At 36.2% G+C, this 64,290-nt stretch overlaps 1 long non-coding RNA gene across 1 annotated transcript; it reads left to right on the forward strand.

Moving 5' to 3' along the window:
* The first annotated feature begins 29,927 nt into the window (after nt 1-29,927).
* LOC118164920 lies at nt 29,928-59,559 on the forward strand. The gene is made up of 3 exons (XR_004749741.1): nt 29,928-29,951; nt 47,028-47,066; nt 59,473-59,559. It is a non-coding gene; the product is annotated as an uncharacterized LOC118164920 (long non-coding RNA).
* The last annotated feature ends 4,731 nt before the right edge of the window (nt 59,560-64,290 follow it).

Consider the following 64,290-nt stretch of genomic DNA (forward strand, 5'->3'; position numbering starts at 1 on the left):
TTCTTCCTTGTATCTAATATAAACCATCTTTTAGTTTGAAACTGTTAACCCTTGTCCTATCACTACAGATCCTGGTAAAAGCTCTCTCTCGATCTTTCTTATGGGTCCCCTGTAAGTATTGAAAGGCCACAATAAGGTCTCCCTGGAGCCTTCTCTTCTGTAGGCTAAACAACCCCTACTCTCTCATCCTTTGGCACATGGATGATCAAAGGGCTGGAGCACCTCTCCTTTGAAGACAGGCTGAGGGAGTTGGAATTGTTCAGCATGGAGAAGAGAAGGCTCTGGGGAGACCTGTTAGTAGCCTTCCACTGCAGGGATAGGACACGGACCAATGGTTTTAAACTAGAAAATGGTAGATTTAGATTAGGTATTAGGAATAAATTCTTTACTATGAGGTTGGTGAGGCCCTGGAACAGGCTGTTCAGAGAAGTTGTGGATGCCCCATCCCTGGAGGTATTAAAGACTTAGTTGGACAAGGTCCTGGGTAACCTGATCTAGTGAGCGGCGTCACTGACCATGGCAGGGAGGGTTGGAACTAGATGATCTTTAAGGTCCTTTCCAACCCAAACCATTCTTTGATTCTATGAAATTTCCATGAAATTTCACAAAGTTCTAAAAAGGGAAATGCAAATTCCTGCACCTGGTGTTGAATATCCTCAGGCAGCAGTACAGGCTGAGGACTAATTGGTTGGAAAGCAGCTTTGCAGAAGAGGCCCTGGATGTCCTGGCAGACAACAAGTTGGACATGAATGAGAAATGGGCCTTTGCAGCATAGAAATGCAGACCAATGCCATATTGGACTGCATTAAGAAGAGCGTTGTCTGCAAGTCGAGGGAGATCATACTTCACCTCTGCTCAGCACTAGTGTTGAGCACATTTGGAGTGCTGGATCCAGTTCGAGGCTCCTACATGAGAGATATGGACAGTGGAGAGTCCAAGAGAGTGGAATGAGTTGAGAAAAGAGTCCCTAAAATGATGAAGGGACTGGAGCACCTGACATGTGAGGAGAAAGATGGGACTATTCATTCTGGAGAAGAAAAGGCTCAGGGATCTTATTGGTGTGTATTAACATGTAGAGAACATGTGTATTAACATGAGAGAAACGTCTTCAGTGGTGGCCAGTGATAGAACAAGAGGTAATGGGCACGAACTGAAATGTAGAGAATTTCACTTAAACATATGAAAAATCTTCTCTGTGAGGGTGGCTAAACACTGAAACACATTGCCCAGAGACGTTGCAGAGATTCCATCTGTGGGGACAGTCAAAACTCAATTAGGTGTGTGTCCTGGGCTACCTGCTGTAGCTGACCCTAGTTGAGCAAAGGGATTGAGCCTGACAATCTCTAGAGATGCTGTACAAACTCATGTATTCTGCAGTCCTTCAATTCTCCTTCCTAATTGTAGGACATACCCTTAGAAGTGTTGATTTAGTTGTGCTGATCTTGTTTGTGTTGAAAATATGACCCACTAATTAAATTATTTTGAACTTGTCAAAATCTCTCAACAGTTTAAATTTTTCATGGAAGTACTGTGGTAGCAGTGGTTGTTCTTGGTTATAATGCATGTTCAAAAATATTTCATGTTAATACATGTTAATACATGTTAATACATGAGATAGCCACAAGAACTGACTTTTTGGAAGAAAGATAAATTAAACTTATGTAAAATTATGATGCAATTCATTTAATTTACCCTGTATATAAGAAGTGTTGATGAGTGGTTTTATTCTTATGAAGACTTACAGGCATGGAATTTCAGAAAAAAAAATGTTCCAGAGCAAATCATGTACTATTTTAAGGTGATGGGCCTGAAAATTTTCTATTTTCTATATCTTTGGATTTCTCTGTGGCCTGGACAAAATAGCTGAAGGATACATGCCAACTACATTTTTTTTTTCTTTTACTTATACATATCTAATAAATTTACAGCAAAATTATTTTTTTTTAGGCATAGAATACTGTCTTTCTTTGATAAAATGGATTAGGATTTTTGTTTCAAATTTAGGATTGTTGGTTTATGTTTTTGTTTTTCCCATTTTGGCACTTGACAATATGTATATATTTTCCTTCTTTGAAATCAGCAAGAGAAAATAACTATTAAAATGTATGAACACTACATAGACAACCTGTAGAGTTCAAGTTTGGACCATTTTCTCTGAGCATTATTTTCTCAGAGTGACATTTATAGCCATCAGCACTTAGATTCCACTTTCAAGCCAGACTAAGAGACAGTAATTGGTGTACCATGCTGCCATGTAATAACTCATAAAAGAAAGAAGGCTAAAAAAGAGCATTACAGTTTCCTTTAATTTCGCTGTTGTTTTGTTCTGAATCAGCCCAAAATGAACAAGCAAACAAAATTAAAATAAAATAAAATAAAATCCTGTGAGCTGGAAATTTCCCAAACTTTGCAGCTGTTCAGTGAAATGAGCTCTGAGCTATGATACTGGCAAGAATGCAAAACCTGTCAAACCTCATGCACTGATTGTAAGATGCACAGTGTTGACTCCCTTCTCATAATAGCGTCATGTATTTCGAGAATACAAGGCTGTGGCCTTTTTCCTTTTCCATGACCTCACATGCCAGACAAAGTAAATTGGTGGACTGTTCATCTGATAACCAGTTGCTCATGACACATAGGTCAAGGAATGGACAAGAAACCAGAACTCTGCAAAACAGCTGGTGCAGTGTTTTTCAGGGAAGGCTTTATCCTGAAAATACCTATTAGAAGACATACTATTGGTATGCTAGACTTAAACTTTTAACTTTCAAAATTCAACCTTGCACCATTAATTTTATGAATGCATCCCTTTTTGTCCATTCATCATTTTGTCCATTCAACACTGGAAACTCAGAGCCCTCTCACTTGCAGTTCATGTATACTTTGATTCTGAGGTGAATATGATGCCATACACAATCTGTCCTAACAGACTTGTTCTCAGAAATGGAGAGATGCATTTAATCCATCCTTAAATTTGTCTTTGGAAGATGTGATTAGTTACTAATTACAGTTTAAAGTAATCCAGCTTAAAAAATAATAATATTAAAACAAACAAACAAACAAACAAAAAAACACTGAACATGATTACATGGTAGTTGTTTTCTGAGATCTTATGTATATATCCAAGCAGGTCACCTGTGTTTAGTTCTCCCCATTAGTCCTGTTTTGGGAAAAAAAATATAGGTTGGTTATTGATGCTTATTAGATTTCATAAAATAGTAGAATCATAGAATCATTTAAGTTGGAAGAGAACTCTAAAATCATCAAGTCCAACTGTTAACCTAGCACTGCCATATCTAGCACTAAACTATGCACCTCATCTACAAATGTGCCCTAAGTACCTCATCTACACCTCTTTTAAAAAGCTCTGGGGTAGAGACTCAAATACTTTCCTGGGTGACTATTTACAAATACATGTATACAAAATCTTTCTTCTTTCCAATTAAGAAGAATCAAATATTTGGAGTCCATTTATTTCCTCAGATTCCAAGACAAATTCTATGCAGCATTTATCCTGGAGGTCTTTTCTCTGTATACTATTCCAGTCCATATGTGTTTGTATCCAGCTTTTCTATCCATGTGTGTCCTTTATTTATGTCTATTTATGTATTTATGTTTATTTTTTTTAAAAAAAAACAGGAACAGTTCCAACATCAAAGGAAAAGATTTGTATGTATGAAGGCTAATTTGTATGAGGATCTGTGCACTTTTGAGGAAAGTATTGTCAAGAATATCTGATAATGGTCGTATCATCATCATCATCAGAAGAATGAATGATGACAAAAGAAATGGATGATGACAAAAAGAAAACTCACATGACAAAGTTTTGGAAAAAGACATGCACTGAAACTTAAGGTCATAACACTGCAGTCACTTGAAAGAAAAATGGCTTTGCTTTTCATTGGTCTACAAAAATATTGAAAACATTGCCTAAAAACATTTTTTTTTTTTTCACTGATAAGGCAAATAAGAAACTAGGAAGATGAAATGCAGAGTTCTTTTCCTGGAAAAAACAAACAAACAAAAAAACAAACAACAACAACACAAACAAACAAACAAACAACAAACTTCTCACAACTTCTTACATTGTTGTAAAATAAACTCTTATTACTAAACTGATAAACAAATTAGTAGGGTGGGGCATGGCCAGATATCTATGTATAAGAACAGAGATATTTTCTGATTCCATTTTCTGTTCAGGCAGTACAAAGCAATGCTTGCTACTGAATATAAAATCATGTTAGACTGTGCCTTGGACAATATGGAGAGTGTCATCATGTACAAATTTATTTATTCTTATAGTGAAACCCCAGTTACCTAGAAGCAGAATTTGGGCATGCAGAAATAAGATAGGCTCTTCATCTTCCTTGATAGGAAACACGTAAAATCTTGGTTTCAATCCTTTTAACTGAATAGTATCTGAGACCAAAAAACTGGGAGCTGGAAATTCCTGAGGACACAGAGAAATAGTGAAGAAGTAACTCCATTAAAAAACCTTCAGAAAAGAGGAAAGATGTATGTCAAAGTTGTTTAAGTTGCACTGCATTCAGGGTTGGTTGTTAAGCAGTTAAGTTGTTAGTTTAAGCAACTAAGGAGATCAGTTGATAAACTGCTGTTAATCAGCTTCTCCCACAGGTAAGATCTAACTCTGTTTCTCAGTTCACTCAGTTTTCCAGTGAGACATTTTTTCTGAAGAGTGTTGAAAAACTTTTCCCAAGTCTTGTTCTGCATTGTTACAGCAACACATAAAATTGATGGAAGTGACAGGATGGAAAAATCACCTCAGTCGAAATTCAGAAATACTGTTCCTTTAGTTTGGTGTCTTAGATAATGGTACTTTTAAGTGGAAAGCACCATACCAGTGCCTAGCTCTTAAATATATAATTCATAAATTCTGTCCTTTTCTTTATTTTTAGTATCACCATAAGCATATCTTTGCTGTAGCTATTCTAGGCCTGTTAGTTTGACCTCAGTGCCAGGGAAGCTCATAGAACAGATTATCTTGAGTGTCATCACGTGGCACTTGCAGGGCAAGATCAGGCCTAGTCAGCATGGGTTTATGAAAGGCAGGTCCTGCTTGACGAACCTGATCTCCTTCTATGACAAAGTGACACGCTGCGCAGACGAGGGAAAGACTGTGGATACCTTGACTTCAGTAAGGCTTTTGACACTGTTTCCCACAGCATTCTCCTCAAGAAACTGGCTCCTCAGGCTTGGACTGGCGTTTGCTTCATTGGGTTAGAAACTGGCTGGGTAGCCAGGCCCAAAGAGTCGTAGTGAATGGAGTTAAATCCAGTTGGAGGCCAGTCACTAGTGGAGTCCCCCAGGGCTCAGTACTAGGGCCAGTTCTCTTTAATGTCTTTATTAATGATCTGGATGAGGGGATCAAGTACACCCTCAGTAAGTTTGCAAACGACACAAGTTAGGTGCATGTGTCAATCTGCTCGAGGGTAGGAAGGCTCTGGAGGAGGAGCTGGATAGGCTGGACTGATGGGCTGAGGCCAACTGTATGAAGTTCAAGAAGGCCAAGTGCCGGGTCCTGCACCTGGGGCACAACAACCCCAAGAAAGCTACAGACTGGGAGATGAGTGGTTAGAAAGCTGCCTGGCAGAGAAGGACCTAGGAGTATTGGTTGACAGTCGGCTGAATATGAGCCAGCGGTGTGCTCAGGTGGCCAAGAGGGCCAACAGCATCCTGGCTTGCATAAGAAGCAGTGTCTCCAGCAGGGCTAGGGAAGTGATTGTCCCCCCGTACTCAGCTCTGCTGAGGCCGCACCTCGAGTACTGCGTTCAGTTTTGGGCCCCTCACTACAAGAAGGACATGGAGGTGCTTGAGTGAGTCCAGAGAAGGGCTAAGAAGCTGGTGAGGGGTCTTGAGAATAAGTCTTACAAGGAGCAGCTGAGGGAGCTGGGATTGTTCAGTCTGGAGAAAAGGAGGCTCAGGGGCAACCTTATCTCACTCCACAGGTACCTTAAAAGAGGCTGTAGTGAGGTGGGGGTTGGTCTGTTCTGCCACGTGCCTGGTGACAGGACGAGGGGGGATGGGCTAAAGTTGCACCAGGGGAGGTTTTGCTTGTATGTTAGGAAGAACTTCTTTACTGAAAGGGTTGATAGGCATTGGAATAGGCTGCCCAGGGAAGTGGATGAGTCACCATCCCTGGAGGTCGTTAAAAGACATTTAGATGTAGAGCTTAGGGATGCGGTTTAGTGGAGGACTTGTTAGTGTTAGGTCAGAAGTTGGACTCGGTGATCTTGGAGGTCTCTTCCAACCTAGATGATTCTGTGATTCCTCCAGTCTTCTTCCTAAATATAAAAGACAACTGTACATATAAATGGCTTCTACGTCATATTATTCTAATTGAGTATTATATAGCGGCAGAAATGCTACAGAAGAAGAAAACAATTTTGTATGTTCCTCTGAAACATGCAGAATATTTTAATGGAAGCTGATGCATACATATTCAGAATTTTAATATTGCAGAAATCAAATCCTTAAAATTATGCAGCTCGAAATCAACAAACAAACAAATATAAACATAAAATCCCCCAAAATGTATTGACAGTTGCAGTCTCCAGGCAAGGATATGTCTTACTCTTTTTTTTTTTTTTTTTTTTTTTTTTTTTTTTTTTTTTTTTACTTAGCTTGATTAAGTATGTACAGTAATAAACTATAGATTTTATACAGTAGTGATGCACTCAGGGTCAGTCCAAATGTGGGTCATATAAATAGTAATCCATACTAATTCTATAGTATAGATTCAATATTAATTACTGCCTGTCTGACCTCAGCACTTCCCAGTGATGTCTACCAGTCATGGAGCAAAATATAGCCAGAGACAGATTCTCAGCATAGAGCCAACACTCTAGAGAACAGAAGGGGCTGGAACTTCAGTTTCAAACAAGTCTAATCAGAAATAAGATAATATTTTCTTTGTAAATATGAAGACACCCACCACTGTTAATATGATGTCATAAGATCCCTGAATCTTTTATCTTTACATGTAATTGTGTAGGATGAACAACAAAACAAATTAATTGTTTCTTAATTGTATCTTATAATCAAAGGAGAATAAAGAGAACTCAGCGTGTTCTCTGAGAAGCAGCTAAACAGAACTAAGGCCACACCTCAGCCATAGAACTACAGACCAACAGAACTAAGACATTTTCCAATCTAATTTCTTTTTGGAATACTCCAATATTTCCTAAGACATCTCTGATAAGATTCATGGAGACAACACTGACAAGTTTCTTGTTGTTGCTACTTACCTCTTTCTGGAGAAGTGTCAGATAGTAGCTTCAGTCCCTGTTCCTGCAATGGCACAGTTGTGCTGTTTTCTTTGCCAGTGAGAGGAATCACCAAAAAGTAAGGTTCTAATAAAGTGAATTTGGACAGTGTAGCTCTTTCTTAGAGAAAAAGATTCAAAAAGATTCTCTTGGCTAGGAGAAAGAAGAAAGAAGGATCTAAATAGTCCTACAGGCAAACTCAGTGATTTAGAAATTCAAGTGAATGCTATGACTAGAGATTGGTACATTTCCCTTTTGGAATTTGTGTGGATTATTCATAGTATAGAAAATGCATATGTGTGTGTGTGTGTATGTGTGTCTGTACACAGGTATTTAAACATACCCCTTTCCTTTCTGTGTTTGACAAAAACAAATGACCTTGCATCTGTGGAAGAGAATTTAATAATTTCTAGTTTCATTGACTTAATTCTCCCCTAAAGGGAGTGAGGTGTAAAACTTTTTCATAATAGACAATAGTAGAAGATAGATTAGTTATTATTTATGCTCAGCCTTAGGTTTCAAATGATAGATATTATCCACAGTATTATTTTAATTGTTATGTTTTACTTTACGTTGACCCACACTCTTAAGTTAATGGTGACAGCTGCTTTTACAATTAAAGTGAGGACAACATGAAATACATAAAAGAGATGCAGACAGGAAAAATACGGGAATAAGAATAGGAATCTATGGCAAGATTCTTCAAATTATGATACACAGGGTTAAGACATTGAGACATTCTCAACAAACAGCAGTAATATTCACATCAGACAAGGAGACCAAGCCTAAAGTGGAACATCCATATTTTGTCAGAAAGACAAGTCTAATGTCTTAGCAAGGGACAAAAAAATGTATTTTTTCACTGTCTGACAGCTGCTGCTAGACATAGTAAACACAGTGTCTTTGGTGTACAGAAAATCATGGCTTCTTGTTATTGTTTTGGGTTGTTTTCTTGTTGTTTTTGTTGTTTTCTTAATTTAGATTTAAAAGCTTCCTCTCAACTTCTCTCCTTTACTAATAATTCTATCTGGACTTCTAGGAACCTAGAAGGTGCCACATTATTGTGTATTTTTGCAGTAGATTCTTAAGATTTTGCAATAAACTTTCTTGCTGTTATTATCAAATTACATAAAGGCTTGCAAGAAAATATTGCATGTCAATTATTATTGCCAATGGCAAACTGAACACTTAGAAAAATATCACGTGGACTGCAAGAAAATCAGTATGTGAGCTGTGGTAGGCCATGATCAAGAAGAATTAAGACTGTCTGTAACTGACCCATATGATTCCCATAGAAAAGAAATAAGGTCTTATATGATTCATAAGATAGAACAGAAAATGTGTTCCATTTTACACCCACAGTTTCTCTTTTCTGAGAGATTCGTTGAATGAAAAGAAGAGAAAAAAGAAAAGAAAAGAAAAGAAAAGAAAAGAAAAGAAAAGAAAAGAAAAGAAAAGAAAAGAAAAGAAAAGAAAAGAAAAGAAAAGAAAAGAAAAGAAAAGAAAAGAAAAGAAAAGAAAGGAAAAGAAAAGAGGAAATAAAAGAGGAAAGAAAAGAAAAGAAAAAAAAGAAAAGAAAGTACAATGCAATGGGCTGCATCAAGGCTTTTTCAGTTGTAACAAAACTATGCTAAAAATGATGTTTAAGAATCTAGAGAAATTTATCATTTCTTATTCAAAAATGGTGTTTGGACATATGCGTTGTGGCAGCATTAAGCTTGATATTTGAAGAAGATAAGTGTCTTGTTTACAGTAGTAGCAAAGCAGCTGTGAGCAAGATAACAAAAATCTGTTACTGTGGAATGAATGAGATGCCCTAAAATTGTCCTTATAGCAATGAAAATATCACTTACCGGGTGGACCTTTGGAGTCATAAGGGACCATGCTTTTTACCATGGTTATTAGTAAAACAAAAAAGGAAAGACAAAGGTAAGACCAAAAAAGAAACACAGATTTTTTATGTGACAGATAATTCTTAATGTAAATTAAATAAATAAATAAATGAATATATAACATTATAAAGCTAAAATAAAGGAAAGATCTATGGGGAGGTTGAATAAGCTGTTATCAGCAGTTGGTCATGGATAAAACCTGAACAGTATGAAATGTTTATCATAAGCCAAAAGAAGATATGGATACAACATAAAAGTATTGTGATTTTTTATTATTATTATTTATTTATTTTTAAACACTCTGTTTAGGTGTTTGTGGAATGTCTGCCAAAGCATGTATTTTAAGATGCCTTGGAAACAGCATGACTATTTAATAAATAAAACTGTTCACACATGTCTCTGCTTAAATGCTATTTTGCTTTAAGATGGAGATTCTCTTCTTATTTTAAGGCAAATAATATTAGGCTGAATAGTGATATAAAATAAAAGAGTCTTAGAGAGTGTTCACAAACAAATTAGTGACCTAAGCAAGAGATAAATTTATTTCCCCTAATTCTGTTAAATGATTTTCCTCAGCCTATTTTATTTTCAGATGATTTTTTTTTTCTTTAGCATTGAAAGAGTGGCAAAGTCTTATGGAATTTTTAAATCTTACAGCCTTTGTTTAACCAATTTCTTTAATCTTCTCTTTGAATGGAACTATGGTAGATTAAGATTTTAAATCTCAAAGGTAAACCTAGAGAACTTATGCATAAACAATCTTCAAATAAGAATTTTCTGTTTTTTATACTAAGACGTGAAAGTCTCTAAAGCTTTTATAGGAGATATATTTAATTCAGGCAGTGAGTGCTTACTTGAATGTTTAAAAAGAGGTTATAAATAAATTTCACTATTTGACTGGTGTACATTTTTCTTAGGCAATATCTTTTATACAGTATTATATTGATGGTAATGAGTGGGAAATGATTGGAGCTATAATGAACAGTTTATGCTTGAGTGTACAAGAACCCTAGGTATTTATAAATGACAGGTCTACAGAATACCTATGAATGAAAATGACCCCAGGTAACTGAAGCTTGCCTGTGCTACAGGTATATGTACAGCCAAATAATGAAATGAAACCCATAGAGGACACTCAACATATTTGACATGAGGTAATTTATGATTACTGCTGGAATAAAGGAAGTGACATTCAGATTTCTTACAGATCTTTTACAGACTACAGCAACTGTATCTTAAGCAAGACAATAGAATGCCATTTTTAGTGTATAAATAAGGTCTTGTACTTGTATAAATAAGTGCATGTACATGGTGTAAAAAAAATAGATATCTCTACAACAATGGCAGCATTAGACTGTCTACTAGTTCCTTAAGTTTATTTGACATAGAGCAAAGTACTATATAAAACAAACCTTGTTTTCTTACAATAAATATTCAGAAATGCTGATAAATACTCATGACTCATTCATGTGACCTGACATCAGATGGATTGTTTTTCATATTACTTTATATATGTGTGCTCAACCTGCCAGCCTGCTAGACAGAATCACTACCATGAGAATGATTACATTTTCTCTTTAATAAGTCAGCATTGTAACATTGTCCAAAGGCAGGGAAAATAATAATAATAATATTAATAATCTTCCTCTCTCCCCAGTCCTGAAGGGAATATAGAAACAAACAAGCTTTCCCTCACAGGCTCAATCTACCTAGATTGCTGTACTCTTTTCCCATTATGATAATTCTTTCCTATTTTCTCCTTTTCAGGTTGACCACAGAACTGATTGTCACCCTCACTGAACTCCTTACTACAGTTGTGCATCAGCAGAGATTGCAGCCAGTGATCTCAGTTAAATGAAGACTAATGCCTAGAGTTAGGATATACAGATCAGGTCAGTATGCTGGCAGAAGACCTGTGAATTAAAAGTCTTTTAGTTTGTGGAGATCTGTAGGGAATTCCCTGAGAGTCAGATAGTTTTATACAACTGGATCGAGGACAAAACTGTAATGAGAATATTCAGCCACTGGGTGTTCTATGCTTACACTTTTTTTTTTTTAAAAAAATATTTTTTTTCCTCTGTTTTCACATAATTCCTCTTATTGTACTGCAAATGTTGGAGCTGTCATAATCTCAGAGTTTTCTCTAGACATGATATAAGTGCATGATGTACAATGTACCATCCATAGAAACATATGGCCTTTTTATTATGAAAGCTGTTGTTGGTCTCTTCACCATCTTGCAGGGACCTCTCTGCTTGCTGACTACTTCAGAGCACAGCTGTTCACATGCTAGACAAAGGCTTACTGCTCCAAGGCCTTCCCATCTCTTTTTGGGATGCTAGAGCATCCGGCCATTTGGGATCCTAGAGCATCCAGTCACTTCCATACTGGCTTCATCACTCAGGCCCCTTTAGTCAGGTAGTATGGCAAGTAGAAGTCTAAGAAAACCTAAACCAAATTAAATCAAACCTCTTCCTACTGACTAGGAAGCAACCAGGTGAGCACTGAGTAGCTCAAGTCATCCAGTATTCTTCTTACATTTGAACTTATTTTGTTTTTGCCTACTTCCACCAGGCATTTATCAGACATTTATGTCCCATGAGTGGCTGCATTTGCTAATCAGATGCTTATGGTGCCCCAGATGTTACAGCTGCCAGGGTCCAAGGGCAGGTGATCTGCAAGCAGGCAGCAGCGGCAGGGTAGGATCATCGCCGGATGGACACAGGTGAGTAGCTCTGGCAATAATCATTGAATTCTGTCAGGAGTCCAGATCATCAGGCAAGTCCATAGTGATAAGGCTGAATCCAAACAAAAATGTCATGTCTCCAAGTCAGGCTCCAGTATCGCACAGGCACATATCAAGAGTAAGAACTTGAGCTTAAACGTATCACAGAATCACAGAATTATCTAGGTTGGAAGAGACCTTCAAGATCACTTAGTCCAATCTCTGACCTAACACTAACAAGTTCTCCACTAAACCATATCACTAATCTCTACATCTAAATGTCTTTTAAAGACCTCCAGGGATGGTGAGTCAACCACTTCCCTGGGCAGCCCATTGCAATGCCTAAAAGTAGCTGCCAGGCACAGGAGGACAGCTCCCCTGTGGGGCTGTCTAATGTCAGAGAGAGGCATCTTCAATGTTGGGCCAGATCCCTAGCAGCTGAACCCCGGGTGCAGCACTTGGGGCCCTGAAAACATTCAACACTTTCAAGAACTGGATGTAAATCAGCATTAAAGTAGATCAGATGTGTAAGTAGGTCAATCATACTTGTCTTTCTCTTCCTAGTGGTTCTCATGCTTTAGATTTGGTGAGCCATTGGGCCACAGCTTTCTTGTATACTTTTTAAGCAGCCAACAACAAAATCCCCACTCATCTTGCTTTCAGACTCATATTAGTGTCCTTTACACATACAGCTGTCATTGTTGATAAGTCACTTCTGGCTTACATTAGACAGTAAATAATAATAATAATAATAATAATAATATATATATATATATATATATACACGTTTTTCTCTTTCCATGATAAGTTGTAAGTCAGTGTTTCCTCAGTAAAGAGGAATAGAAAGGTAAGTAAAAGAAATGGATACATGCATGTGAGTGTATATTGGTACTTTGTATGGGCATGTATGTATGTTGTTTCAATTACTTTAAACTCTCCAGTAAACACTTATAAGTTTTACAGTCATATGAGGAACTTAACATTTCTGATTGTATAAGCTGTGTTAGTACTTTTAAAAACCATAATTAATGAATGATAGTACTTATGAATCAATCTTCAATTTGAAATCTTTTGCTGTACGTTTAAGCCTTTCTGAAGAACACTTTTTTGTTTCATTTTTTCTTTAGATTATGCTAAAAGTGGTGAGCAAAACAGAGCACTGAAAATTTACTTGCTTACTGTTTGACTTGCTTTAACATTCTTGCATATTTAATTTCCTGCCAAAGCTGGGCACAAATTCCTTGATGCCCTTGGGTTTAGATATGTCTGTACACAGTCTCTTCTCTCTCTTCCAGGATGGGATAAAAGCCTACTGTTAACTGAAGAAACTCTGACATATATTTTGTTTTCCTTTGGCTACCAAAATTAAGAGCTATACTGGTTTTCTGTTTTGCTTACATCTTGCTTGGTTCTTAGCCCAGAATCTATTGTGCTATTTAAATAATAACAAAAAATTAAACAAACAAACAAACAAACAAAACTATTAAGGATCCTTAGTGCTTATTGAAAATTCAAGTAAAGGTCATAAACTCGGGACTTTATTTGTATACATTTTTATTTACTCTGTCATGTTTGGATATTTAAAATAATTAGTGGAATATTTGCATAAACAAGGATTATAAAGTAGACTGGATGCACAGATTAACATTGTGCAATAATTAGAGTCAAGCTTTATAGTGTAGCCAAATAATTGAACAATAATATCATAGAGGAATATAAGAATCTGAAGGAAACACATTATTTCCAGTAGACACAAGGATCCAGAATCAAATTAAGAAAGAAAATTGAATATCTCTCTTTTGTTAGAGACAGGATTTGAGAACAAAGAAGTTTGAAATATGTGGATTAGGAAAGATATTAAGGACCAAAACTATACCAGTGTTTGTAGACAGACTGAAGTTGACATAAGACAGGGAAAAAAAATAAAAAAAAAAAAATGAGTGAATTTTGAGGGTAGCTCATTCAAGATGACCTTCTCAGATAAATGTTAGGGAAAATCCATGAAAGGAAACAATGAACCCAAAGAAGACTGAATTTGTTCTGCAAACCATAAAGAAAGAAGCTGATGCTCAGGAGAAAAAAAATATTTATTTATTTATTGATTTATTCATTCATTCATTTATTTATTTAAGGGCTTTCCTCAGGAGTTAGCAATGACTGTTATTTACACAGTGTGTGCTTTTGTCAAGAGTTCCCCCAGTATGTAAACTCTTAATCTGAATGACGTGTGATGTTATTTAATAAGGCTCAAGGCCTTATTAAAGATAAAATGAACTAAATTATTCTGGATCAGAAATTCTGCTACGTTTTGGCACTTAACATCTTATCTACTCTTCTAGCAATTATATAACATTTTCATTTTTAAAACAGTATGCTCCTACACCATTATGATAATGTATCTTGAAGTAACTGGGATAACATTCATGGCTTAATCTACACTCCTTGCATAATCTTGTGACCTGAAGTTCTTACAGGGAAAGGCAATCTATCACTGTATATTAATTAGTCCACTTTCATTTACAGGGCAAAATCTACTACACAGACAAGCATTTGGGCTAAAGTAAGCACAGCTTTTAACCAAAGAGATCCTGAAACATCACAATCCCTACTAAAAGGCAACTGAACTTTATATAAGATGCTCATTAATTAAAATCTAGTTATGCATCCGTGCATAAATGGAGGTTAAAAAGGAAATGGAAAACAATAAGGGAGTAAAATCTATTTGTATTGCTTGGAAGAGTAAATCCCTGATGGTAGTGACCGTACGCTATGGAAGGTCCAAGGTGCCAAGATGAGGAGAACCGGTTTGCCTGCTAACCATGCCCATAGTTTATTTTCCCCAGGTGTCTGGCAGAGCTTGAATCTCTAGTGCCTGCAGATTTTAAATTAGGTTTTGACTCTGTGTGGTCCTTTCTTTACTACTGCTGACATTGGCTAACATGGTTCATTAAGAATTTGCATGGCAGCCACAAGAAATTTTGGATGTAGGGATCAAAATCACAACACTGTATTGTCTGCTTCAAAACCTAAAAATACCTCTCAAAATATTTTTTGTTTAAGAAGGAGTAATTAAATCTAAAAACTGGCTAGAAGGGAGACACTGCAACCTTTTATGTTCCTGTGTACACTGTGTCAATTGAAAGTATGTAGTACAGTACTACAAACACCTTAAAGTAGAAGAAAAAAAGAAAAAAAAAAAGAAAAAAAAAAAAGGAATACTGTGCATCTGCAGAAGACTTTTCACAAACACAAACTTCAGCATTTTGAAGCACAGAAAAAAAAATATTTGGCTGAAGTTTAGCAGATGCAAGAATAACTTGTCAGGAGACAGGTAGAAGGGTGTTTTGAGAAGTTATTCATTTTTCTAAGAGCTAAAGTAGGTCAAGAAAAAGAAATGGCATGCCTCTTATATGAAGAAATTTCATGCACTAGTACAGTAGTCACTTATAAGGGAAATTAACTGAACTTGCAACTGGCAACTATAAGGGATAGACAATTATAAGTAATACTTCTTTCCTGTATCAGCCCTAAAATTCCCTTTGACACTGATTGGACATGGCAACTTGCACAGTAAATAACGCTACAATTACTTATGTTTTCTTGACAAAACAAACCCAAACACCTGTGGTGTTTTTAAGGTAAACCAAGGCCCAGGTTTGTTCTACCATAGTAACTATTTTGTGGGGTCACCTTTGCTCATCAATATTTGAAGGCAGCAGACAAGGAAACATGATCATGACAACACAGAGAATTTGGAAAGATGGGGTAAAGAGAGGGAACTATTGATTCCTTTTCTGGCTTGTAGATATTTGCAAAAAGAAAGAATCATTAACAAAAATTGTGATGCAAGATACATGTTCTAGTAATATATTAGCTTATCATTACTATGTGGCACTTTAAAATAAAAACATATAATTTCTGCTGCTTTACTTACATTACCTATTAAACTTTCAGTGCTTACTAAAAGTATCATTTGAAGGTGTGGGGGAAAGATCTTTTACACATATGTAGCCTCTGTTAAGATCTTAAGTGGTGCATTAGCCTCATTTGAGCATAATTTTCTTTGAAGCCAGACCTTACATCCCTGCTGATAGAATCTGAGAAAGGACTTTAGTCCCTGAAACTGAGAGTGGCAAGAAATGCATAAAGGTGCAAAAAGACATGGCAGAAAATCACAATACCAAAGATAGATGGTTTGTCACAAAAGGATGAGGGGAAATAGCTGAGATAGTCTCAACTCAGTCAAGCATTGAGTATAATCAGGGAACAGCTGGAAAGACCAAGAGAAACCCTCTACGTGAGAGAGCATTAGAGAGACCTTAAATGTGTCAAAGACCAGGATACTGCTTTCTAGGATTCCCAGGAGAAAAGGTCAAAGTAAAAACTTTCTCAAGTGATTTGTAGCTATATGAGAGTTTTATCTTAAAAAATCTTAGATTTTTTTTCCTCTCTCTTGTGCATCTTCTGTATTGGAGTTTTGGCCTAAGAGTTGTGCCAATCTGTCCTACAAGAACTGTCCAACAGTTCCTACAAGAACTGTTTCAAAGGCTCTTTTGGTTCTGCCTGAAAATTACAAAATTGATGAGTGGATATAGAAATGCCATCACTAGTGTGTCAGGGAAAGACACCTCAAGGATACCGAATCTGGACATCTGTGCACGCTTGGAGAATAACCTGCAGTAAGAAACAAACAAACAAACAAACAAAAACACTCTTTCTGGGCTCTCCCAAAAAAAACACTTATACTAGTAAATTGCAGAGCACTTTAACAGAAATTATATGTACTCACATGTTGTCCCAGAACTGGCTGACAATTGTATAATGCATGACTTAAGCTCCTTTACAAAGCAGTTGATACAACTTCATTTTTCTAGGTTTCTGAACCAGGTGGAGCAGGCCCAAGGACTTTCCAGGCAGTTTGATACCCATTCCACAGAAGAATGCAGTTTTACCAGGGGAGAACTAAGAAAGTGTGGCTATGACACCCACCCATCCTATGATCCTTGGTTTAGAAAAACAGCTTACTTCCCAGGCATAAATTCATTGCTTGCTGGAGATAAGAATCACTGTTCTACTAAAATCCTCCTAGGAAGCAGAGGTTTCAGCAAAAGATGGCACTAACCACTCATAACATGCCTTTCTACCTTCCCTACCTTGAAAGGACAGAATAAGTAAAGCCTCAGGTTTTGTTGTTTATTATTCAAAAAGATAAAGTTAACTGAGATACATTCAGTTTTCCCTCTGGAAAATGAAACCAGGATATAAAGGTAGAATTACCTCAACTTTATTTACTGTCTGCTAAGAAAACTGTTTACAAAGGCTCTTCTGATGTTTTCTTTCACATTTTTTCTCAAAAGAATATTTAGTGTGAATGAATCATGTTCCTACAGATTACCTTGCAACAAACCATTTATAGCATCTTTCCAAACTTCTTGAATATAGTTAGTAAATATTTATTCCAGTAGAAATATTTTGTTCCATCTTACTCATTTAGTCACTTTCTGTTTCTATCCTATTAAGTGAAGGTAATCCATGTATTTCTACATTTTTTTTTTTTTTCCTTCTGTTTCATTCTTAACTTTATAGAACTAGTTGTTCTTTGAAGTGAATCTCCTTATACCTTTCTGCAACAATTATCATGGCTGAAAGCTCTGAATTTGGCCTTTGAAACACTTAAACTGAAACTAAAGAATATTTATAAAAAGCAAAGAGGGAAATAAAATCAGTCTTACAGCATGCTTTACATTATGCAGATTGGTGGCAACTGAAGATTAGTCTGCCCCACTTATTTTCTTAACCAGTTCCTTCTTGTGTAGTAAAATTTCTTCCCTTTTGTGTATTAGAGGCAATAAAAATGCCCTCTATGGCCCCCAGTCTTGCAGACAGCTGTCTCCTACTGACAGGTCCTTTAGCTTGGCTGAAACTACCTGGGTGAACTTAGATGGGTATGCAAGTAAATGGGAAATTGGAATATTTGTTTTTATGCACCTTCTGCATGATTTTTTGTATAGATTTTTCTTCTTCCCAAGCCATCATTGGATCATGCAGATATTTAGCAAAATGGTTTGCATTGCTTATTTGGCAGTATGTTTAATCTGATGTTGATAATGCTTATAATTTTTCATATTGTTACAGTTCTTTTCTGATAGTTGCAGCCATTCTAGACATTCAAATTACTCAAAAACTGAGCTTTATTTAAAAACAAATAGCAAATACTTTCCTATCTTCATGGAAACATAACATAAGAAACATATGAAGATAAGTATCAGAAGACAATTACAAGGATTTGAAAGTTAAGATTATCGTTTTAATTTTGTGTTTTAATGAAAACCTCTTATATTCAAAATCTTGTCTCCTGGTTTCTTGAAATTTGAAGGCTGATGATATTGCACTGTAATTATTCTATATATATATATATATTTATTTTAATCAGGTATTACTGAGACCTTCCAAAAGGCTTGCTGTCAAAAAAGCACCACAAATAGTTCAAAATATTTTTTGTAGAGAACTTTCTTTTTGAAAAAAAATAATTTACTTAATTAGTTACTGTTCTCAAACATTAAATAATTTTACATTTCTGCATAAAATTTTCCTTGCTCTTCCATCTATTGTGGTTCCATCCTCCGTACTGACAGAATAGATGACCTTTTGAGGGTGTTCGCAAATGCATCCTGTATCCTCCATGCAGAGATCAGCAGCACACTGCTGTAGACTGTTGCCACCAGGAGCACCTGGTAGAATCAGAGAGAACCTGTTTCACTTGTAGAGGATGGGTGGTTTCTGAACAGGGAAGTCAAAGGTAATTGTCAGTTGAGGGAGAACAGTCATATTTGCAGCTGATTTCTGAAAACACTATTGGATCTTGGATCTTGGATCTCTTCATATTTTTTTTAGATCAATGTAGGACATACTTGTCTGACCAAATGCAAACATTTTTATTTATGAACTAGTCACGGAAGGTTGTTATTATGGTTAGTGGAGATACAGCAGAAAACATCAAGGAAAATTCACCTTATTCAAAAACATGGATAAAAATATTTTATCAAAAGTAAATATATCTTTTTTTTTTTTTTTTTCTTCTTTTTTATTTTTTGGTGCTAAATCTAGAGTAATTTTAGCCTACCTAATTCTTAGATAGGAGTTAATAGAATAAATGTCTACATTTAGTCAAGAGAAATCCCATTCCACCAGTGAAAGAGAGAGAAACAGTTTTAGGAATGTAGAGAATTCACAGGAATTTGAAATCTCTGTATGGTAAATTGGTACCAAACTGTTCGTCTACTGTGTAGTTGGATCTGTGGTTAAACAATGGTTTTGTTCAAGAACAACTTCTGTTGATTTGCTCAAGTGTTTTGGTCTTTTGTTTAACAGTTAAGCTACACAGGAATAAAACTTTCTAATTTTGAAAATGTGATTCTACATATTGGTACTGGTGAGAAAGATAATCAGCAGTAATCCTGTTCATAGAAAAGTCTTGGAAATTTTTACATTTGCTAAATATTAAGATTCTTTCTGATTGGAAAGATAATGTTGAAAATGATAATTAAAACAAAATACTGTAATCTTCCTGAGATTTAGCCATGTAACACTGCATTTATTGAAGTTAATTTTTGTATAAAGTTGAATGCAAACATTAAAAGTTTCAAAAGAAGTTGAAAAAATAGATATATAGATATCAGTGAGAACCTGGAGCATAATCCCAGTGTTATCTTCGTAAATCTCAGCTTCATAAATAAGCCAGCACTGTCAATTACATCCAGTTGTTTTGAGAGTAGCATTTGGATATCATGATATCATAAAATCCATCACTCTTCTACTTTTTTTGCCGGATCTTCAGTTTTTCAATTTGCAAAGCAACTTTCTTATGCAATTTTTAATTATATATATAAAACTTACAGATTAATGAACTATAAATACACTCAGAAAACTGTAAATATGAAATGAATAAAAATATATTGAATTGAATGTCAAAAGAAATGGCCTGGTTTCATTAATAGTTGCATCATTCCATTATACAGGAGATGTATTAAAAGGCAAGAACACTCCTAACCTTCTGTTTTCTCTCTCTCTCTCTCTCTCAAAAAAAACAAAACCAAAACCAAAAAACCACTAAGATAATGTCAGAGTTTTCAAGTATTTTAAGTATTTTTAGTAAAGTGGCGTTGACTCTATGATTAGGCCAAACAACACAGGTTAGAAGCTCATTTCAGAGAATTCAGAGCTTGAATTTTATGTGCCTGAACATGAAAAAATAATCAGTTATAGTCACAGTATTTCATTTCTTATAGTATCTGCTACTCTTCTGGCTACATTGGTTTGAATGATTTTCTTAACAAAACAGCTAACAATTTTTAGAATACTTCCCCAGTGTATTTTTTGCTTCCTTTTTGTATCATTATTTCTCAATGTTGTTTAGAATGTCATCCTTTTAAAAGAGGATTAAAAGGAATTATTTTTAAACAACTAAAATTTTCACACTCCTTTGCTCTCTTTCCTCCACTATAATAACAATGATAAAGACCAAAAGGAATTTTGATATGTTTTTGTTTGAACAACCACTCTCTTTTTGCAAAATAGTGTTGTACTACATCTCAAAAATATCTTTTTTTTTTCTTTTTTTATTTTTTTTCTTTTTTTCTTCCAGATTAAAAGTGCAAAGAACATAATATTAATTCTGCCTATCTATGCTGGTGTCTTTTTCCATCTTCAGATAGGTTGTTACCACTGCAGTAAGTGACTGGGTGTCAATGAATTGGACAAGATCTTCTTTCCAATTCCACAGCCATTTATAAGGTTACTGCATCAATCATATTCAACAGCACCTAACACAAAACAACAAGTACCGGGCTCTTGACAGACGTTCTGTGTACACAATGCACTGAATCATGCCAAGAAACCTCTGAAAACTCATTACCACACACATAGGAGTTCCTGCTACACTTCATGGATCTGCATCTAAACAAAGTTTTCAAGAACTTAGTCTACATGATAATTTCAAGAACTGGCATGCCATTTCTCCAAGAAAACTCTTTGTCATTGTTTAGGTACAATGATAGATACCTCTGACTTTGAGCTAAGTAAATAGAAGGGAGATACTGAGAGAAAATCACAGTAAAACTGAAATTCTATGTGCAGTTGTGAAAAATGGTGACTTGAATTCAAATAAGGCCAAGGGAATCAGGTAGCATAAGCTGGCCAACTGAACTGTGTGTCTCAATGGTATAGGATTCAGATATGTTATTTCACATTATTCCCTTCAAGTTGAAACATTCCTAACCATTTCATCACTTTTCTATAGGCACCTGCCTCCAAAATGAATGCAGATGAATTTTACTGTACAATACTAGGAAAGGAGGACAACTCTACATTCTTACATTATATTTATATTGCATTGGAAACCCATTGTGCTTTGGACTGTTTGAATTAAAATGGACAAAAGATGAGAAAATGTTCCTTAAGGAACAATGTGCTGAAGTTCCTTAGAACTTCAGCAGGGTAATTTAAATTTAGAGGGTAATTTAAAGTTAGAGGGTAATTTAAAATATATTTCCTATATTTATATTTAGATTATTTATTTAGTATTTGAGGATACCAAGATCTTGAAATAATAGTTCTTGCTTAATTTAGTTTAAGTTACATAATACAGATTTAACTCTTCAATTTAAAAGCACACCTTTTCATTTATTCACAGTGTGGACATGCTTTCTGGGAATGGAAAAATAGCCCAAAAGATTAAGTCAGAATCTTAAGTCATAAGATTATAGATCCTCTATAAGAGCATGCTATAAACTTGTAAAGTAAGAGGTATTATTTTGAAAGGATATACAAGAAACAAATGGAAATGTCCTTGTGAATACTACAGACTTTTTTTTTTTTTTTTTTAATTCTTCTGTTTGAAGAATAAATTAGGTCTTGAAAAAAAGGCCCTGAAACAAATTCTAGAATAACACTGATACTTTCTTGGGATGCTGAAATTACCCAGCAGTATCCATGGTCTTCTATACTATTTGTTTTGTCAACAGAAATATATATATATATATACATATATTATTTATTTCTCATGTTCAAACTTTGACTTAGTCTGTGAAATATGGCACAATAAAGAGGCCTGTTCTCAGATAAAACCCTGCTTTTGAATGCATTTTTTTGACCAAGATGTCTGTAAAGTGCTATTAGAAAGTCTAGGAAAGTTATTTTTGTGACACCCAGTCCTGAGATATGTTTCAGTTTTTCCTTCCCAAGCTTTTTTAAGCTTGTTGGTTAATTAATACCATCCTTTTGGCAATATTCCCCATTAGAATTTTGATTCTCTTGGTATAAGCATACTTTCTCATAATCACTTTCTGCTTGGAAGTTGGAAGTTATTATTACCTTTCCTTTTAGACATTTGAAAATTTACCCAATTCGGGCTGGGTGGTAGGGGTGTGGTCTGTATTGTGTGTAGGCCAAATGTCTATTTCCAAAGTCTTTCCTCAAAACTCAGCCAACAAAGTTCAGATTCAGGGGTATTCAAAGCCCTACAGGACTAACATCATGTAGTATCACTGAGAGTCAGGTACTCTTTTTATATTCCTTTCCTCTCTTCAGCTTTTCTTATTGACACTTGGCATCTTAGCATTATTGTATAGTGTTTATATCTGACTAGTTTTCATAAAACTGACAGATCAAGTTTGTGGCTTTGTGTAACTTGTAATGAACTACTTGTCAGAGAGTATTGGCTTCCACTGCTTTCTTACATGATCCTCTGTGTGCTTCCTGAAACAATCCCCATTATATCGTATATAGGAACTTTAAGCTGTCTTTATATTTTCCTTGAGATTTAGAAATTCATGAATTTTTGAAGGTTGGAGACGCAGTAAAAATATCTTCTCTGAAATTCTCAGTAATAAGGCAATAACACATTTCTTGTAACGTTCATTATCACAGAATCTGTAACTAGTCTTTGCTTAGAATATTTATCATTATTTAGTTTTATTATGAAGTTTACAGGTATTCCTGTATCCCTATATCATTACCTTCTTTCAACATAAGTAAAAAAGGCTGATAAAAAATAAAATAAAATAAAATAAAATAATAAAATAAAAAGCCTACAAGTGCAATTTCATTTCAGTTGCTTCAAAAGAGTTATTCTGCATTATCTTTAATCTATAAAGTTTCATCTTCAGTACAAATTCATATTTGAATATGTTTTGAATTTTTTTTTTTTTTTTCTTGCTTGCCTGGATGGAATTTACTGAAACTGCTTGCTTATCACATTAATTTCTAATGACATCAAAATCTTTCTTTAAACAGCTTTAACACTGGAAAATAACTGATATTTGGTTTGTCTGAATGAAGTAAGATATTTCTGAGGTCATATCAAAATATACTGTAAACTGACAGTAGCCTATTTTTTTTTTTTTTAATATTATTATTATTTAAGTTTTAGGTGCAGTAACATGCATTAAGTTGCTGGAATGATTATTTCTGTCAATTTACAAGTAACATTGTTCAGACCAATGAACTCTTACTGAACGTTTGTTTTCAACTACATGTCAATTGAAGCTTCACTTTTCATACATACAGATATTTCATCTCATATTTTTTCTGTGAAATATCCCTGAAAATGTTAAATGTTAAGAGCATAACTTCTCTATTCTAATTCTGAAAAAAAAAGAAAAAAAAAAAGGAAAAAAAAGAAAAAAAAAGAAAAACACTTTACTTGTGATTTGATTTTTGTTGTTCTCCACTGACTGAAATATCAGGGTCACAATCTACTTATAAATAAATTTGTGAATAAAAGCCCTTCAGCCTCTATACTTGAAGAACAACTCTGAGCTTTGCTAAGTGTGAGTGTTTTACAGTGCCAGTCACTATCTGGCCAATAGCCTAAAACACTTTTTTTTTTTTTTTGTTATAACATCAGTGTTATATTTTTTTGTTGTTGATAATGTTTAACTCAAAACACTATCAATAATACATGTGATCCTTCAGGAATTTAACTTGCTTCACATCAGTGCAGAGGAGTATTTCATGATTTTCAAATTAACCTCACCCTTTGTGACCTGGCTACAGAGGTGTGGTGGGTTGACCCTGTCTGGCAGCTAAGTACCCACACAGTGGACCACTCAATTCTCACACAGTGGGATGGGGGAGAGTTTCAGAACAGCAAAATCAAGAAAAAATCATGGGTGAAGATAAAGACAGTTTAATAGATAAAGCAAAACCTGTGCCCACAAATGAAACAAATAAAGAATTAATTTTCTACTTCCCAACAGCAGACAGTTGTTCAGCCACTTCCAGGAAAGCAGTGCCCACCAGTTACTTGGGATGACAAATGACTAATAACCATGAAGGTCCCTCCTGACTTCTTTCCCCCAGCTTTTACTGCTTAGGTTGGTATGTAAAATCCCTTTAGTCAGCTGGTTCAGCTGTCTTGGCTGCGTCCTCTTTCAACTTCTTGCCCATCCCCAGCCTACTTACTGAGGCAGAGTGACAGACAGAAAAGGCCTTGACACTGTAAGCTGACACATCAGTGTGTTATCAACATTGTTTGGTCACAAATCCAAACAGATGCACAGCTGCAATGAAGAAAAAATTAACTCCATCCCACCCACAACCAGTACAAACTATGATCCATATTGTTACATCTCCAGCATGAAAAGTATAAAATACTTTTGGCAACTGTATAAAATACAACTGGCAACTGAGGCAGTTTTCAGGCAAAGTTATGTCTTTAACTTCATCAGGCTGAGATTATACTAGATACCAGGTCTCACACTTCTCAGACAAGTGCAACAAATATCATGAAAACTGTGGCCTCCTCACTCCCCCACAGAACACCTCAGAAGCAGAGCAGCCCCTTCATGATTTTAGACTTGGTTCTTGTTTTTCACTCTGTCTGAGATGTGCATTGTTCTGGCAAGGTGAAACATTTATAAAACTTACTGGGTTTTATGTGTTACTTAGACTATGGATTCTTAAAGAGACTAGAATGTGTTGCAAGAAAGACCAGTATATAGTTTTAGCACAGTTTCTAAGTGATCAGGATATTTGTCCAAGAACTGATTTCTGTGTTTTCTCCAGTCTCTGCCATCCCAGGCTTAGAATCTTTGCTTTTGGAAGCCATAAACTGAGCTGTGGTTGGTGGGAGACTTATGTCCCTTCTCTTGAACCAATATGAATTTTCACAGCAGGAGGAATATGTTGCAAATTACCTGACGCTGCACATAAGGAAAAGTGGAGAAAATAAAGAAACCACTGGAAAAAAAATTATCCCATTTTGAAATGAACAAACTATTATCAAATATTATACTATTTCAAACTTCAACAACTAGATTATACAAAAAATATTCCTTCACCTCTTTTAGCATTCCCAACTTTGCTTCCTCCTTTAAAATAAATAAATAATAATATTTTTTTAAAAAAGTAACACCTAAATATCACAGTAGCACTAATTTAAAACTGAGCTATGAACCAGGAAGGCCTTCAATTAATGTCTGGTTTGGATCAAAATCAGATGAACTTTGTTAGAAAGTGAAAATTCTAGTTCATATGCTGGAATTAGAAGAGGATAATTTTTCTGTAACTGCATATTTTTCTTTAAAAAAAAAAAAATTGGTCCTGAAACATGGTTTTCAGTTAGAGTTCCTGTCCTAGAGTTCCACTTATTTCAGTGGACTTTCACCAACTTCAGGGCCTTGTCAAATTGATTAGCTACTCTACAGGTCTAAAAATATTTTCTCATATTGACTTCATGCGTGTGTGTGTGTGTGCGTTTTATTATTAAGTGGAAAGGCAGAAAAAGGCTGTAAGAGAGAGAAGCAAGCCATCATGTTCTGGAGTTTCATTAGCACCAATAAATCCTGTTCCATGTAAATTATCTGAAAAACTCAGAGCAATTAGCTTTTCCTTTTAGCTTGAGTGTTTTAGTGCAGCTTGGTAGCTAATCAAGCTGGGAAATTGAAATAGAGTGTGTAAAAAATTGTTTATGAGTAATATTGTAAACAAGCATTGCAGATAGTTCTGTACCTGCTTTAGTGCTATAATAAAATAAGCGGTGAAATCAGCATTGCATCCATTTAGGTGTAATTGTACAAATTGCTAGCTAATCAGAGTAAGAAAATTGAGCCAAGGCTTGGGAGAACAATGTTGTGTGCTATTAGATTAGTGTTTAGCTATGTATTTAAAGCATTTGGAGATTATTATTATTATTATTTTATGTAGATTTTTTGTTGTTATAAAAAGTGGGCCTGATTCTGAGAGAGGTTCATTAGTGTAATACAGAAGAAATTCCACTGACATTTGGGAAGTTAATTCTGACACAAAACTGATGTAAACAGTAGGAGAATCCACACCATTTAATTTATTGTTTTCTGCTGTGGTAAACTATAGGCATTTCATTAACAATGTAAAACTGGTCAAATGCATAAAAACCTCAGAAATGAACATCTCAGATTATCAAGCCAGATGCATCAGAAATTCAATGGATTTTGACATGCTCAACACAACAGGCACTTAACTGGAGTCATGTAAGCATGGATCAAAAGCTTCTGAACTTTTCAAATTCAAAAAAGTTTAGATGGAGAAGTATTGACTTGATGCTTATTTTCTGTAAATTCTGTTTTATTTAAAGTTTTACATGCTCTAGTGCTGTGTGAACTATCCAGCCTTGTGGATGTATCCTGATGTTTTTGATTTTTAACTGGTATACTACAAAGTAAACCTCACTGATATTGATCTGGAGGAAAAAACAACAACAAAAAACTAGTACTGGCATTTACCTGTCCCACAGCAGTACTTTAATCATCTCTTTTTTTTATATCCATTATATTCTCGGAAATAACATAGTAAATCTGTAAAAATAAAAATAATAATCCCAAAACTGTAATAATGTATTTGTAGAGCTGGAAGGAACTTCCGCATGTCATCTAACAGTTTACATACCCCAAACAGGAGCAACTTTCCCTCAATCATTTCGGATAGATATTTGTTCAACTCAAAAATGAATAAGTAAATAAAGTGAGGAGGCACACCACAGTCTAACAAGTATTCTTTACTTATTCTTACTGTGAAACATTTTTTTTTTGTTTTTCCTAAATGTAAATATATACTTTCTGTGAAACTTAAATCCATTATCATTTATTCTATCCACTCTGGTCACAAATGAAGTATTCCCTTCCTTCCAACAGCAGGCTTTTATGTTCTTGAAGGCTATCAGAACCAACCCCAGTCTTCCTCACGCTAACAATTCAATTTTTTTCAATACAGTCTCACAGGTCATGTTTTCTAGACCTCTGATCATTCTCATAGCTCTCCCTTGTACTCTGGACCCAGTGTTTCAGCTCTAAGGCCTACCAATAACAGGCAGAGGGAAAAAAATTACTATGTGTTTTTTATAGGCAATATTGCTCTTTTTATCTCTCTCTCTCTTTCTCTTTCTCTCTCTCTCTCTCTCCTGGCAGCATTCTGACTCATGTTCTGATCATGATCTACTACAACCTCTACATCCTTTTATACAGAACTATTACCTAACCAGATGCTTTTGAAACAAGTTTATGCAGATGATTAATCACTTGGCACTTGCTTGTGTTGAATTTCATCCAATTGTTTCTTCAAATTCTGGAAATGATTTTGAATTTTCTTTCAATTCAGCAGCATATCAGCTACCCCTGTTGGCTTAAGCTTTTTGGAATGGTAATAAGAACACCCTGTCCTTAGTTAATCAGGACACTGATTAAAATATTAAATGATTCCTCACTTGAGACAAGACAAATTCCACTTGACAGAGAAACAGACTATTTTTAAGCACAATGATTTAGTTAAACTGGTAGGAAGATAGACACACATAAGTGCGTGTGTATACACAAAGAAATGTAAACAAATATATTAATATGCATATGTATTTGATTGTCTTCAGATTTTACATTTTGAAGATTAATTTCAATATAAGGGTAAGTAATAAAGAGCACAGATGAAATTTGCTGTCTATTGGGATATTCAGTGGATTTAATAAGTCTGACCTAGGTTATTCAGTTACTCCGGTACCTCTTCATGATGGTATCTCTTCATGATCTCCTCTCAAATTTTGTTACCACCGTAGCCTAAATGACAGCACCTGTTTCAGCTTAAGAACCTTGCACAGGGAGAAATGCAGTAACAAGGAATATGTAATAAGGTGACAACTACAGTGTTGGAATGGCCCAAAATTTGTAAAAAAAAAAAAAAAAAAAAAAAAAAAAAAAGTTTTTTGTTTTGTTTTGTTTTGTTTTTTTCAATGGAAATGCACATCACTAACTGTACAGCCTTGGGGTCAGTCAGACTGAAAAAAGAACAGGAAGGAAGAGAAGACAGCTGTTGATAACCAGACATTGTCATCAATTCTTTAATTACATTATGAGAGCTACCACAAAGCCAGACTATGGACATATATACCTTATCAGCTCTGTTTTATGGTATCCCATCTGGATTATTCCAATCTATCACAACTTCAAAGTAAGTCTCTTGTTAAATCAGAACTGAGCCCCTATATATTTCCTTTGCATAAACAGTTAAACATAGCACTGTTAACATCACAGTATACTGCAACTTATACAGCTTATTGCATTATTTGCTCTTGCTGTATTTAGGGAAGGATATTTCTATTAAGAAATCAAAGGTTATATTGCACAACACAAAAACAAATTGGTTTGCACACATATGATAATGACATTTTTCTCTTATAACTGAATGGCAAGTTAGTAGAAGCAGGATCTGTTCTGTAAATTCCTGTGAATGACATAAAATGAGAAAAATAAGAAATTAGGCTGCATGCTTAAAATATTGGGGTACAATATTCACTACTGAAATACTTAGCATAATAAGTCTGTGATATTTTAAGCAGATTATTTTAATTTACAGATCTCCCACAGGACTTGTTTTTTAGGAAATTATTTTCCTGCCTTTAGTACATAAGTTGTCTTTGTATGGTGATTGAAATAAAGCTTAAACCAAATTAAATAAGGATCTTTTGAGGGAATATTTTAACCACTGAGAAAGAGTAAGATACAAGAGTAAGGACATAAATAAAAGTCTGTTAAGATAAGAAAAAACAGAAGCAGAATTTCTGTGGACACTACAAGCAGAAGACTTATAAGGTGAGGATTATTTGTTTAGAACTCTGACAGCTCAAAGTGATAAAAATCAGAATATTCATACCATGAATAAAAACTATAAAAAGTAATGCTATAAAATAAGATTCTGTTCTACCCATAGAATGATTTATTGCTGAATCATCACATGGGTAACATACAAAAAATACATAAGGAAGCAATCCCTGCAGAAGGACATATATTTCTTTGTTTATAATATACAGAAGGAAAGAGGAAACAGATTCAAACAGAAGATTTCATGGAACAGATCCTCTTGGAAGAAACATTAAGGTACGTGCAGGACAAGGAGGTGATCCAAGACAGCCGGCACAGCTTCACCAAGGACAAATTGTACCTGACCAATCTGGTGGCCTTCTCTGATAGAGTGACTGCATCTGCCAATAAGGGAAGACCAACCAATGTCGTCTACCTTCTGTAAGGGCTTTGACACAGTCCCAAACAACATCCTGATCTCTAAATTGGAGAGATATGGATTTGAAGGGTAGACCATTTGATGGACTAGGAATTGGATGGATGGCACAGGCAGAGAGTTGCGGTCAACAGCTCAATGTCCAGGTGGAGGCCAGTGATGAGTGGTGTCCCTCAGGTGTCAGTCTTGGGACCAGTGCTGTTTAATCTTTATCAGTGACACAGACAGTGAGATCAAGGGCACCCTCAGCAAGTATGCAGATGACATCAAGCTGAGTGGTGCAGTGTATACCACACATGGAAGGGATGCCATCTAAAGGGACCTGGACAGGCTTGAGAAGCAGGATCATGCAAACCTCCGGAAGTTCAACAAGTGCAAGTGCAAGGTAGCTACCCCTGGGTCAGGGCAATCCCAGACATGAGGACAGACCTGTAGAAGAAATCACTGAGGGCAGCCCTGCGGAGAGAGACCTGTGGATTCTGTTGGAAGAAAAGCTTGACATGAGCCAGCAGTGTGCGCTTGCAGCCCAGAAGGACAACTGATGCATTCTAGGCTGCATCAACTGAGGAGTGGCCAGCAAGTTGAAGGAGGTGATTGTCCCCCTCTGCTCTGCCCTTGTGAGGCCCCACCTGTAATCCTGCGTCCAGGCTTAATGATCCCATCATAAGAAAGACGTGGACCTATTAGAGTGAGTCCAGAGGAGGGTCATGAAGGTGATCAGAGGGTTGGAACTAGATTATCTTTAAGTTCCCTTCCAACCCTAGACATTCTATGATTCTATGAAATTATTTTTTGTTTTCTGACTTGACATGCTGCCATACCATCTCAAGAAGGCAAACCATAGTTAAATAGCTATGACCTTATGAAAACCTGAAATGTAAGAATGCACTAAATTATAAGAGCTATATTTCAAAGAAATTAAAAACACAGCTTGTATATCAATGTGCTAGGAGATGAATAGACACTCAGAATTTCAAGTTTCATGTATAAGCAGTTGAATAGACATAGATTATTTGCTGGTTCCTTTCCCTCAATTGTCAAAATAATGTAACATTTAAAATATGTAGAGTTAAGAAAGGGTAGTATTTATTTATTGCCCTCTTATTTGGGTGATAAGGAACTCTTTCAGTGTTTCAGTATTAAGGTATATTCTTTAGGGAGATGCAAAGGGTATATATTTATTTAATCTGCATATATTTATGATTTGCCTGTATCTAGAACCTCTTGAAAGAAGCATCTAGAAAACTTGGAGGAAGTGATTCAAGAGATCAAAGACTTTATTAAAATTAGGCTGATGCATAGGGGAACAAAAATAAAGTAAATCTATGTATTATACTAAAAGAAGGGATGGAAAAATGTACAAGTCCTCTATGAGGACTATAAGACTGTAAAGCATAGCTACTACTGCAAAAAGCCATTAATACACAGGGATGTATGGTATATTTATTCTTAACTTCTCAACATTAAATGTGTTTACCAGTCAAAACGAAGGTGATCTGGAGAAACAAATAAGCTAGGTCTGCCAGCCAATGAAGATAACCATCTGTGAAAGCAGGGCTTCAGAGCCCAGAGTTTTTGGCTGTGTGCACAGTCCAACTCAAATATTTCTGGAATCAGCTTGGGAACAGTTTTTCTAAGAAAGAAACAATATGTAAATTCTTTTATTTTTTCTTTTTTTTTTTTCTATTTTTTTTTCTTATACAGGGACTAAACAAGTTACAGCGCAAAATGCACTTATGGATGTAGATGGCTAACGGAGAGCTCCAGATCATGTTTGTTTGTAGACCATTTGGCTTTGCTTCAAGACTGAAGAATATGGATTAATTTTCTGGTGCAATAAGGCAGTATGACATTCATTATTTAAAATAATGCAAAAAACAAAAAACAAAAAAACAAAACAAAACAAAACAAAACAAACAAACAAAAAAGAATAGAGTCCCAGGGTTAGCCTTAAAGGAGAAGAGCAATGAATTGTTTCACAGGTTGGAGAGAAGAACAGTAGACCTAAGTAGCTGCTTTTTATTAGAAACTGGAAGTGAAACCAGTGCATTCCTGCACAGTGAGACCTGTAAAGTAAGATGCTGAACTGTAGATGGGTAGAATTCTTAACAGAGATCACGTAATTAAAAAAAAAAAAAAAAAAAGTTCTTCAGAGAAAACAAAAGGAAAAAGATTTGATAAGCAGAGAAGTGCAGCCTGCTCCTTAACAGGGTTGAATTTTGCTGGATATGCAAAAGATTTTGTGAATCAAAAATTCACAGGAGAGCCAAATGGTTGTGAACTAGAACCAGTGTCCCCCTTCACAGAGAACAATTATTAGTCCCTTTTGCCTTTTTGCCTCTGCTTCACTTACAACCAGTAGTGACCAGAATCTTCCTGGCCACTTGACATCTCAGGCAGCTTGTGACCTACGTCTGAGGATCTAGATACTCTCCTTTCTGCCTAAACTCTTAACTACTTGCTAGCAATCAACCTTAGTCTCCCTTAACAATGACAGAGTACAAGAACAATGGAATATGACCAACAGAGCCAATGAAATAAAGTCACCTTCTCATTTAGTGCCCATTAGCGTTTGCTGTTGCTCCAGCTATTGTACAGTATAATTGAATTGCTTAATTTGCAACTGGATTGTTTTAGCAGGTTTTTTTTCTTTCTTTTTTTTTTTTTTCTCTCCCATATGAGTAATTTAAACTGAAAGTCTTTTTACTTTGCATAAAACTGAGACCAGTTGCTTTCTAATGAGTAAATAAACAATGTAGTGCTCTAATCATTGTTGTTTTACACCTGAAAACTGCTATGTAAACCACATAAACACCTCTATGCTCTGTTACATATGTCACTTTCATTTTTTACAGTAAGTGTTTAATTAGATTGGCATCTGAGAAGCTAACTGAAATCCATTTAGTTTTGTCTAGCATGATCTAAACATTGACACTAGATCTCTATGAACACTAAAAACACTATGTGATTAAGATGAGCTGTAACAAAACCAGAAAAAAAAAAAAAAAGGATTCTGATACAACCCTGATTATGAATGAAATAGGTTTAATGCCAGTGAAATACACTCACCTTTGTTTTACCATTCTTCCTGCTAGACTTCTATCAGATGTCTTGGACTGTCACTCTAAATCAAGGTAATTTTTATATACATGATATTAAAAAAAAAACAACAGACATTGTTTTCCAAGGTGTGTTATTTAATGAAGAGTGGAGAAAAAATAGTGAATAAAACCTTCTTAATTAGCACTAATTAGGAGGCAATAATGATGGATTACACACAGATCAGCAAAGAAAAACATGCAATACATCATTCTTTGATTAATGGACAAACTGACTGTGGTATGTTTCCCCTGCAGCTCTTTTTGCCTTTACTGGGATCATGCATCCTGTTCAATATTACAACTTTTAAAATGAGGACCCCCTACTTCTATATTTAACATTGTAATGTCAAACCATCACCCAGGCAAAAATGATGAAATAAGGTGGCTGAGCTCCCTGTATGGAGGCAATTATATTTCTCTAAGAGATGAATTATCTTACTCAATGTGTGAGCTCCTCAGGAGAGCCAAGACCACAAATAGCTGGCTGTGACTGAACTTCAGAGAAACTGAACTCCAGAGCCTGAACCCAAGACTTAAAACTGTCAGGAGATACTTCTGTCATCTGGGTAGCCAGCATGGGGTAGGTCTTCTTCTGAGGACAAGCACTTAACTAGGTGAGCTTCTTTGTCCTTTCTGGAAAAAATAGAATGTAAATAAAAATTTAAAATTATGTACAATAATTCAGTGACAAGGCTCAGACTGTAGGAGAGTAGTCTGTGTGTACAAGTAAAAAAAAAATATTTTAAGCTTGGGTATTAAAGCCAAGTTATTGTTCTCTGAGAAAGAAGAAATCAGATGGGGTGGGAGGTGGAAAGAGGGAGAGGAGTGGGGAAGAGAGAGGGAGAGAGAGTCTACAAGTAAGTGAGAGGAGAGGTTTCAATGGTTTAGGCTTCTCTGTGAATTTTGTGTCTGGCTGATCCTGTGAGGACATTTAAATTGACCTGTATAGGGAATTTCTGTTGCTTTCAGTATTACATAGCTGCAGTAATGTGGGATTTCTAGTACTTTGTAATTAGGTAAATTTAAATGCTTATTTTTAGAACCCTAAATAGATGTTTTGGATTTTGTCCTAAGCAGCTGCACACTGTTAAGCTGTTTCACAGTTTTAAATATAGGAGGCTGAGAAAATGCTTGGATACAACCACTGAATACTTGACATTTAAGTAACATAACTATCATGCAGTATACATAATTCAAAAAACAAGAATAGCAGCTCATTACTCTCTTTTTCAGTAGCTATTGACAAAAAAAAAAAAAAAAGGAAAAAAAAGAAAAGTAAAGAGTGCATGCATGGTACCAACTTTGGTATGGCACCTAAAAGTGGCAGACAGGTGGGGACTCTGCTTCAGAATGAACTAATGAGTACAAGGAAAGCTGTGGCAGCTTCTCTTTCTAATGGAAAAAAAAAAAAAAAAAAAAAAAAAAAAAAAAAAAAAAAAAAGGAGAGGCAGAAGGCAGTGGTAGCTTCTTAATAAAGGAATAAAGGTATAGCAGGACCTAGGAGAGAGTGTTGGTTTTTGGACTGAAACTTTATTTTTGTAGGATTTTCTGGAAATACATTAAGTTAGAATGACTTTATTTCTGAGGCCAAACTAGTCAACACAGAGAATATGGCATCAATATGTGCAAAGGATCCCCAGCTGGTAAATGCAGCCTGAGAAGCTGCTCCTTTTCTGAAGGGAGCTTATCTAGCTATAAATTTAACAAAACTGCCTGGCCTTACGTAGTAGTTAAGCCGTGATGCTTCAGTTATACTAGTTAATAAAACAGATGTAGCTAAAGCAAGGGCATATTGCACACATAAATGTAAAAGCACAAAAAGTAGACTTTAACAGTAGTTTGTTTATCCAAACAGGAACACACTGATATAGCATAATGGTGCAAACATTTTTATTTATGTATTTATTTATTTATTACCCAATGGCCCAGTAAAAATAGTACTGCCATTACTAGCAACAGTCCTTATGCTTATTGAGCCACATGCAAATGGTGTGAAGTCCCAGAGTCCCAGTCCAGGCCTGTTAGGTTTGTTACCAAATTTTTGCAAGAACTTGTGAGGTGAACTCAGCTTGCTGCCAGGTGTCTCTTGTTATGATGCACAGCTGAAGTGTGGGTTAACAGCAAAGACCTTGAAAATAGGGATGATAGCTGAGAACAGCATCCCCGGAGCTATTAACAATACACCGATGGGAAATTACTGCTCATTAAAAAAAAAAAATAAAAAATGCAAACTACAGAGCTGGAAAAAGCCTGATTTTGCTTTAGGAGAAATACAGCAGCAGCTGAGCAAGGAAAGAAGCAGCTGAGCAGTAAAATAAGGCAATTGCTCCAGACTGGAGAAGTAACATTGACCAGAAGTAGGCAGTATTTAGCTTGGAGTAGAGGCAGAGGGCTGCAAATTGACTACCCTTAATATAAGATCCAAAATTGGTAGCTGGGAAGAAGACATCCACTTCTTACCCATCTTCCCTTCACTGTAGAGACAAAGATTATCCAGAACTGTAGCTTTCAGTATTAATTATTTGGCATCAGGTACTTAGCATTGCATGCTGGCAGCTAATGTTGGATATGATTGTTAAGGACTGACTACTTTGAATACATAGTGAAAATGATAACAACTGATAATAAGAACTAGCCATTAGCAGGAAGGTCTTATTAATGAGTGCTTTTCCAGGAAAGTTTTAAAGTGTCCTGATTTATCAGTCTTCTAAAGACTCTCATCTCTTTTTCTTTAATTGATATCTCTATGTATGTTCAGTTGTTAAATGGTCCCTTGTACTGTTTTATTGTATTAATTCTCACCTGAAGTAAAGACCTGTGCTGATGTGGCAATACGTCTGCAGTAATGCAGATGTAGTGGGTTTACGTGGCAAGGTTTTGGTAGCAGGAGGCCATAGGAGTGGCTTCTGTGAGAGGGATCTAGAAGCTGCGCCATGTTTAGTAAGGGCCCCACTGCTGACCAGAGCCGAGTCAATAAGTGACGTTGTTTTGCACCTCTGTGAGAGCATACTCAAGACAGGGAAAAAAAAAACCAACGCTGTGCCACACAGCAGATGTGAGGTTGAGAGGAGTGAGGAACAGCCTTGCAGGCCCCAAGGTCAGTGAAGAAGGAGGGGGAGAGGGGCTCCAGGTGCCAGAGCAGAAGTCCCCTGCAGCCTGTGGTGAGGACCATGGTGAGGCAGGCTGTCCCTGTGCAGTCCAGGGAGTACCACGGTGGAGCAGGGTTCCACGCTGCAGCCTGTGGAGGAGACCATGGTGGAACAGGTGGACCTGCACCGATGTAGACTGTGGCCTGTGGAAGACCCCTGCTGGAGCAGATTCCTGGCCAGACCTGCAGCCTGTGGAGAAGAGACCATGCAGGAGCTCCTGCCCGTGCGGGATCCAGGCTGGAGCAGTTTGCTCCTGAGGGATGGATCCCTTGATACGGACACATATCTGCAGCAGTTCTTGAAGAGCTGCTGCCTGTCGGCAGCCCACGCAGAATCAGTTCACCAGCGACTGAATCCCGTGGGAGGGACCCCACAGCACAGGGGATGAGAGTGACCGAGAAGGAGTGGCGGAGAAGAAGCACTATAGACTGACCATAACCCCCATTCCCCCATTCCCCTGCACCGCTCACGGGGAGGAGGTGGAAGAGGGTGGATGGGGGGGGCAAGGTGCTTTTGGTTTCTTTCCTTTGTTTCTCACTTCTCTAGCTTGTTAGTAATAAGCAATAAATCTTACTGTCTCCCTATGCTTAGTCTGTTTTACCTGTCACAACAATTGCTGTGCGATCTCCCTGTCCTTATCTCAACCCTTGAGCCCTTTTCATCGTATTTTCTCCCTGTTCCTCTTTGAGGAGGGGGAGTGAGAGAGCAATTGTGGTGGAGCTCGGCCGTCCACCCGAGTAAAACCACCACAGCACATTATCTTCTACAAGTTCTTCTGCATGCCTATTTTCATGCAGTCTATGGATGTATACAGAGACTTAATTAGGTGACTTTAAGAATCTGCTATGACAGAAAACTAAATACTTCTAAGGGATGGAATGGATAATACTATACATTTTTTCCCTAGTTCTGCTAGAAAAGTAGTTACAATCTAGCTTATAAAAACTTAAAATACTGGTAGTATTTCAAGTCTATATTATGAAGTATTGCAACTATATCATCCACTGTAGAATTTAAGTTAAAGGTATAATTTCAACTTTGTGTGTTATAATTGCTGTGTAGTTGGGTATCAGAATGGTGTCTGTTCTATGCCCAGTTCACTTAGATCATTAATTCCTTGGAGGTGGTAAGAAACTCCCCCAGCCAGTCTTATGCAGAAAAAAAAACACACTGGCTGTAAGACAAGGTGTCTGATTGATTGAGCTCCTAGTGACCTTCAAAACAAAGTATTTCACTAATTGATGCAGAAGCTTTCAGGAGGGAGTTTTGGATTGTCTTGAAAATTTCCTCTGCTCTGTCTGTATTAATTTCATCTGCCTAAATATTTTGATTTAAATTCCAAGTGGAGATTCTGGTCCTTCCAGAGATTCCCTTCAGTGTTTCTTACTGCAGAACTAAGAAACTGTACACAAATAAGGGACTTGCAAACAGTCAATAGAGACTGTTCCTGCAGATGCAGAAAGAGTTAAATGGACCAGCCTTTTGTATGTAGGGAAGTCAGGAGAGGTTTTTTTGTTTTGGTTTTTGTTTTTGTTTAGCCAGTAGCTGGAGCACTCATGTAAGACCATGGACCAGCTGGATTTTACAAACTGAGAAAAACAGGAACTGTGAAGATTTATGTAATCCAGCTGAAGATATCATTGCAAAGATGCATGCAGCAGAGATCCCTGATTCCATCTGGAGAGGAACTGATTTTACTCTTTGAGTTCCATTCCTATGCAAAAGTTGTCCAATGCCAATATCACACACACACAAAAAATATATATATTTTTTTAAGCAAATGCTGTCTGTGTCTGTGCAACACAGTCCAGATTATCCAATGCCAACTTCCACATAAAATCTGCCACACAAATTACTAAATATTTTCTAGAAAAAAAAAAAAAAAAAAAAAAAAAGCCAAGCCTTCCAGCTGCAAAAGAGCAATTATGGCTGGCTGTGTATATTCAGCACCAAGGTCACTTGGACTGTAGCAGTTAGTTGTGTTATTCTGCAGGTATAGCCTGGGGAGAACAGCAAAAGACTAAAGTGTTCATTGCAGAAAGTACTTTGGCCCTGTGAGTGCTTTGACCTTAGTTGCCAGACAATTAATAATGTGATATACAGTTAGACTGATTATTTTTTAAAGGGAAAGAATATTATATCTGAAGGTTCAATACCTATAACTATAAATTATCCTATTTTGACTGAAAACTACCTGTAACTGCCCTGTCTCCTCAATTTGGAAGTATTCCCCTAAGCAAACATGGGTTCAAAATACTTTTGATCAAATAATTGTCCACAACTGTTTTTAGGTTTCTCTTTTTATTAAAGACACTAAGGTCACCCTAAACAATTCAGATTTCTTCTGTAATTTACAATACAAAATATTGTTGGTTATTGCTTTACAATATTAGACATCCCTCCAGAAAAACTGTGATGTCTAATACTATGTTGTATAAATAGTTGAGAGTATAGACGGTCCAGGGAGTATTCTCATATGTTCCAATGGCACTTTCAATATAGAGGCTAGCTTAGATTGATAGGGAAAGTGTATTACTTTTGTCTAGTATCTGAGGCAGTTGAAATATTTTTCTATATCGTCTTTCTAATTAATGCCATAAAGCATAATGAAGACGTCTTAAGAAGATACTTCTAGGGAGAATAGAATTGTCCAGTTATACTTAAAATATTTCTTCATCTCTCATGACAGGTCAACATTGTACTTTATGGTTGTAATAAAAAAAAACTGAATGTAATGATGTATTTCTGGATTTCTGTAATTAATCAGCAAATATAAGAACTTTTCAGTTATCCCCAGTATCTATGGGCTTCATAGTGTTCCCTGATATTGTCTTCTCAATCATAGTTATGACTCAACTGATGGAAAAAAGGACTTTGGTAAATCAGGTCTTCATCGGGAAATTGACAAAAAACATACATAGTTCCATGTGATTTCTTTGCTAACTGTGATGGATATATTATTATTATTATTATTATTATTATTATTTACAACAGCCAAAACATTTTCCTTTGTATCTGAAGAAATCAGTTGTGTTTTTTAGGGCTGTACTTAGTGCAGGTTTTGGCAGTGGGGGCCTATGGGCTGGCCTCTGTGAGGAGAGGCCGGGGCTGCCCCGTGCTGGCCGAGACCGTTCCAGCTGGCTCCAACAGCCCCACCGCAGCGCACAGCTGGGCCCGGTGGCACCTCTGTGAAGACAGTTTTAAGAAAGCGTAAAATACTACACAGGCAGAGTGGAGTGAGGAAGAAAGTGTGAGAAATAACCTTGTGAGCACCAAGGTCATGTAGAAAGGTGTACAAGGCACTTCATCCCATGGAGGACACCATGGTAGAACAGATACCTTCACTGAAGTCCATGGAGGATTCCATGTCCTGAAGGCACATGGAAAGCCCAAATTTGAACAGTGTAAAATGTGAGGAGGAAAGAGCAGCAGAGAAGAGCTGTTATGGACTGACCACTGCCCATTTTCCCCATCTGCCTGTACCACCTGGGGAGGGGGAGGAGGTAGAGTACTTGGGATTGAAGGAGTAAAGATGAGCCTGGGAAGAAATCTTGGGGAAGGTGTTCCATTTTTTTGTCTTTGTTCCTCACTATCCTACTCTATTTTTAAATGACAATAAATTAAATTAGTTTTCTCCAAGTCTACTTTGCCTATGGCAGTATTTGGTAAGTCTTTTGCTCAACCCACAAGCTTTTCCATCATATTTTCTCCCCCTGTCCTGCTGAGGTGGGGGAGTGAGGGAGCAGCTAAGGGGGTGTCTGGCAACCTGACAACGTCAACCAACCAGTAAGAAAATGCAAAAATATAATTATCCCTAGTAAGTATAAACAAAACTGCAACCACAGCAGTTTTGAAGAATTGAAAATAATGGTGGTATCTGTGAGAAATAACATTTTATGATACATTAGGTGATTGAACCTGAAGATAAAATCTAGGAAGTAGTACAAGCATCCTTTGCTTTGAATATGCAACTAAACCAGAATAATCCTAAAGGTAATTTTGTTGTTGTTGTTGTTTTGATTTTTTGTTCATAAATTTCTAATGTATTAATTTGCCTTTGACTTAAAATTAATATTTTAATTAAAATTTGTAGCCTTTTTTTTTTTTTTTTTTTGGCCTGAGCTACATTCCTCACAACCATTTTAAAATATCAAAATGTCTTCTTTCTATGGTGCAGCTGGTGGTTTTACAATTGTTTATGAGACTTTTACTCTTTTTGGTAGCTTGCTATTTTTTTTTTTTTTTTTTTTTCCTGCTAGAATCTTTGATATTCCTGTCATTTTATGACACCAAATATGGCCAATAGAAAAATTAGGCTTCTTTTATAATACAAATCATGTCAGATTCTTGAAAGAAATCTCCAAAAGTTAACATTGGTGAATATCTTATTCCATATATTGTTTTGAATAATTTTAGTGGCTTAGGTCTCCACACCTCTAAGGTCTGTGCCATTCTGAAAGCCACTAAGGAGTGGGGTTCAACTGGAGCAACAAAACTTTCTCTCCTGGCAAAACCACAAAAGGTTTTCAGCTCCAGATTTAAACTGCATGCTCTGCCTGTGTCACACAGGAAGGGATTTGAAAACATCTGCAGAGTGTCAGTGAACAAAGTACTGTTCTCTGTGCCACCACTGTATTTGCAGTAAAAACCTGCAAGCTGAGTTAAGGCAAGTTGAGTTAAACTCAATTTATTGTGTGGAAACAGAAAATGTTGCCTAATAATTGTATAAAAATAAAGATATATAATAATCAGTATAAATTAAATAGACTGTACCATGGCAAATAAACAACATTTCTTTCTTTACAGTAAACAATAGGGTAATACAGATGGAAACTCAGTCCTTATATATCTAGTAAGACAGTTTTATATAAGTTTATCGTAATTAGCTCAACGATAAAATATATGTAAGATAAATATTCTTATTATTATCACTTCATAATCTGTCCTATTAAACTGTCTTTATCTCAATAGATGAGATTTTACTTTTTTTTTTTTTTCCTTGTCTCTCTCCCTTGTTCCATTGCAAGGGGTGAGTGAATGGCTGTGTAGTGCTTAGCTACCTTCCAGTTTAAACCACGACAAAGAGGTTCATTTTTGTATTGCTGTAGATAGACTGTAAAGACATGTTCCAGGCAATGATATAGAATTATTTGAAATTATATACAAATGTATAATGAAATTTATTAGTAGAGGAGCTTGTCCAGGCATTTCATATATTTTGTGCATCATTCATGTTTCTAAATGTGGACATTCAATGCCATTTCAAGTAATCTAGGGCAGATCAAATCACTTCCAGCAACCACTCAAGAAAGACATGGATCTTCCACAGGCCCCTGTTGTATCTGTCAGCCCCCAAAGGATCTTTGGATGCTTAGGACCTCCCACACACATTAGGCATCTGCGTTTTGACAATTAAATTCTGTATGATCTACATGAGTCTGCTTTCCTGTAGCTTGCCAATTTTGCACTGCAGGGCATTTTCTTATTCTCAGTATAGCTATGGGTCTATACTGGTCATTCACTATAGCTGTCTTAATAAAATGATGGCTTCCCATAGTAGTGTTTGAATAACATTTTTCATTCTTCCTATTAAATTCATCAGTGTTATCTAATGTATGATGCTAGATCACCGAGGACATATTTTCTTTACTACGTTTATGTGCTCATTCAACATCAGCCATAAAATTTCTCCATCTATATACTTTCTTGAACAATATTTTGGGATTATATCCTAAAGAATTTATCTAAGTTGCATGATTTCTATTCAGATGCAGAAAATTTTGAGAACAGTAGAAATTCAGAAGAGAGGATCAGAAGAGAGATCAATTATTGAACTGATAATTTTGATGTTTTCCTCATTTTATCTGATCCAGTTAATGCAACTTTACTACAGGTGGCATTAGGCACAGCATAAAACAGTGCATAATATTTTTTTCTTATTTTTTATATTGAATCTGATAGTATTTAGTGTCTGGATGGTTGATGGAGATCCACAATTTTGTTCACCCAAACAATGTTATGGTGAAAAGTATATCAGGAGGAATTTAAAGTGTTTTAATTTGGGGGAGAAGAGAGAGATGGAAGTTATGAATTGATCACTTATCAGTGAAAGACTAAATGATAATGCTTTGAAACAGGTGCTGACACGTGCATTCTCATTTCAGATGGAAATGAACCATGTGCCAGACTGAAGAAGCAATATCCTTCTGGTTGCAGTTAAGCATTCTTTGTGAAGAGTGAAATTATCCAGATATTTTGGCATTTTACAGCAATAGATAAGATTATGCTTTGACTATATCAACACATATGGATTTGTTTCATTAAAAGTCAGACATCTCTTTCTTAATTCCTTACAAACAAGTTTAAATTTGTTTTGAAATTTTTACTTGCTCTATAAAAATCACTTTGTATGGCTCTTTACGTTTCAAATGCAAGTTCAGATGTAACTATTGCACCATGCAAAACTTTACCAAAGTTATTAATAAAGGTCTAACAAAGTTGGAAATAGTCCAGTTCATGTCAAAATTCTCAGACTCATTAGATATTCCAGAAAGGATTCCACAACACATTTATGAGAGAAAAAAAGGTAGCTGTTTTTGCTTCACTTGCTGATACAACATTTGTCATCTCCTCTTGTATCCCTATATGATCCCATTGTGACACTTTGAAAATAATGCAGCATATTTAAGGACTTAGTATATTACATATTACTTAGTATATTACAACATAATGAGCATTTATATTTTCATGTCTGAAATCATTCTTGTATTATTAACAAGGCCACAACAATAAGTAAAAATTGAAGTTTGATTTGAGTATACACCTTTCTAAGGGGTAATTGATGGAGAATTTGAAACACAGAATGAGATTCAGAGATAAATTGTCAACTAATTAATTCAAGCGGAGATTAATTGAGATTCAAATTTCTAAATCAGAGAAAAATAATAATTTAATGTTACATAATGGGAAACTAAAAATTCTGGTTTGCTCTAAATCTGCGTGTCCTGGTGTGGGATAACCAGATTTACATTTAGATATCTGAACATGTTTTTGATGAAGACCCCAAAAGAGCACAAGTTTAAAATCAAAGAAAATAAAAAAAAAATACTTGCCAACTTGGAATTTAATTTTATGACAGCTACAAATATAAAATATTCTCTACCTGTTGCAAAGTACACATTTACAGCATACTGTTATATAACCTATCCAGTATTTTGATGAAAAAATTCTCTAAATATTCACAAATGGTGTTAGCTTCTAAAAAGGAGCATTCTAAAAGGAATGTCTATTCTCTTGATAGTGGTGAATGCAATCTGTTAACATAACTAGGCACATAGCAAATAAGGTCTTTGTTGAAAAGTGTTGGACAGCAAAAATATCAAGCTGAGATTTCAGTTGCACTGAAAGTAAATGCAGAACTTGAACTGAATGTTTTGAATTTCCAGTAGGTCTGTGTCCACAAAAAAAGACTTTCAGGTCTGGTGAATTTACTTTTTCGGCAATAAGATTTCTTGATGGCAATTCTGATAGAATTCATGGGGTAAGAAATTTAGTCAAAGTGGGATGAGAGAATGGCTGCTTTTGATGAGTCTGTAGTAGTATATTATTCCTATGGCTTTATTTCTGCTACAGTAAGAAAAAGACCCTGAGGCTGTTTTGTACTGCTGTGAAGCCTGTGATGTACATCTGCATGTGTATGCGATACCTGTCCAGAGGGGAAATGAACAATTACTGATGCTTTCCACAGAATTGTTCCAGCTTCCCTTATACAAGACTCCTATATATCTGTTTTAGCCAGTGCAGTTGTTACTTTGAGTTTGATAGATTGCCTGTAATGTGAATGTAGATAAGTATTATTTCAAATTATGAAAGATCAACATTATATTATTTTGTTTTCTGTACTGAAATACTTATATTTCATGGTGCAAAGGTAAAATTTTATTTATTTATATGCTGAAAAGTGTAATTGCACACAGAAACATCTACAGGCTGTTACTGAAGGTTATTAAACAGGGCAAAAAGGTGTTGTGTATATTAGGGAGTAGAAACCCAAATGCTGACTTGAGAAGAACCAGTGAGGAATTAATAAAAGTATTAAGTCCCCAGAAAATGATAGTAATTCTGCCTCACAAATAAACATGAACAGGTAAGGGAAGAACCAGCTAAATCTTACAAGTACTAGATTTGGTCAGGTTCCATAGCTAATTATCAACTCTATTGTCCATTTTGATATCTGGCTATAATATGCTCAATTTCCAAAGGTGATGTTCCACATTAGAATTTAGATATAAAAATATACTAAAAATTGATGCTTCAATGAAAGGTGATCTTATCTTAATGAAAAACCTTTTTAAATATATAAATTTCCTAGAGTGTTTTCATGATATATATGGTATAATTTTGGTCCTTTTCCCACATTTTAATAGGTTATGCTTAGAGCTGTGTTACAGTTCTGGCAAGAAAAAAATATAAAGTGCACAGTGTCTAAATGATTTCACTATTACTACTATCCTCTTTGTCCTGTTTGAGAGTAGGAAAAAAAATGCTTTTGGGTTCATTACCAGACGCACAGATCCTATTAATTCTTTATCTCTTAGTAAACAGCATGCTTATGAAGACAAAGTCTTTTTATACTCCTTTATGATCTGTAGCAGTATTTTTTTTTTTATTTTTTTTTTTTGAGTCTTCTCCTTATATTACCTATGAGGTTTATGGATCTAGAAAGGATCAGAATAGCTTTAGAAGGACCATATGTGGGCTGCAAAGCCTTTCTAGGAGCCCGTAGGGGTCTCTGTGGGACAATCCATATGGCTGAGAGTTCTGTGGTGCAGCAGGCATAAAGCAGCATCCCTGCCTTTGAAACAGACAGAGCTGTTGAGATGAAATGACAGAGATGGAAATACTGATGGAAAAAAAAAAAAAAAAAAAAAAAAAAGTAGGAAATAGTGTGACTAGAGGCAGAATTAACTCTAACTGTACACTTTACTGTCTTTGCAAATATATATATATCTAGTTCCATTTCACTTTGGTTCCTTTTACTATTTAGAAAACTGGAGTACACAAACATTGTCTTAAAATTACTTCCTTAATTTCAAGAAAGCAAGTAATATATGTTTATTTGTATGTCTAAGAGTATAAGTTCTTAGGAACAGATCCTCTGTTCTAGACCTATATCATGATAGGTATAATACCAGTGAAAATAAGATTAAGTTTTCACACAGGAAATTTTCTTGAAATTGAATTTAAATTAACTCCTTGTTGCAAAAATAAAACATCATGGATTTGTCATAATCTCATTGTCTAGCACTCTGCTTTGCAATGCTGTTCTGTTCTACATCGGTGAGATTTCAATCTGAGTCTGAGTACCTACTTTACAGTACTGCACTAAGACTAAGGGTTTCACTGACAGCTCTTCAGCTGTGAGTACAGTATATTTTAAATCTCATTTCTCATGGTTTTCACAGGGGAGTTTGTATGCACATAATATAAAAGGAACCAAAGCAATATTATGGACAATGACAGCATAAGCTTCTTCCTGAAATTCTCCACAGAGAAGCCACCGTAACTGCGTCTGGGTATTCTTGGTTCTCTTTCACTGCTTTGCCATCTGGGGAAGCATAAGAGAATCAATACATCAGATTCTGGAGGTTATGCTTTAGAGGTTATTCCTTTAAACGGATGAATTGGTTTCCTCCTTTTCCTCATAAATGCAAAGGGGAAAAATATTGTAATTAGTCACTACTGAGGTAACTAAATATGGCAACTTTACTTGGATGCAGATAAAGAGATTGTAAACCTTGCTTGACAGTGTCCAGTCACATCATGAAGGACAAATTTTTCATGGGTTTTGAATTAGTGTGATGTATGATCCTTTTAGCCCCCCCCAGAAAAATTGCCTTCTTGATGCATAAAGTATCAAGACCTAAGATTCCAGTACTTTCTCAAAATTAGACTTTGATTTTAAACTGTTTTTTATTTCTTCTTCTTTTTCTTTATTAATACCTTTCTTTGTATACAAAAGGAAATTTGATGGACTACAGACATCTTTGGTTTTTAAAAATATGATGCCAACTGAAATGTTCATTATTACATTGTTGGCATTATTCTGTTACTCTGTGTTGTAAAATTTAGAGTTATTACATTCTACCAATAAAATTAAGAACCCATGTACTGATTCATTCTTTGTTAAGGATGAGCAAAAATGGGTTAGCTTCTTGACCCTGTAAGAATATACCCCCCAAAGGCCTTCATCTGTACAAATGACTCAAATAAAAATTAACATGATTGGGATTTTTTTTTTTTTTAAATAAATGAATGTGTAATGCTGAATGCTTCTTACTTTTATCACTTACATTATACCCTATGATCTTCATTACAGAGGAAGAATCCCTTTGATTTTTAGAGGTCTGATTACCAAGCAGGAAGCTGGTGAAGGGCCTGGAACACAAGTCCTGTGAGGAGTGGCTGAAAGACCTGGTGTTGTTTAGTGTGGAGAAGAGGAGGCTCAGGGGAGACCTTATTGCTCTCTGCAACTGCCTGAAAGGCCTCTTCTCATGGAGAACTATTGATAGGACTAGAGGGAATGGCCTCAAGTTGTGCCAGGGGAGGTTTGGTTTGGAAACTAGGAGACATTTCATCTCAGAAAGAGCAGTCAGGCATTGAAGCATGTTTCCCAGGGAAGTGGTGGTGTCACCATCCCTGGTGGTGTTCAAGGAAAGGTTGGACATGGTGCTTAGGGACATGGTTTAGTGGGTGACATTGGTGGTAGGGGGATGGTTGGGCCAAATGGTCTTGAAGGTCTTTTCCAACTGTAATTATTTTGTGATATGTTAAAATATTCATGGAAAATATTGTTTAATCTTCCTAAAATATCTAAAGCCCTAAAAAGCAAGAATCCTGGATTTTTGGCTTTGCACATTGATGAAAGGAATGAATTTTCAAAACATGTTAGTCTATTCTACGTACAGGTGGGGACTGGTGATGACTGGTATCCCTCAGAGGTCTGCCTTGGGACTGGAACTTTTTGATATCTTCATCAATGACATAGACAATGGGATTAAGTGTACCTTTAGCAATTTTTCAGATGACACCAAGCAGCTGACACTGGTGCAGTTGATACAATAGGAGGAAGAGATGCCATTCAAATGGACCTGGATAGGCTGGAGAAGTGGGCCCATGCGAACTGCATGAGGCTCAACAAGTCCAAGTGCAATGTCCTACATCTGAGTCAGGAAAATCCCAGACATGAGGATAGACTGGGAGAAGAACTCATGGAGACCAGCCCTGCAGAGAGAGACTTGGGCTTCTGGTGGATGAACAGCTCAACAGTGTGCTTGCAGCCCAGAAGGCCAACGGCACCCTGGGCTGCAGCAACAGAGGTGTGACCAGCAAATTGAGGGAGGTGATTGTGCCCCTCTGCTCTGCCCTTGTGAGGCCCCACCCATAGTACTGTATCCAGGTTTGGCTCCCATAGCACAAGAAAGATGTGGAGAGAGTCCTGAGGAGGGCTGGAGCACCTCTCCTATGAATAAAGACTGAGAGAGCTTGGGATGTTCAGCGTGAAGTAAAGAAGGCTCCAGGGAGACCTCATTGCAGCCTTTCAGTACTTAAAAGGGTCTTATAAAAAAGATGGAGAAGTATTTTTACTCAGATAATGATAGGACAAGGGGGAGTCATGTTAAACTAAAAGGATAGATTCAGTTTAGATATTAGGAGGAAATTCTTCACTCTAAGGGTAGTGAGGCACTGCAACAGGTTGCCCAAAGAAGCTTTGGATGCCTCATTCTTGAAGGTGTTCAAAGCCAGGCTGGACAGGGCCTTGGCCAACCTGATCTAGTGGGTGGCATCGCTGCCTATGGCAGGGGGGTCAGAGTTAGATGTTCTTTAAGGTCTCTTCCAACACAAGCCATTCTATGATTATATTAATCTTTCTCATAAAGAGAGAAGGTGTTGGAACCTTTACCCTTCAACTGATAGATAGAGCTTACAGGGTTGAATCCCTGTTCCCTTTTGACCAATCTTCATCTCATAAAGTGCTCCCTGCATATATGATTAACTGATAATCTACCGGAGTAGTTGTGACTACCCATTTTCAACATACCTGCTGTGCTGGTGACTTCATTCTTTCAAGGTATAGTAGATGCTGTCTAAACTCTGCTGACAGGGAGATGTCAGGCCATCTTTTCCTTAGAGAATTGCTAGTCTAGTACAAAAATATTTTCATCACTATTACTTTTGGAGAGTGGTGCTTAACGTTAGAGACCAAGGAAAATGCAAGGCTAACAAAAGCAAGGCTTTAAACATTGCTTGTTTTGGAAAAGTAGAGGGCTTGGTGACCACGTCATCTGGCTCACTGCCTGGATCTTAACTGCCTTGAAACCTGTGTACCTGATAGGTGGCATGGCTGTGACTTATGATTTTTATGATTTATAAAAGAGCACGTATGAAGTAATAATAGATATGAGGAAAGAAGAGGAAAGCTGCAAACTTGGTGGGTATACCCACCAACACATATCAGCAGGATGATTAAACCAATTGTTACTAACAAGGAGTTGAGGAAAGGTGTATCTAGCCCTTTTGCTTCCCTGTTAAATTTGCATTTTCATATCATAACATGTCCATTTGCTTTTCTTTTTGCCAATACCACTATTTCTGTAATTGCTATGAACAAATAGAAAGGTATTTAAAGTATATTTATCCTAACTTCTGCTTGCAGGAACAACATGCTGCATGAATGGTATATACATTTTTAATTCACAGTTAGTAATCACCTTGGGGATTATCATTGCACATTAGACTAGATCTTATCTGATATAAACAGACACAGCTCCACAGAGACAATTTGTCCCTTTTAATGCTGTTCTCCATAATTTTCACAGGTTTATATTACTGAGCAGTATACATTGTCTTCTTTTAGGCGATGCTCCTAAGCTATAGCCATCCACATATGTGATATGCAGATGCAGAATGTTTTGAAGATAAAAAACAGTATCTTGAAAAACAAGAATTCTTAATGATAAAAATATGAGTTCTGTTTTCTCTTGCAGTAACTGACCGTGATTCAGCCTTAGACATAACATTAAGAGGCCTCCACAGTTTAATCAATTCATTTTGAATTACTTATTATTTCATATTTTTTAATTTCAGTTCTATTTATTTTAATGGTCCTAGACCAAAAATCAGTTTGGCCCAACAGGTTCAATGTCTTAAACAGGAAAAGTTTATAACTAGAGAGAAGAAAAAAAAAAAAAAAAGGAAAGGAAAGAAAAAATGTATGCAATGTATGCTGTATGTATCTGCTTGCACTTCTTATCTACGCTCTATGCAGATAACTAATGTAAAGTCCATTAAGATCTGAAAACTATCCATCATCTGCATCATCAGAGTTAGATATAATTTATAGTTTTGGCTCAGTTTTCAGTACATTCTCCAGTCTTGTCAAGATGGAATTGAATTTTTTTGTTTGTTTTTTTTTTTGATTGTGAGAAAATTTTGAATGAATATTATCTAGCTATTAGCAGAATTAGTGGCGAGAAGTCCAGAATGGCTCTGTTACCTGTGATATGTCTGAGAACATGGGAACAGCCTTTGCACTACCTCTAGGAAAAGCATCTTCTATTATTTTGTTCTCACATCATAAATGCATGTTACTACTTCCACTATTTGAAATGTGCTGTCCTTGGTATGTTTAGTATCTCTGTAGACTAAACCCACTTTAGTAAAGACTTTACCCATTAGATAACATGCTACAGTTTCTGTTTCAGACAGGTAGTTTTAAATAAGTGTGCCCCCCCTTTGGTCAAACTTTTTGACTTGATAGAGAAGTGTCCTTGGCAGTGAGAAAGAAAGTTATAAAAATAGATATTGTCACTGTTCTGGTGAGACACAGAAGTACTCTTTTAGTAAATCATAACAGGATATGATTTATTGTAACCACAGATTATCATTTGGTGGGCATGACTACATTAGACCTATTGAAAACAAATCTGAATCCATCCCCATTCCTCTATGGTGCTTGGATAATCCTTTTGTAACCATCTGCTTTGAAGAGAGAGATACCATTACAATGTTGCATAGCTTAAATTACTGATAAACTGCAGGAGCAGATTTTGATTGGCTTTATACGTTGTTTCTAGGTACTCCTTAGTATGAAACGTTTTAAATCAGTGATCACAGTTATATGCCAGTTTCCTCCATAGATTACAAGTATGACTCTAAGTGAAAATTTGTCTTACAAAATTATGTCTGACCTTTTTCTTAAAACATGCAGGGTCAGTGAAAATACTCTGATTTTAAAGATAAATCAGATCATACCATGTAAGAACTTCTCTCTCATTTGATTATTAAAGCTACAATTTCTATTACATCATCAATAAGACAAATATTGACTATGTGGCAAGCTTAAGTATACCATAAAGCCTAAAAAAGAAACAAACATCTAAGATCTCCAAAATACATGTGAAAGAGAACTAGATAGATCTAAAGAACTCAGCAACAGGTTTCCATATCAATAACTTAGTCTTCAGATTTTAATAGCTTCAGTGATCTAGGGAAATAGACTGTATATCCAGCAAAATGCAAGTTTATAGCTCAGTGGATGGAGTTTCAGGTTTCTATTACAAATAAATGGTATTGCATTAAATTGCCTTAGCCCCTTACTGCACAACACTATCTGACAGTTATAAAATATTACTACATTACCTTGCCCTTTGTACCACCACCTGCAGCACATATTGCTGACAACCATTAATTTGTCCCAGGGAAGACTGGGTTCTTTCTGAACTGTAGTACACAAGAGAAGACCTGGGCTCACTGTATGGTTCCCTCATTTAATTCCAGTGAAAAAAATTCTAGCTTTTTTGGTAGAAGGGCTGAGATGCAACTCACTGAGAAGTCAGAAGTCACTTTATCCAACCATTTTTGTTCATTTGAACTAATCTTCTTTGAGTATACAATGAGATAGATGCTGATTTACAATATGCAGCTTGTACTGACCACAGTATATTTTACTTTTTTTTTTTTTTAATAAGATATGAAAAAATATAGTAAGTACTAGAGTTTTTTTTTCTTTCTTTTTTTTTTTTTTTTTAATTCTTAAATATTGTGAAAGACAGATGGTCCCTAATTTAGTAAGGATTTTACAGAAGCTTATGACATAAGTTCAGTGTTTTCTGTTCACTTGACAGCTCTGCATACATTATACAGCTTTAGAAGAATTGCTTGTTAAAATGTTCTTCTTTGAGTTTGCATTTTACAACTCTTACAAAGTACTTCTCCCTTCTCCTAGGCATAGCATTAAGGGAGTAGCCTAGGTAGATTCCACAATGGGTAGGCAAACATATTGCTTTAGACTGGCATTCGATGTTTTGTACTTTTACCATTTAAAAGTGTAAGTCAATAAAATTACGATGGATGAACTTTAAGAACTAACAGGCTATTCAGAGTTCTTACATCAGTGCTTCTATAATGTAGAACTAACATAGAAGAAAAACATTTCTGGTATTGAGATGCAATAAACAAACTATTTGACTCATTTGATTGACTTAGTTACCAATAAAAGGAAGGGGGTGGGAGGGAGGAGTACCATTCTGCATTTCTTGGGTCCCTTAAAACTTCAAAATACACAGAATAAATGTTCCAAAATTTCTTCAGTGTTCCAGAAGTCTTGGTGACATCATAGGCAACATGCTTTCAGAAGAGTTATTTACCTCTTTGACATGCTGTTCTGATCTACTGGAGTTCATTTGATATGATCTAAGAGTATCTATAAAAATGCCTGCCACTGGGACTAGGGCCTTTTGGGCACATTCAACTTTGTGTATTAACTGTAATGGAAGTTAGGCAAATATTAGATGATCATTCCACCAAAGCTGGGTCATTTCCTATGTGGTCTAAATTGAGACTAGAGAACTTTGCAGTTCAAAATTTAAGTAGATAATGAAATTTCTCACTATGAGCCTTGGTGATTTCCACAGCATAGTTTGGATTTGGGGCTAAAAATTGAGGGAATTCTCTGTGAAATTGTCTTTATATTTGCACTGTACCTTTTTTCTTTGCCAAAGCATTTGGTACTGGTCACAGTCAAAGAAAATACTTTGAGCTAGGCTCTTCTTAAGCTTTTATACTGCTGTTACTTAAATTACCATTAATCCCCTTTAAGGTATCTACTACCCCTCTTTGGATCAGGACTTAATCTGTTTCTGCACTGATGGTCTTATCTCAAAAAAGTGTTGTAAGGGATATCCACAGCATTAAAAATACTGCATATATATAGATAACCTATTGGATAAGCTCATTGCAACTGCTCAAAAAATACACTGTTTGTCTAGGCTGCAACACAGTGGAATATAAAACTGAAAACATTTTTTGCCCTGTTCTTACACTTTTCCCTGGCAGCCACTTCATCCTTCAGAATCTCTGCTGTTGCTGGACAGCCCCACTCTAGAAAAACTGCATAATAAACTAGTGTGTGATACAAGCAAAGGAATCTCATTTTAGTATAGATAAAATTATATCAGGAAATATGAACTTTGCCCTATAATTGTTAATTATACTGCTTCAAATAAAATAAGCTATCCTTCTGAAATGCAGTTTTGTGATACTCCTTTATCTTTGTTAAAGCTTTCTGCCAGCTTAACTGTGTCACTCAGTGATCACCTCTTATCCTTCTTCAGATCAGCATTGTTATGGTTGTGAAAAACAAAAGACTGCAGTTCTAAATTTTCAGTACAGTTGATGCAATATTTGGATGGATCAGAAATGATATGGAGGATTTGGCTGATGTTTTCTCCATATGTTTTTGGTTATATTATTTAATGATATTGTACATATGGTTTGATGCCAGTAATTTAAATTCCAGAAAACAAGGATGTTTTTATTACAAAAAGGGGCATTCATGCCCTTGCTACCGTCATAGTTAAAATAACATAACTGTGCTGTTCTGAAGCCACATATCTTGGTGACTTCTATTATTAATATGCTCATGGCTGTGAGGGAGCTGTGCATGGATTGATTTGCTTACTGAAAAGTCAGGTTTTGCGACCTCAGCGTTGTTAGGGTTGTTCTCACCCTGGTATCTGTGCTAGGTAATCTACTAGCTAAGCTGTATCTACAGAATACTGCAGTGCAGGCAAATCTCTTGGTGTCTGGAAATGCCACTTCAATTTCCTAGCAATTTCCTAGTTCAAGAAATATTTTTATTCTCTTTGCTGCAATTAACTTGCTCTTCTGTTTTATGACATTCTCTCTGTTGCTGTTCTAAATGTTAGAGCAAACTCTTCATAAACATGATCAAAACTATTTGCTTCATAACTGTATTTTGTTTGATGAGCTTACTGATCATGATTTCCCTTGTTTAGAAACAGAACTGCACTCCCAGAATTATTTCTCTCTTGCCTTCTTCTCTTCAGGAGTAATCATCCTCATCAGCCTCTTTAGTTAGTCAGTGAGAAAACTCACCCCTTACTGTTGAGAACTGCAAATTGAATTGCATTCCAGAACATGAACTAAAAAGTCTCAGATAACAAAAACTGGCTGTAATTATATTCACACACACACAAAACAAATACACAGAAGAAGACTTTTAAATCTGTATGTCTGAAAACAAAATGAAACAAAACTCAAGGAAATCCAGTTATGAATGAAACACTCCATATGTCTTCTAATTTGTGTCATTAGGCACTTTACAAAATTCATTAACATGTCAGTATGCTGTGCTTAGATATTGGTCAAAACAGGGAAGGTGTCATCCTAGTTTTGTAAATTTTATATTGGTTTATCTTTGAATTACAATAGAGTTGTATGGTGTGGGTAAATATATGCATGGTGAAGTGTAACCAGCTCTTGAGTCCTAATTCTTTGTATGTTGCAAATATATATATATATGTATATGTATATATTACAGTTAGCATGTCTATCAATGGAAAATTATACATGTATTTCATGGATTAATTAGGCAAAAAAAAAAAAAAAATGAGGTACTTTTTGAGCATTTAGAGTGCTCTGTAAATATTTAAACTCAGATCCACACAAGTGTTTAAGCACTTAACACCTGTCAAAACAAATACAATTAAGTGCCTAAATAGCTTTTTATGGGTCTGACTCTGTGTTTGCTGTTTGTAACTTTTCTTTTTCCCTTAGCAAGGGAAAGGGGGGGAGGGGAAGGGGGAAAGTTCAGTAAAGAAAATTGCATGGCAGCAAGTATTTTCAAATGTTGCTGTTGATTATGACTTCAGTATTATATAATACTGAAGTTCAGTATTATATAATGCATTTTCTATCTAAAGGCCTTATGCAGGTTTCTATTCAAGTAAGTAAAATATTATAGGAAAATGGAAGCCTTTGTTTCCCCGGTTGTGTTGCTCTTTTGATGTACATATATAATTTCAATTATTACTATAGGGAGTACTGTGTGTGCAAAGGTTTTTTGTTTTATTTTGTTTTGTAACCCTCAAAAGACAATGCACTTCATATATTTTTAGTCTACAGAAATAACTACTTCTGCCAAAATAGAACAGAACTTCTGTTCCATCTCTGAGTTCTATGAGTAGAAGAGATTGCATATCTTAATTGCTCGGAAGGTGAGAATGTAAGATAGGGTTGGTCATGATGACAGAAAAGGTTTGATGAACTCATAACCATAGGGCTCACTTCCTCAGTCTTCTGCAGAATAACCAATTTACAGCAATATCTTGACTGTTGTCATTCCACAGCTATGCAGAGATTTCACTAAACCTCCAGCTGCACAGAACTTTATGCCTGTTACCCAGTCACAAATGTAAACTGTTGGTAAATAATAATAATAATAATAATAATAATAAAGCATATGCAACATCCTGGTAATATACTGTTGTGATTCAGGCTTCCTGATTTTTTTCCCAGATAAAGATAAAAACAGTATACTGACATCATTAATGTAAAGTACTTGATACTTCAGACAGAGAAAGAAGTCAATGAAGTTTTGCTGAACTGCACCAGTCCGTACTGGGCCCATGGCCCATGCTATTTATTTTTTATTTTTTTCCTCTTCCCCTTAGTTAATATCTGTTTTGCTTGCTTGTTTTTTTGTTTGTTTTAGTTACTTGTTTGTTTTAAATTCTGTAACACTGTATGTCCTTTTACCCTTTTAGATCAAGAAAGTCAGTGGTCACCTCTGAAATAAAAATTTCCCCCTCTCTGCCCCCAATTAAAAAAAAAAAAAATATTCTGAATTATTTAAAAATTACTCTGAATTATTTACATGAACAACCAGAAGTAGGTGGCTAATTATAACATGCAAAAGAAAGGAAGAAAATAATGTTCATAGTGAATAGCAAACAGTCATTAATATGTTGTGTAAACAAAGTACACAAAATTGATTCTACAGGGTTAGAAAATAATTATTGTATAAAAACTGTTGGGCTCTTGGAATCACTTGGTTTCCTTGCTGGTGTTCTAGCGTTACAAATGATAACATCATCCATCTGGTATTAGTCATTTTAGTTCCTTTTAGTGCAGGGACAGAACAAGAAATTCAGTCTTTTCTGAAAAAAACACTGATGACTTCAAAAGACTCTTACAGGATCCTACACCTTCTAGGATAAGATAAAGTACTGCAACTAACTATATCGGTATTCCATAATTTATTCCTACCATCTTTGGTCAAGTTTTGCCATCTGAGGTTCTTGTTAGATCCAGCGACCTGGAAAGTAGCAGTTGCCAAAAGAGCTGCTTACTGTTTTTGAAGAAAGAAAGTAACAGTCTCTTCTTTTAGATAAGAAATTTGCTATGCTTATCTTTATGTTTGTCATCTCAAGGTTAGGTAGCTACAATACAAATACATCTTCAGAATATGCCTGCTTGGCATAGCTGGCTGTTAGCTGATTTTCAAATACAATTTCAGCTCCTAATTTTATCTAGGAAGTCTGAAATGTCCTTGTCTTAAATGCCAGCTTTTCCTCCTGGGATATTTTATAATCTAATTTAATATATTAAACACAATAAGTGGATCTAGGTTCACCCCAGCACCCCACACTACCTATGTCCAGACTTTCTGTTGAGAAAACATCAAAAGAATCTCAAGAAAAACAAAACAAACAAACAAACAAACAAAACATTGCAAGCATGGCAAACTGTGGTCAGGTATCTGATCTAGATTTTCATAGGATGAGGACTCTAGAAGATACAATTAAGTATCTCTGTTCTTGGTTGAAACTATTCTTTAGCAGTTGCAATAATCTGCAACAATGAAAAATAACATGATTTAAAATAATGAAAAAAAAAAAACTAATGCAAAATAATGGAAGGCTATAAGTGATGCAGTTTTGATGGCAAAATCAATCTGAAGTATCATTCCAACTTTGCTTTGTTAGAGAACAGAGTTATTGACCTGTAAATCATCATGCTGAATTTCAGTAGAGGACAGGACTGCTTGTAGCATTTTTAGGTTATTTTAAAAGTTCCTTAGCATGCCAGAACGTGTCAGAAAAAAGTTAACTTCTAAATTTTATGTGGCTTTAGAGCTTTTTCGTTGACTTGCACAAAAACTTAGGCTATAATATTGTTAATAGGCATGGTATATATAAAGTTAAATAAATCATATGCTACAGGTAACAAATGCTTACTGTTCATATAGCAGTCATGATATTCCATGGGAACTGACATTATATTACTTAAGGCAGATTTTAAAGACTGAAAAGATGTCCATAGTTACCTTGTCTGGTCCATATATAAAGCTATACAATGTGATGTAAGAAATTCCTGCATTATGCCTACAAATAAGCCAGTATCTTTTAGCAGACTCCGCAAAATAAATAAAAAAATAAATAAAGTTATGTGTTCCTTCCAAGCTTTCAGTCCTGGATTGTTCCTTATACAAGCATAAATATGCTTGTTTAAAGCATGTTGGGGATAAAAATATTTTAATACTCTTGAAAATAAATCTGAGGATTATAAATAATGAAAACTTAATAAGTACATGTTTAATGCTTTTAGTTGCTGTGTTGCTGTTTTTAATAGAAACTGAAACCAGTATTTAAATGCCATTTGACTTAGTCTGGGTCTATTCCAACACACAACCAGGAGGAGAATTACTTTTTTTTTTTTTTTTTTTTTTCCAACATCTTTCATCTTTCCAAAGATTTTGTTTTGTTTTGTTTTTTGTTCTCAAATTTTTGTAATTGTTAAGTGAAATGAATCATTTAGAAGGCTTTGGCTTAAGACAGCACAAAACCACCAGGGAAATTCATGGATACCAGAGAAGCCTCTTGATCTATATAATACAGTCAATAAGGCTGTGACTCTCAAGGGGGGCTTAAGGTCCTTGTCTTTAGCTTTGCACTTGTGATGCCTTTTGGACTAGCAACATGTGCTGAAGAAGCTTCTGAAATCATGAGGGACTTGGCATCACAGAAGAGGATTCTTCATAAAAGATTAGTAGAATCTCATTTGATTCCAGGCTGTAAAGCTGGTAATATCTAAGGGTTCCTGATCTTACAAATATATTTTAATAGGGGACGAAGAAGACTATACCTATTATGTGTATTTGTTTTTTAATTCAAAAATGGGTGAGTAAAAAAAAATAAAAATCTGAAGTATGGGACTTATGTGCTGTAACAAACCTTTGAAATAATTTTTATAAAAGTAATACACTGTGAAGCAGTGTTTCTTTTTAAAGGCTGTGGGAGATTCTAATTCTTTCATAAATGTATTTTAATTCAGAACTATCCTCTTTTCTTTGTACATGTTCCAACTAATTTTGTTGCAGTGTTGTGTGAATTTGTAAATTAATCTGGGTAAACCTCTTTAAATGTTAACATTGTTATTTAACTACAGCTATGCATTTCAGTTATGTAATAACCACAAAAGACAGGAGGATCTAGTTTAGTTGAAAGGGTAGAGGAGGAGTCCGGTACAATTATTTGAATAATCAAGTACAATTTATTATTTTTGTGCGTCTTTGTTTTCTCACTGAGCAGTGTGACAACATAGTAACCACTTGCAGATAAATTCACAGTTAAATTTACAGTTACCTGACCAAGTAGCGCAAGAGTGCGCTGGGCAACAAGCTGGCTAGATTTATTAGCAGAGCTTTAAACTAGATGAGGTCGGGGAAGGGGATGTACCTCTGAGTGACAGAGAAGAACCAAGGAACACAGACACTTCATGAAGCAACAAGGAAATATCTGTGAATAGTCCCAAAGGAACTAAAAGATTCCTCTGAAAAGATGACATGGCCAATAGCCCAGCTGAAGTGCCTCTACTCCGATGCACACAACATGAGAAACAATCAGGAGGAGCTGGAAACCATGGTGCATTTAGAAAACTATGACGCGATTGCTATTATGGAAACATGGTAGGATAAATTACATAACTGGAACACTGGAATAGAGGGCTATAAGGTTTTCAGAAGAGAGAGGTAGGGAAGGAAGGCATGGGGGTGTTGCCTTCTATATTAGTAAATTGATAGATTGCAAGGAATTGCCTCTGAGAAACAGAGTTGAACAGGTTGAGAGCTTGTGGGTAAAAATTAAGGACTGTACCAATGAAGGACACCTTGTGATTGGAGTCTACTACAGTCCACCTAATCAAGGAGAACCTGTTTATGAGGTCTTCTTGTTTCAGCTACATGAAGCATTGTGCTCACAGGCTCTCATCCTGATGAGGTATTTCAACCACCCAGATGCCGGCTGGGAAAGCAACACAGCAGGCTGTCAGCATGTCAGCAATCCAGGAGACTCCTGGGGTGTGTTGAGGAAAACTTCCTGGTCCAGGAATTAGAAAAATAATCCAGAGCAGAAGCTTACTGGACCTGGTGCTTACCAATGCAGATGAGCTCTTTAAAGACATTAAAATTGGAGGCAGTTTGGAGTGCAGTGACCACACATTGCTTGAATATGTGCAGGGATGGGATCAGGAAAAGCAAGGTGCACATGGAACTGAGCTTGGAAAGGGATGGAAAAACTAGCAAGAAGGGATTCTATAAGTATATTGTCCAGAAAAGAAAGGAGGACCTAGGCAACTACAGATGGGTGAGCCTCAGTTCTGTGCCTGGTAAGATCATGGCAGAGCCAAGAACAGAGCCTCTTGAAAGCAACATTAAGGTACGTGCAGGACAAGGAGGTGATCCAAGACAGCCGGCACAGCTTCACCAAGGACAAATTGTACCTGACCAATCTGGTGGCCTTCTCTGATAGAGTGACTGCATCTGCCAATAAGGGAAGACCAACCAATGTCGTCTACCTTCTGTAAGGGCTTTGACACAGTCCCAAACAACATCCTGATCTCTAAATTGGAGAGATATGGATTTGAAGGGTAGACCATTTGATGGACTAGGAATTGGATGGATGGCACAGGCAGAGAGTTGCGGTCAACAGCTCAATGTCCAGGTGGAGGCCAGTGATGAGTGGTGTCCCTCAGGTGTCAGTCTTGGGACCAGTGCTGTTTAATCTTTATCAGTGACACAGACAGTGAGATCAAGGGCACCCTCAGCAAGTATGCAGATGACATCAAGCTGAGTGGTGCAGTGTATACCACACATGGAAGGGATGCCATCTAAAGGGACCTGGACAGGCTTGAGAAGCAGGATCATGCAAACCTCCGGAAGTTCAACAAGTGCAAGTGCAAGGTAGCTACCCCTGGGTCAGGGCAATCCCAGACATGAGGACAGACCTGTAGAAGAAATCACTGAGGGCAGCCCTGCGGAGAGAGACCTGTGGATTCTGTTGGAAGAAAAGCTTGACATGAGCCAGCAGTGTGCGCTTGCAGCCCAGAAGGACAACTGATGCATTCTAGGCTGCATCAACTGAGGAGTGGCCAGCAAGTTGAAGGAGGTGATTGTCCCCCTCTGCTCTGCCCTTGTGAGGTCCCACCTGTAGTCCTGCATCCAGGTCTGGGGACCCCAGAACAAAGACATTGATAGAGCAAGTCCAGAGGAGGATCACAAAGGTGATCAGAGGGCTGGAGAACCTCTCCTATGAATAAAGGCTGAGAGACAGCTAGGGCTATTCAGCTTATAGAAGGGAAGGCTCTGGGGAGACATCATTGTTACATTTCAGTACTTAAAGGTGGATTATAAAAAGACAGAGAGTGACTTTTTATACAGGCAGACAATTGTAGGACAAGGGGGAATGGGTTTAAAAAAAAAAAGAGGGGAGATTTGGATTAGATATTAAGTGGAAAATCTTTATTCAAAGGGTGGTGAGGCATTGGAACAGGTCACTCAGTGAAGCTGTGGATATTCCATCCTTGAATGTATTCAAAATCAGGTTGGGACGAGGGCAACCTGATCTAGTGGGTGACATCCCTGTTCATTGGCAACATCCCTGTTTTCAAGTTTGCTCTTCTGACAAAATCCTGTCCATGATATATCATAAAATATATCTAGGATGACTCAAACATGCCCATGTGCAGAGACGTGGTTAGTGTTTCCCACTGAAGCAATTCCAGAGGTGCTTGGAATAAGACGTTCTCACAGACCATTTCCAAGTCACAGACTGGCTATGCAATCAATCGTTTATCTTCAATTTGTGTCTGCCTTATTGCTTGAAAGGGGGTCTTTGGTTCAAGATTTATATTTCTTACACCAAGAGAGTCTGTCAGATTTGCAGTGAAATGAAACTTGAAAGGGGTTTAAAATGTAGACCTTCCTGCAGCCTCATTAGATATTGTCTCACCCACAGAATCCTCCATTTCAAATACATTTCTTTTGAATGAAGGGTGCTGCCTCGATCATAGGATAGTAGCAAAGATTGTCCTATAAAACATTCACCTGGGAAACATTTTGCAACTGTCAAAACTGATTTATTTAATCTGTATTTTAATCGCCAGTGTCTCTTTCCACAATAAAATAAAATAAAATAAAATAAAATAAAAATCTGTTTTCATTTGGAAATTATTGGTCAGAAACCTTTTTTTATTTGTTTCAATGAACCAACAAGAGCATCTATATAAAAAATCCTTTTGCTATCATTTGTGCTTAGTACTCTACTCCACAAACATAAATTTGGCTTTATCCATTTGTAATAATCTTTTGAATTTTTGACAGTAAATAGAGTCAACATTTTATGAATATGGCATCTTTTTATTAAAAAAAAAAATGTTATATTATCTACAACTGTCTTTATATGTGCAATGCAGTCTGATCATAAGTGGCTTTCCCTCTTACTAATGAAATAGATAAACACAATTTTAACATGGACTGAGAGTTTTTTTTAAGTACTAGTATCTGGGAATAAAAAGGTTTTTTTTTTCTTCAAAACAACAGATTACGGAATTGGTGGATAGGGGAAAAGCAACTGACATCATCTACTTGTGCAAAGCATTTGACACTATCTCCCATAACATCCTAGTCTCTAAATTGGAGAGACAGGGGTTTGATGGATGGACCACTTAGTGTATAAGGAATTGGTTGGATGTTCGCACTCACATTGCGGTCAATGGCTCAATATCCAAGTTGAGATCAGTAACAAGTGGTATTCCCCAGAGGTTGGTGTTGGGACTGGCACTGTTTAACACCTTTTTCAGTGACATAGACAGTAGGACTGAGTGCACCTTCAGCAAGTTTGATGATGACACCAAGCTGTGTGGTGTGGTTGACACACTGGAGGGAAGGAATGCCATCGAGAGGGACCTTTACAGGCTTGAGATGTGGGCCTGTGCATACCTTTTGAGGTTCAAGAAGGCCAAGTGCAAGGTCCTGTATCTGGGCTGGGGCAATCCCAAGCACAAATACAGGCTGGGCAGAGAATGTATTAAGAGCAGCTCTGATGAGAAGGACCTGGGGGTGTTGGTTGATGAGAAGCTAGACATGAGCCAGTAATTTGTGCTTGCAGCCCAGAAAGACAACCATATCCTGGGCTGTATCAAAACCAGTGTGGCAAGTATTTTAGGGTAGGTGATCCTCCCCTTCTACTCTGTTCTTGTGAGACCCCACCTGAAGTGCTGCGTTCACCTCAGGGGCCCCCAGCACAAGAAGAACATGGAATTATCAGAACAAGGCCAGAGGAGGGACACAGAGATGATCAAAGACCTGGAGCACATCTCTTATGAAGACAGGCTGAGTGAGTTGGAGCTTTTCAGCCTGGAGAAAAGAAAGTTCCAGGGAAACCTTACAGCAGCCTTCTGGTACCTAAAGGGGGCCTAAACAAAAGCTGGAGAGGGACTCTTTGTGAGGGAGTGTAGCAATAGGAGAAGGGGTAATGTCTTTAAACCAGAAGAGGGTAGGTTTAGATTAGATATATGAAATAAATTCTTTACTATGAAGGTAGTATGGCTCTGGAACAAATTGCTCTGAGAGGCTGTGAATGCCCCGTCCCTGGAAGTATTCAAGGCCATGTTGTATGGTGCTTTGAGCAACTTGATCTAGTGGAAAGTGTCGCTACCCATGGCAAGGAGGTTGGAATTAGGTATCTTCAATCCAAATTCTTCCAATCCAAACTATCCTATGATTTAATGAATAAATTAATAGCATTAAATACAATCTAATATAATTATCATAGCACATTACTTAGGAGAATGCTTCTGTTTCTAGCCACACGTTTCTAGTCTTTGTTTTCTCTCTCTTCTGTAAGGCAATTTACATTTTTTCAGGTGTTGATAGAGCACAATACTTAAATCCAGTTTACTAATAAGATAAGACAGTCACAGTAGATAGATTGTCCAGAAGCAGACATGCTTCTCAATTTTGTTGAACCGTAATTGGATAGGTCTTTAGAGTTAAGAAGCTATCTGATTTCTGTGGAAGATCCTCATTGCTCATGAAAGCTAAACTTGTTACAGCAGTTTATATTATCATACTGTATTTATATAGGGAGAAAGGAGGGTAGGGGCATAGAGAAGTAAGGCTGCAGCACAGTCGTTCTTTCTATAGATGTTTTATATGGAAATAATGGAATTCCATTGCATGCTTATGCTTTTAACAGTCCTGAACTTTCCTTTTGAGATCACCTGGAAATGTCTTGTAGTGACTATTTTTCACTGAACTTCCCAATGGAGTACCTTAACAGCAAATTCTGCTTCAAAGTGTGTAGCATGATAGGGCAATGCTCATTACTTCATGTTAGTTTGAACAAGACTAAGTTTATCCATGTGTTTTTACCCATAATTATAAATTACTTCCCCTCACTTTGAGTTTGGGTCTCATCAATGGTAATAAATATATATATATATCTGAACACAGGAGTCTGCAATGCATTAGTGTAAAACAGAAAATACAAGCCTGGCTGTTACAGTATTATGCTGCTAAAAGCTTGACTTATCAGTAGATATTTTGACAGGAAACACAGGGAAAGTGTCCTAGATAGCAAATGTGAGTGACCAATTATAAATAAAGTGCAGACTGAGAGCTTTGCAAATGCAAGTAAATTACAAAGATCAGACTCCTAACATTGTTACGTCCCTACCTGCCATGCCCCTAATATTTTTTAAATGTCATTATTTTCCATAGAATAATTTAAATATAAAACATTAAATCTATTTCACTGGATTACGTGTATGAACACAGAGATTAATATAAGCAGTTTCTAATCAATTGGTGGTTTGGTGCATATTTTCCTTTGCCTGCCTAGTTATTGTTATCATCAGGCTAACTATCTTTGTCCAAAAGGAGTTACATTGTTCAGGGTTATTGATCATTCTAGAGAAGTGTAAAAGGGATTCTGTTGACTCATTGATGCTTATTTCTCCATTAACCTCTTTTTGAATGGGTGAGCTGGGACAGCTCCCTTGACAAGAGATTTCAGATGAGGAGTGTAGCGTTGAACCAGGTATGCCTGACCTCTGGTTCTTTATTTCAAATAATATACAGTTTCATAAAGTATTTGGGCAATATGAAGAAATAATTAATAAATCTGAAGAAGTTATGAATTGAAAATATATTCAATAGATGGAAAAATGATGTGTATAAAAATAAATATGTTATGATTTATTTCTTCCTATAAAGTCTGCATATTAATCTAGATTTCTGCTTTATGAAAGTAATGTTTTTGACTTACAATTCCTGATACACTTCAATTCAAATAAATGCTTATTCAGCCATCATCAAGTTTTATGGTTATAAATTACATGTATAAATTTGAGTGCCTGCTTTGGGCTTCAGGATGTTTAAGTTAAAATTTTCTTCTATGGAATAATTAAAATGAAACAAAACAAAACAGTTGTTCTTCATGGTCACAGTGATAAGTCAGATTTGCATCATTACCAGTTTTCTGTTAAGAAGAGAAATTGTTTGAGCTGGACATTTATTTGTTTCACAACCTTTTTGAAAAAATAGGATTGCACCAGAGATTTTTTTTTTTTTCTTTCAACACAGCATGAACAAGGAGCAGGTTCCTACCTAATTATTTTTTTTCCCTTTCTTACTTTTCCAGCAGGTATACCAAGGTGCTCTTTCTTTCTTTCTTTCTTTCTTTCTTTCTTTCTTTCTTTCTTTCTTTCTTTCTTTCTTTCTTTCTTTCTTTCTTTCTTTCTTTCTTTCTTTCTTTCTTTCTTTCTTTCTTTCTTTCTTTCTTTCTTTCTTTCTTTCTTTCTTTCTTTCTTTCTTTCTTTCTTTCTTTCTTTCTTTCTTTCTTTCTTTCTTTCTTTCTTTCTTTCTTTCTTTCTTTCTTTCTTTCTTTCTTTCTTTCTTTC

Source organism: Oxyura jamaicensis, chromosome 3 (assembly GCF_011077185.1).
Source record: "Oxyura jamaicensis isolate SHBP4307 breed ruddy duck chromosome 3, BPBGC_Ojam_1.0, whole genome shotgun sequence".
Classification (NCBI taxonomy): Eukaryota; Metazoa; Chordata; class Aves; order Anseriformes; family Anatidae; genus Oxyura; species Oxyura jamaicensis.